Raw genomic sequence first — 70,032 nt, 5'->3', positions numbered from 1 at the left:
TGTGATTATCTGTGTATGTGTGTGTGTGATTACACAGAGGATACAATTCAAGATCCTGGTCCTCACCTTCAAAGCCCTCCATGGTCTTACTCCCCCGGGCTCTGCGGTCTCCTCACCCCTACCATCCCGCTCACTCCCTCCGCTCAGCGGGCTACGGCCTGCTTCACGTCCCCACCTCTGTGTGTGTGTATGTACGATTGTCTGCGTGTGTGATTGTCTGTGTGTGTGATTGTCTGTGTGTGTGATTGTCTGTGTGTGTATGATTATCTGTCTGTGATTGTGTTTGTATGATTGTCTGTGTGTGTGATTGTCTGTGTGTGATCGTGTTTGTATGATTGTCTGTGTGTGATTGTGTGTGTGTGTGTATGATTGTAATAAAAATCCTTGCATTTGATATAGTGTTTTTCACGTCTTCTCGACGTCTCAAAGCGCTTCACAGAATAGACTGTAAAGTGAATTGACTGTATATTTGTGGGCGAAACGCGACAGACAATTGCGCACAGCATGTCCCCGCAAACAGTCGTGGATTGAAGTGACCAATTTTTTTTTTTTTTTCTTGAGGGATTATTATTATTAGGCGTGTGGAGTAAGGAAACTTGCCCAAGGTTTCGCCCTGACCTGCCGGGAATCACACCCAGGTCTCTCGCTTGTGAGGCGAGTGCTCTAACCACTGAGCTACAGGACTCCAGGTCTGTGTGTGTATAATTGTCTGTGTGTACGATTGTGTGTGTGTGATTACACAGAGGATACAGTCCAAGATCCTGGTCCTCACCTTCAAAGCCCTCCACGGTCTTGCTCCCCCGAGCTCTGGGACCTCCTAACCCCCACCATCCTGCTCGATCCCTCCGCTCAGTGGGCCCAGCTCAGGTCCGAAACTCTGTTTGTCCAGCGCCTTGGGACGTTCTCCTGACATGAAAGGCGCTATAAATGTAATTTTTGTGTTGTTGTTGATTGTGTGTATCTGTGATTGTTTCACTCTGGAACTCATTCCCACGATCCCTTTGCCTCGCTTCCTCCCTCGCCTCCTTCAAGGCCAGTCTCAAGACCCTTCTCTTCTACCGTGGCTTTGGTCGCCCTCCCACCTCTCTGCCTTTTCTCACCCCTACACCATCCCTCCCCAATGATCGGGTCCCGACCCCTGACTGTTCAGCGCTTTGGGACATCCTCCAGATGTAAAAGGCGCTCTATGTAATTTTGTTGTTGTTGTATGTGTGCGCGCATATTAATGATTGTGTGTGTCGTGATTATTATGATTATTACATCCATCTGGAGGTTGATGTACTGAGATGTTACCATATGTGAAGGGTGCTATATGGAGGCAAGTTGTTGGTGTAAGGTTGTGGTGTGTGCCAGGTGATTGTTGGTAAAACAATACGACAGAGGAGGTGAGGGCTCTGATTCTAGCCCCGACCCCCGGAGCCCGGCTTCCGGCCGTGAGCCTTTCAGTGTCTTGGAAATTGATTGTTCAGCTTTTCATTTATTCAGCTTTCACTGACTCTTTGCACTGGAAAAACACAGACTTCCTAACCACTAAGGTGTTTCCTGAGACTTCAGGTGTTGGGCACAGAGACCACATACAGTGTCTGATATGTAAACTTACAAGTGTATGATTGTGTGTGTGTGTGTGTGATTGTGTGTGTATATGTGATTGTCTATGTGTGTGTGTATGATTGTCTGGGAGTGTGTGATTGTGTGTGTGATTGTCTGGGAGTGTGTGTGATTGTGTGTATGTGTGTATGATTGTGGCGCGCGTGTGTGTGATTGTCTGTGGACTTAAAAACCTTTCCCAAATGATCACCAAATCAATAAGACCAAACCAGAAACAGGGTAAATAAGTTCAGTCAACTCTGCATGGAATAACAATCCTCACATTTGATCGAGCAGCTTATCACATCACTGAGGACAACTCAAAGTGCTTCATAGGATATAATGTAAGATATTGTGACTGTGTATTTGTAGACAAATGTGGCCGACCATTTGCACACATCCCCCAGAGGATCGAATTCAAGATCCTCATCCTCACCTACAAGGCCATTCACGGCCTCGCTCCCTCCTACCTCTCCGACCTACTATCCCCCTACTTACCTGCCCGTACCCTCCGTTCCTCTGGCTCCGGTCTGCTCCACATCCCCCGCCCCAACCGCCCTACCATCGGTGGCCGGGCCTTCAGCCTCTCAGCCCTGAGGCTCTGGAACTCTATCCCCCAGTGCCTTCGCCGCCTCCTCCCTTTCCTCCTTCAAGGCCGGTCTCAAGACCTTTCTCTTTGACCGAGCCTTCAGCTCCCCTCTCGACTCTCTACCCCCTCCTCGCTCCCTCCGTTTCTTCCCCTCACCTAACCATTTCCCCCCTGCTCGGGTCCTGTCCCAACTGTACAGCGCCTTGGGACGTCCTCCCGACGTGAAAGGCGCTCAATAAATGGAATCTTGTTGTTGTTGCACACAGCAAACAATCGAGAAAGTGAATAATAACAATTCTTGCATTTGATAGTGCCTTATCATGTCGTTGAGACGTTCAAACGCTTCACAGAATATACTGTAAAGTGTAGTGACTGTACTTTGTGGGCGAAACTCAGCCGCCAATTGCGTTGATGAATAATTAATTGAATGAGTGATATTATCTGTGGATCTAAACCAGCAGAAGAGAACCAGAGAAAACAGTGCCAGGTTTCTAAAAGTGTGGCATAGCCATTTTTCTGTTTTAAATGAGTGGGAACAACAAAGGAAACAAAGTCAGTAGTTTTTCTTAGAAACTCTTACTGGAAAATACAGGAAAAGAATCTGTGTGTTATAAGATCTCCAGCCGAGCAGAGGTGCCATGTCAAGTTAGTTTGGGGGTTGGGGGAATGAACCCACACCTCGTTTCCTCTCCTCCCCCCACCGCCCCCCCCCCCCCACCACACTTCTACAAACATCAATTTGGTAACTGTAGTTTGTGCAAAAACAATTTGGGGAGAGGAAGTTTACATATCAGACACTGTATGTGGTCTCTGTGCCCAACACCTCAAGTCTCAGGAAACACCTTAGTGGTTAGGAAGTCTGTGTTTTTCCAGTGCAAAGAGTCAGTGAAAGCTGAATAAATGAAAAGCTGAACAATCAATTTCCAAGACACTGAAAGGCTCACGGCCGGAAGCCGGGCTCCGGGGGTCGGGGCTAGAATCAGAGCCCTCACCTCCTCTGTCGTATTGTTTTACCAACAATTACCTGGCACAAACCACAACCTTACACCAACAACTTGCCTTTATATAGCACCCTTCACATATGGTAACATCAACTTCCAGACGGATGTAATAATAATAATCCTTGCATTTGATACGGAGCCTTATCACGTTTTCGAGACGTCTGTAAAGGAAATAGTGTAAAGGAAATTGACTATAATTTGTGGGCGAAACACGGCAGCCAATTGCGCACAGCAATATGTAATAATAATCCTTGCATTTGATATAGCGCTTTTCACGTCTTCTCGACATCTCAAAGCGCTTCACAGAATATGCTGTAAAGTGAATTGACTGTATATTTGTGGGCGAAACGCGGCAGCCAATTGCGCACAGTAGTGTCCCACAAACAGTCGTGGATTGAAAATGACAAATTTATTATTGTTTGGTTTTGGAGGGATTATTATTATTAGGCTCTGTGTGGAGTAAGGAAACTTGCCCAAGGTTTCGCCCTCTGCCTGGAATTGAACCCAGGTGTCTCGCTAAAAAACATGGGAGAGGGTGGGAATTAGAAAGGATTTTCAGGTGTCCATTTTATACCTGAAGGACTGGAACTCCAACACTGCTGCTCTGTGTAGATGCGATATGTGGGAGCTCCAAAAGAGATCTGCATCAAACAATACTCTGTATTTTTATAGTTCCTCATCGGGGAGTTTGTCCCGGGTGCTGGCTGGCACTCCCCCAGATAAAATTTGTCATTCTCTTCGTGGCTGTTTGTGGCTGCTGTATTTGCTTACAATACTCAGCCACTGCACAATACACTTGACAGGAATTCCCCGCAAAACTCAAGTCATTTTGCTGTCAAATTCATCTACAAAATACGCAGTCAATAGGCTTCACAGTAAAGCCACTGAAGTCCTTTTGAAATGGTTCAATGACATGAAAATAATATTAATCCTTGCAGACAGTGCTTTTCACGTCTTCATGATGTCTCAAAGCGCTTCACAAAATATATTGTAAAGTGAATTGACTGTATACTTGTTGGCAAAATGCGGCTGCCAATTGCGCACAACAGAGTCCCACAAAGCCGTGGATATTATTCTTTTTTTNAAAAGGAATATTATCCCCGGAAAAGCGATCTGCCAATTACTAACAGCCGGGTCCCTACTTACTGCTAGATAAATTTTATTTTAAAGATATTATTATATATTTGTGGATTGCTAAACATTATTGGCATTGTGTCAAATGCTCAAAAGGATTTTTTTNAAACTGATAGGAGGCCAAATTAATTCCACCCGCAACTAATGATCTTTAAAACCAACCAACCACAAAGACTGCACACAGTTTTAGCTGTTGCCAGCTATTGTCCTGCCAGCAAGGAGCTGGAGTAGGTGAATGGAGTCAGCATCAATGAGGGAAGTAAAGCATTTCAGTCACTCACATTCATTTTCTCCACAACCTTGTGTGGACAACCATAGAAACGTATAAAGGGCCGTGTGGCACGTGGCTGTAATTATAGAAAATGTTTTTTTTAAATAAAACGTCTCAGAATTGAGGTCACATCAGGCGTGGGTTATAATCTGAGACAAATAGCTGTTGCTCTCCTCAACCAAATCTCCATAGCTTGCCATTAGCATTCTTGCTGATAGCAAGTAATGGGAGAGCCTTGGGACATCCTCCCGACGTGAAAGGCGCTGTACAAATATAATTTGTTGTCGTTGCTTTTTCATTTTGTGCATCAGTCATCCTCAGTCTCCGAGTCTCTGGGCACTGGCACATTATGCAGTTCCCGCTGTGAAAGGCGCTATACAAACAAAATTTTGTTGTTGTTTTATGCTTTCCACCAAGAACCAGCAGAAATTGGGTGGAGACCCCTCATGCCCAACTCAATGAGAAAGATGGAAAACTTGTTTGTCCCTTTGTTTGAGGTGCAATTAAACTCCTCAAGTGATTGAGCCTTCAACATTCTGAATGTTGTCAAAGATTTACAAAGACACGAAAACAGGTCACTCAGCCCAACCATGCTCCATGGGTTTCCACCCGCTCCTTTATTCCCTCCCACAGCTTTCTATTTCCCCTCTCTCTCATGTCAAGCTCTAGCTTCCTCTTGAATGCATCTACACTATGATTCAACCACTGCTTCATGCAGCGCGTTCCACAATCTCACTGCCCTCTGCATGAAGTAATTCCTCCTAACTTCTCGTTTTGACCCCTAGTCCAGTGATAGCCAATCGTTTTGGTCGGCCAACAAATTTTCTTGATTGATTTTTCTATATTTATGCCATAAATCAAGAAATATTTAATCAAGAAAAATCTGGAAACAAACTATTAATGGAACGTGGACTAACCTCGAATGGTATGAATGTGCAGGAAACACTGCCCCGACACTATCTTATATATGTGTCCCCTGGTTATGGACTCCCCAATCAGTGGAGCAGCCCACTTACGATAACTTTATTGAACTCTTATAATTTTAAACACTTCTATTAAGTTCCCCCCTTTAAAACCTCTTTAGCGAAAAAAGGCCCAACCTATTCAGGCTATCCTAATAGCAGTAACCTGCCAAACCTGGCTTTTCCATCGCTGCTATATCCTTCCGAGTGTGGTCAAGAGGATTAACACTGAGAGATTCCTTTCTGTTTGAGAAATATGGAATGGGTTTGGCGCACAGATCCAGGATTGTCACTGGAAGGGTTAAAGGGGAGGTTTGATTTTCTTTCCACATAAAGAGATATTGGAATTTGAATACTTTGCACAAGTGGCTGTTGAAGCTAAGAACCTAATGCATAAAAAGGGAATTGGATAATCATTTGATAAAAATCTATATAAAAGAAAATGGCAAAGAGCAGTAAATTGAGGTTAGAGGAGGCAGCTTTAGTGGACGTGTTCACTGGCATGAGTTCAATGGGATGAGCTGCCTGGGTGATGTAATCCCTAGGATTGGTATCAGAAATGACAGAACCAAACCCAAGATTTTCTACAAAAAATGCAATGACATCAAAGAGCACATAAAATATCACATGCAGATCCCAGTAGAAACAAACACCGCCTTAATACTGTGCTCAGATTCCAGAATGGATGTAATTTCAATGCTTTATTTCCAGGTATGAAACAGTAACATCTGCTATATTCATGCGCAAAACACAGAAAGGAAATATTTACATTGTGTAAAAGTATAGCACAAATCTATCAATTTTAAATAGGAGTAAATTCTCACAACCGCCTTTCATGTTAATGGTTAGGAAAATTAATGTTCACAGAGAAATTCTATAAAATCTGTTGTTTACAAAGACAATATGTTTTATGTCAAATAAATGGCAATTGCAACTGCAGTCCTGATGTGCTCAGCATGTTGGCCGGCTGTACAAGAGAAAAGGTCGTTATGTCAAAATATGTATAAAAATAGTTTTTTTTAAAACCAAATATTTCAATGTTTTGGGGGAAATATGATACAAAATGAAAATCATCAACCTCACCTTTTATTATATATATATACACACACACACAGAGTTAACTAGAACAATAAACAAACACTGTAACATGGCACATCAATTTGTTTTATTTTGGGGTGAAAGGTATTACGTCAAAAATTGGCATTCTAAAATATTTGGATAGCAAACCTTTCAAAAGGGTCCCTAAGCCACATAGTTTCAGGCACCTCTTTGGGGCAGGAGGGACACAATACCAAAGGCATCAAGAAATTTGAAATGTAACACCGTGATTAATATTCAAACAATACATGAGTACATTGTTGTCAGGCTTACCTGGATAGGGACACATTCCTTTCCAAAAGAAAAGCACTTCAACTTTAGGCTTCAGTAGGGATCAGAGGCAAAACATCATCAGAAGGCTAGATTGAAGATTCCCCACATTTACAACAGAATAAAATGGCCAATATTCTCAAATGTTTTGCTTCCACTAATCCCTTCCCCACAGAGTGTCGTTGCTGGCGATAAACCCCCAATGGCAGCCAGCAAAATGCCACATTTGTACAACATCAAGCAATCCAGCAGCAACATTTTAGGTCCGGTCACGTCCACAGGTTCTGTATGGTTACAGTTTAGCTGTGGTCAGGCAGTGAACAAGATTCATACAGCAAATGTTGCTGAGAAGCACTCAGCTCTGCGCTCGATTAAAGTGATATTACAAAAAGTGTTTTACAGCAATTATTTCTTCCTGCAAAACAATACCAAGAGTCTTGTAATTACAACCCAATGCACGCCTCAACTAAGACTTTAAGGCGTTTATACATCTTGGTTCAAAGTGCAACGCTGGTCTTGTAACACTCCTCTGGTAAAAGCAATGTCAGTGAAACCTCATAACTTTTCTATAATATATTTTCTCCAATTTTGCCTTCAGGTTTCCTGACTTTCAACTGAATTTAAAAATACAAATGATCTGTACTTTTCTATTCTACCTACTTTTCCACAGATTTTGGTGTCTCGAATGTGTTACTCGTTTTGAATATGTTAGAACAGAGGAACTAGAATATACCATTCATTCAATCTAATACACACCATTTCAAGAATCTCCACAGATTAGCTGAATGGGCTACCGCACTCAATTCTCCTCTCTTCTCCTCTCCCACCCCCTCCCAAATCAACAGGCATTATGAGTATTTGACCATTGATGGTTACGAGTAGATCTCTATCGAACCCTCAATATTCTTTGACTAGACACCTCCCTGAATTTTGCTCCTCAGAAACCAAAGAAGGCGCAGAATATAATTAAAAATACCGAATGAGCCAAGTACTAAACCAATCGCCTATGGTGATTTTTTCCGCCATTATTAAGGTAAGGAATGTCGACTGTGCTGGATTCGAACTCAAGTCATGAAGTGAAACTAACTTCACCTAAGCACCAACCCAAGGTGGAAGTGTATTACTCTTAAAGCAAATGGAACAATCGAACATCAGAGAAACAACAACAAAATTACATTTGTATATCGTCCTTCACATCGGGAGGACGTCCCAAGGAGCTGGAACAATAAACCGTACAAGTATCAGGACGAGAGAGAGAAAAAGAAGTTTTCTTTCGCAAAAAACCTGAACAAAGCTGCGCATCACAAGCCAACAAACACATCTGATCTTTTATCTGATTTTTAATAAGGAAGTACAGAGGGATACAGCTGCATTGTTCTTCTCCACCTGAGCTGTGTCAGAAACACTGACTGACCCTGTGGTGCAGGTGGCTGGAAGGGAAATTTTGATCTGCAATTACGTATCAACAGGACTTTGGAGTCCTGTAGCTCAGTGGTTAGAGCGCTCGCCTGGCAAACTAGAGACCTGGGATCGATTCCCGGCAGGGCAAAACCTTGGCCAAGTTTCCTTACTTCACATGGCCGATAATAATCCCTCAAGAAAAAAAAATAATAAATCAGTCACTTCAATCCATAACTGTTTGTGGGACACTGCTGTGCGCAATTGGCTGCTGCGTTTCGCCCCCAAATATACAGTCAATCACTTTACAATATATTCTGTGAAGCGCTTTGAGAAGTCTAGAAGACGTGAAAAGTGCTATATCAAATGCAAGGATTATTATTATTATTTAACACCGATGGCAGTCTGTTCCTCGCGAGAATGAGCAACATTTGGGACAAATATGTATGAAATCATAGAATACACGAGAGTGAAAAATATATTCGGTAGCTGCTCTCATACATTGGGCAAGTCGTAAAGGGATTATATTATTGTATATGTGTAATATGAGATACTGTAAATCCTGAGATGTCCTCCTGACGTGAACAGTGCTGCATCCAAATGTAAGCATTACTATTCTTGGTGATCTCAGTTACTGATCAAGTGAGAAAACCCGGAACCAACAACTATTTGGCAATTTTATTTATTAATCACTTTGACCAAAATGGGCAACAATGCAACGCATCAAGAAGAAAATAAACCATCTTCCGCTCTCCCCACCATTATGGACACTCAAAGGTCGAGGATTCAGAAACAAATCGCCTCTGAATTTCCTGCAGCTTGACTCTGGAACCAAATGCAGCAGCAGGGCCTGTGCATAATGTTACGCTCTTGCATTTGTTTAATACAGTTTGTAAATGAGATCTACAGCAATTACTGAAATGAGTTAACATTGATTACGAGAACTATACTGCGTCCCTTCATGGTCTATTACCACTTGACAAGATTCGCTTCCAATCTTCTCCCCTCTCCTCTCCTTGTATTGGAGTACAGATTATGGCAATAGGCACTCTCTAGTACCTCTCGCATTGTGGATGAGGTGGTCCCCACACACGCGGGTCGCTGGAGATCTATCTGGAGCGTGAACTTGGATTAAACTTGGCCTTGCTAAACCGGGGTTCTGCGTACAGCCTCTAGTGTGGCCTAAACAGAAATCAGTTACCAGCACAGACGAGGTTCTAAACTGCAACCTTTTCAGTCCTCATGTCTCAACCACTCACTGAGTAAATTCGCTGAGTCATCAGAAAGAGATTTCCACATCTAGTTACACTGCGTCTAGTTAACAATATCACCTGCCCGTCGGATGCCTGGACCTACCACAGGATGAAACACTGACTGAGGCTAGCTCAGACAATGGAGCTGCAAATATCCCTGCAATATTCCTGCATATACTCAAATATTCCCAACTCAAAGTGGCTCCAGAGAGAGATTCAATTATCTTTTTCAGGACAGAGTGATGTTGCCAAAGGTCTGGGACATTTTATAGCAGGTGTCAAAACTATATTCTTGGACTTTTCTCCATTAGATTGGTGGTGGGGGTAGAAGAGAAGGGAAAACAATCCTAAGGTCAGTGATCTGAGCACGTCTCAGAGATTGCGACTCACGTGGAGTATGAACACGAACACGAGCGCAGACTGGTGGGCCAAATGGCCCGTTTCTGTGCTGTACATTCTCTCTGTAAATTCTTTGTAAATCTTTTGCCAATCTGAAACCTGTGTGAAGAGACAACACTGCATGTTACAATTGCTATATCTGGACAAAACACTCGAGTTGACTGGGAGATCACTCAGGAGGTTTGATCAACTATACGCTTGGATACTGGGTGGAATGTTTCCAGTTACTTGCACAGATATTCCCCGGTCACCCACAATGGGGACAAGCTTTTTACATTTCACTAAATCGCCAAAGGAAACACAAGGAAATATGAGAAATATTCTTTAGAAAGAAAAACAAAACATCGGCACCAGAGTGATACTACAGCTTATTCATTCACATTCTCAACACACAGCAGAACTTGGGTTAGTTTAGTTGGGAACATTTCTACAGCCTATGGATTCAAAGTAATCAAAGCAACACCGTTTTTTTGGATAACTGAAGCAGTTTGGAATTTAAACTAGATTACGCAAAGCTTCTGAAGCTGATAAAATAACTTCTCCAAGCAAAAATTCAACAACTCTGAATTTTAGAAGAATAAATAGTTAAAAAATTAAGCACATTAAAAACTGATTAAAGCTTTCTTCTGTAAAATAATTTGAGCCCTGCAAAGTGTTAAATAATTATATTTTGCGCATGTGGTAAAAGGGAGGGGTGGTGGGGGAGGAAAGAAAGGGTTGCACGCACACAGCCTTAGCTCTATAAAAACACTGCACCTTTTTGATTTATAACTTCTTTCAGCAGTCATTAAAAATAAAATTTCGATTCTTGTAAAAGATAGCTCCAAACATGCGATATACAACATTAAGATCACGCTACACTGTTGGGTAGGATAGTTGCTGGGCTTAGGAGCTCCAAAAGCTGTGATAAACTTTTCTGGGTTCAACGTCATATTGGGAGAGGGGAAGTGGGGGGATCCTCAGAACTCGACTCTCCCAATCGCTCTCCATCAACACTTTAAACCATTGGTATTAAGGGAAGACAAGAAAAAGATGGGTAAAATCTGATCCAAGCCGTAAAGATGCCCCCACGCCTCAAAAATGGCAAAGGTTGCTTCCTCTTCAAGTACACTGCAGGAGACGTAAAGTTCTAACGCTGAACAATAACACTTGAAGACTTTACACTGAAAATCTGGCAGATTTGGGACAGATGCCAAAAAAAATCAGGGAGAGTGCCCAGCTTAAAGCCAAGCTCCTCGCATATCGGATTAAAACAATACTATGGTTGTGCCATTCACTGTCCAGCTTTTAAAGCCTGAACGACGACCTTCTATTCTAGTTGCCAATCAGCGCCACGTTCATCAGATCATCGTCGTCACCGAGCAGAAACGTTGGACTAGAGCGAGATGGCCTTTCAGAGCTGAGGCCAGTGCTCCCCGCCAGAGACAAGGACTGTTCCGAGGAAATCGGAGACTTGGACCAGCTTTCGGGTTTGATGCTGGAGTGGGACTTTTTCTTCTCCCGGTCCCTGTCCCGGTCCCTGTCCCTGTCTTTCCCTTTCTTCTTTTCCTTCTTGTGCTTTTTGTGCTTCTCTAAGCTGTACTCAGGGAGCGGCCGGATGTCATCGTCTGAGCTCGGACTGTTCTGGTGAGACTTTTCAGCAAACGACGATCCCGATTCGCTGCCGCTGTCGTTCCCCTGGGGGGTGTAGGCCGGGGACTTGCTGTAACTTGGTGAACAGCGTTCGTGCTTTGGCGTTGACCCACTGAACAAAGGGGAGCCGTAGTTCTTTGCCCCGGGTATCTGCGGCCTCAGACCGTCCCCGCTGCTATCACAAGGCTTCTGTAAGGTTACCTTGGCCTTGATGCTTGGAGAGCCACCGTCGTGCTTGCTGATGATAATCTTAGCCACCCCAGTACCACCGCCATTCTTGGAGTCAGATTTCTTCCCGCTGTCCCCTGAGCTACCTGAGACAGAGACCTTGGACTTGCTTTCCTTGTCGCTCTTCTCCCGCTTGCCCTGGTACTCCGCAGGGGACATGTTGTGCTTGGATGGCATGCTATGAGTGGAAGGTGGGGCCCCGGGTGTCATTTGACCATCTGCAGGGTCTTCACTGCCCGGCACCCCCCCAACCCCACCCACGCCATGCTTCAGCTTGTCAATCACTGCTGTCAAAGAAGGCTTCTTGGTTCGACTCGGAGACTTTCCTTTGATTAAGTTGCCGTGTGCATTTTGAGATGAAGACATTGAGGAAGTGGAGGATGAAGATGAGGAAGAAGAGGAGGCTGGAGGTTTCTGGCTCAGGGAGCCAGAAGACACCATGCCAGAGGCTTGCTTCAGGTTAGAACCAGAACTTGATCCTGACATGTGAGAACCTCCTGAACCAGAGCTGATTGGAGACTTGGCCTTCGTAGCTGGCGCTCCGGGAATGGGCTTCATAGGTGACACGAGTTTGTCAGAGTTGCTGGAAGGCCTGGAGTGGGAAGGAGAGACATTGGGCTTTCCCCCAGAAGGATTGGCCAGGGAAGAGGACGATTTGGTTTGAGGTTTCAGCTTGTTGCTTCCACTGTTGCTGGAGCTTAAGCTGCCACTGCTGCTCAGGCCGTGCTTAGTGACTGGAGAAGAGCTGGCTTTCCCCAAGGACTGCGAGGAGCTCTTAGACTGGCCAGAACTGCTGCCGCTTTGCCCTGGGTAAGCTCCGGCGCTGCTCATTTTAGAACCGCAGGAGCTTTCCAACTTGTTGCTCTTCACTTTGCTGGAGGACGAGGAACTGGAGGAGTGAGAGTGGTGGCTCTTGCTGCTGGATGAGGGGCCCGGCCCAAACTGACTATGTGAAGACGACTTCCCCACGATGCCTTTTGGGATCTGAATTGTGATCTTTGGGATGGGTGGGGTGGCCCCACCGGGCGGGGTCTGTGACCTGCCAGAGCTCCCGGGAGATTTGGAGCCTGTGGTGCTAGCGGGGGGAGTGAAAGGCCGGTTGGATATACTGTGAGATGGTGACTTGTTCTCCGAGTCCGTTTTCTTACGCTTTGGAGGCTTCTCTTTGTTCTTCCCATCACTCGATGGCGTCCTGAGTCGTTTGACCGGTTTTCCTTCCTGAGCCATTCCTGACATGGCTGCCACTCTCCCCTGGGTAAGCTCTGGCATCAAGATGGTGCTTCCACTGCCATTACCTTCCTTACTGGATCGCTGCTTTTGAGGTTTATCCACTTTCCCAACTTCCACTGTGCTCAGCAAAGGGCTCTGACTCCCACTGTGTTCCATCCCGTCAGAAGCTCCTAAGGACTTACTGCCACTGGTAAACATGCTGAAATCCACAGTGTCAGGATGGTTGCTTCCCTTCAACCTGCTATCGGCGGTTTCTACACCCAACGACCCAAACGACTGTGAGGAAAAGCCCTTAATGTCGTCAACATCTCCACCCTGACTGTTCTCATCGAAATATCCACTCACAAAGTTGCTCCCGCTCGGGTTATCCAACAAAAAATCAACTCCATCAGGAAAGAACTGATTTGAGGAGTCGCTGGTTGGAGTAGCAGTAGCGTCAGCTATCAGGTCAGCAGGGTCAGTGTAAGTGTTCTCATTGCTCCCAGCCTGAAACACATCTGGATCGAATGTACTGTTCACAACCGAATGAGAGGAACTTGATGAATCCCGAACGGGTGTCCCGATGGAAGGACAATTATCGCCTGCGTTGGTCAACTTTGCCGTTTGCTCTGCTATGTCAGACAAAATCTCTGTGACGTCAGCTCCAATGCTGTCGGAGCTGGACAGCCGCACCATCCTCTGCATGTTGGATTGCTGACAGTGCACAGCTGCCGGCGGGTAGGTGGTTGGAGGCGTATTACATTGACTGGGGGCTGGGGTAATGTGAGGGGTGTCCAAAGTGTCCCCAGTGAGGTTTACGTCAAAGACACTGTTGGGTGCATCAAAGTCCATTGAGATAAGTTCTCTCTGAAAGTCCTCCTCGGTCTGTTGCTGTTTGGGTTTATCGGTCTGTGATCTTGTCCGCTTTTTTTTCTGTTTGGAGCTGCCTGACGACACGTCAATCCTGGGCGAACTGGAAGATGAATTCTGCCTCTCCAGAGGGCTGCTGCCGTACAGAGTAGAGAAATCCTGTGTGGGGTTGTCCTTCAGCAAGTTCATGAGCATGGGATGGTTTTTGGTGTTGCTGGCAGGGGAGGATACCGGTGGCGGCGTATGGCCTGGTGGAGTGGGGCTTGAACCAATGGATGAACCAACACTGCCTGTAATCTGGAGCAAACTGGTAAGTATGGGGTTCTGGTTTACTTTAAAGGAATCTTCCCCGTGTCCCGATTCTTGCCTCTCTTTCATGCCCATATTCCCGAGGCTAAACAGAGTGGAGATGGGCCCTGGGAAAGTGCTGGTTGGGGTGGTTGTACCGCTCGCTGGGTTGTTGCCCAGTTGCGAGCTGTAGCCAGGACTGCTGGCTGGAGGCAGGTTCTTCTTCAGCATATCTTCAACAGTCTCCGCAATGAGGGGCAAAGCTGGCGTGTCTGCTTGGATGGTCTCAGCCTTTCGGCGGATTGCTCGCATGGTCACCGGGATGGACATACACCTGGGAAGCACACTGAGCATCAGTAATATTAAATAATCCTCCTGTTAAATTAGTCATTTGCCTCACCGGCGGTCGTTTACACCTACATTTACACCCAGTTTGTCCCTGTTCAGATGGACACTAAAGAGTCCATCGCACTATTCAAAAATAGAACAACAACAACAACAAGATTCCATTTATAGAGCGCCTTTCATGTCGGGAGGACGTCCCAAGAAGTGAGTGTCTCTCTCCCGGTCTCCCGGCCAAAAAGCTCCCAAATACAATTGTTCTTTTGCTTTATGTCTGTTTGTGGGACATTGTTGTGCACAACTCGACTATTGAGTTCACCTACAAAACACACACAACACTCCACTTTACAGTATATCCTGTGAAGTGTTTTGCAAAGTTCTCCCAATGTGAAAGGGGCTGAGACATCAAATGTAAGGAATTATTATTACGAATTATTATTATTATTAAGTCGACAGTCACTACACTTTACAGCAAATCTGGAAAGTGCTTTGAGACATTTGAACATTGCAGCCACTACATTGAATGGAAAGATTATTGTTATATTTACTGTTTTTACTCGAATCCAAGTCACTCTGAATTCCAAGTGGATTTAGAGGTTTGGGGAGAAAAAATGCCATTAATAATAATCTCGCAGGACTTGGCAATACTGCACCTGTAGCCAATTATTTTAATGAAACATCAAGAAGGAATCGGGGGAAGGCAATTTAAAGACACTAGTAGTTTTGATTCCTAATTATTTGGAGCTCAGTGAAGTAGAAATACTGAACATGCACATCTTCATGTATGTCCCAGTGCCACCCTGAAACCCAGCTCAACACTGTCTGATGGATTTTGGTTTTCTGGGCTTAGCTGCCAAAAGCTTCACTTTTTTTTTGCTTCAGTCAAAGAAAAGCTCATCAGAAAAGCTGAAGTGAATAAAAATGAGACATTGTCTGTGTAGCAGAACTATTTGGCCTATTTGCGCACTTTAATGTTGCAGTGATATGTTGGTAGCTCATTGCGATGCTTAAGACAACCGAACAGCTGAGCGTTTTTACTCCTGGTTTGAGTTAGGCATGCATGGAGTCACGGCTGACAACAGATACTCCTTTCAGGCAGAGAACAATTTTCGAGCTAAGTAATGCAGGCTTGGTTAAGCGATCATTGAAGCCAATAGAAATATAAGAAAGCTTCAATCCAGAAAAGGCTCTTACCTCTGCACCACTCTGGTAATGAAGTCATCAGTGCAAATGAGGGCATCAGAAAGTCCCTTATACAGCTTGCAGCTCAGCTGCCTGGAGTCCAGCACGTCTATCACAACTGGTGAGAGAAAGAACATTGGAAGCTGAAACTCAGAACTGGCACAAGAAAGTATAATTAACAGGACCCAATGATAGCGCTTTTGAAAATATCCTAATGATTGCTTCAAAATAAGACATTTCAAAATAATCAACAAAGAGAAGAATCAATAGCCAGAAAACTTCTTCTTTCTACGACTTGCATTTATACAGCTTTCACATGAATAGTGTCTTGGAACACTTAACAGTGGTGTGGTTTGAGGTGGGAAGAGAGGGGAGGTGACCAAAGGTCAAAATGAAAGTCTTCAGGTGTGATTTGAAGTCAGGCAAAGAGGGGGCAAGACGGAGTAATTAGGCAAGGAGTTCCAGAGCTTCGGAGCATAGTGACTGAAAGCATGGCCGCCAATGGTGGAGAGCAGGGATATGCAGAATACTTTTTATTTGGGAAATACTGAATTTATTTTAGGGTATTGTGAACACTGTGAAAAAAATAATTAAATCTGAAACGGGTTGTCAATAATTGTGAGCAGACAAGGCAACCCAATCAGAATGCAGACGCCTGGTTCCAATAACTAGAAGCCGCATAGTAAGCAAACCTTCAAAGTAGCCACATTCTGGGTCATCATGTCACTACCGACATCACTTTCCTGTGATGCTACAACATTTCCTGCGCTTAGCGAGCATGTGCAGCACACAGGAAATAACATCAAAAACATTTACTGTTGTGCACACATGCATGAAGTGACATCACAGGAACCTGACAATGCAGAAGTCGGCCTTTTTTTTTTAGCATTGAAAGGTGAATAGTCAGTGCCTGAAGTGAGTGTCCGTGTTAGGCTAACCTCAGCCAGGTTAGGTTGTTTGTAACCTGTATCTGGAACCAACTGAAAGAGTAAATTTCAACTTTAATAATATTAACTGTGGATATTCCACAACAACTTGCATTCATATAGCCCCCTTCACTCAGGGTAGCATCTCATAGCACTGATCCCAATAATTAATATTCTATGGAAATGATCTTAGCTGCTATAAAATGGCTATCAAAGGGCTGTAGAGGAAGATTAGAGGTAGGACATTAGCATACCACACACAAGGGAGTCATTGACTGGGTGCTGGAAGGACACACTGAAGCTGGTGTCTGTCAGTGGGCACACCTCAAACTGCAGAAGTCCAGGCAAATCTGTAATCAGAAGTATTGCACACAGATGAGAAGCAACAACAACAAATTACATTTGCATTGCGCCTTTCACGTCAGGAGAATGGCCCAAGGTGCTGGCACACTGTACACAGCAAAGTACTAGATAGTGCACACTGCACCCAATTTACAGAATGATTTTACCATTCTACTATCGATCACCACAAAAGTGCAACAGCAACTGGCACCAGACAGAACCTTTCATCTGGGAGGAGGCCATAAACCACTTTACAGAGACGGAGGGGAAGCTCAGGTTTGGTGGTTGATGGGAGGCAGGAGATGGCCAAGGATGACAAGTGGGGGAAATGGAACATTCATTGGGAAATGTTTCCGAGGGCAGAGGTAAAGCATGTTGTTTTTTTTGCAGCAATGGGGGACGGGAGAGTACAGGGATTATGTGAGACTGAGTGGCCAGAACGTAGTATTGTCCAAGTTCTGTAACACTACTACACCCTAACCTAATGAGCACATAATTCACAGTGAATGAAACTTATACAGTAAAAATCAGATAATTTGTATCATTCGGGACATAACATTTAATATGACTTATGCGAAGGGAGGGGAGCGGAGTGACGAGTTAGGAGGCGATTAATACAATTAGTTCAAATAAATCTAAGTGGTTTTGATAGGAAACTGAATGGGACTCGGGTTAATGTACAACTTGGGCGATTTATAGAAATAAGACTTAGTTTTACTGTGTAACAAAAATCGAAGTCATTACGGATCCAATCTGAGACCTTTAGTTATTAGATAGTTGAAAAATGATACAACATTGAACAAAGCAGTGTTGATTCCACACTAAAAATATATTTTGTTACCCCAAACTGCAGGTGAATTTACATTCTGAATACACTTGTGATTTCTGGACAGAGCCCAGTTTTGCGGTAACAGTAAACTTCACCGAGAATCAAATTTGTTGAGCATAGGTTTAAAAATAGCAATTGAAATATCTCTCATTTAAATATCCTTTGGCCTTATTAAAGCCCACTGAACCGAAGCAATGTGGGCGGGCAGGTGAGAGGATTATTCTGCAGCAACAGTATTTGATCTCTTCTGGAAGCTTTAACATTAAAGTCTATCAAAATACTACTTTCCCCTATTATAATAATTCTTGCATTTGATATAGCGGCTTATCACATTGTTGAGGCGTCTCAAAGTGCTTCACAGAATACACTGTAAAGTGAATTGACTGTCTTTTTTTGTGGGCGAAATTCGAGTGACCAAATTTTTTTTTTGAGGAATTATTACCCGCAAAATGATCTGCCAATCGACTAACAATCAGGTTACAATCACTCACTGCTGTTGCAGCGAAAGGGGCTCAGAACTGTGAAAGCAGTTGACCTGCCAACAGCTGCCCTTAGCAAATGGATTCCACAACACAACAACAACTTGCACTGGCACAGCGCCCTTCAGGAGGGGTGGTGTCTCGCAGGACTTAACAATGGCATAGCTTGACACGAACCATGGAGAAAGGGCGGTAGCGCAAACCAGAGCCACCCACCTTCCTTCAACACAGTGCGTTTCACACAGCTCCCGATCAGCGTGTTGTAGACCACCTGAGGCCGGATCAGCTCCAGAATCTGTGGCACCTGCCCTGGATGCCTGAAGGGGATTTTGTGAAGCAGAGTCCCCTGGAGGCACCTGCCATTGTGGATCGGGGCATCCTTGTTCAGAAAGTAGCAATGCTGCTGGCCTGGCAGAGACTGGAGAGAACACTGGGGTCAGTCAGACTTAGGTTTATAACTCTTTCAAGCAGCTGAACAAGTGCATAAGACTAAATTATTAACAGAAGCCTCTGTGGGGGCTCTATATAAAAATAAACTGTATTGTATGATTGGAAGCAGAGATCTGGGTTTATCCCCTTCCTTCTTACCCCCCTGTCCTCCCCGACCTCCGTCAAACAATGTAAAACAGAAATCAACAGCTGAATAGTGGAAAGTAGTCACAAGTGGCCTGAAGCTGAGCTCCACGCTGTGGATATTCCTTTATTCGCAGCCTGTGGGAAGGAGCTGGTGATGGACCCACATGAGTTTTACACTCCATGCTGTCGAATGTCGCCTATTGTTGTTTTAAAACAACACTTTGAACATTTATTATGGCAATGATCAACCGGACACAATAAATTTAGGCAAACGGGGAGGATAGCAGCTATTTTATCAACCACGTCACTCACCGCGTAAAAGCGCATGTTGTGCTTCACGGCAGAGGAGTCACCCTCTGTCCCTGAGAGAACGAACTGCGTGATCAGCTGGTACAGGGGAACTGGGCTCGGAGGAGGGTCGATTAGCTGTATTCCTGTGCAAGACAAAAACAGCAAAATAGAAATATGGACAAGCATCACCACCGGGACAGTGAAAATGGCTCATCAGCACAATCAGACACACCCGAACCAGGACACTGTAACACAGATCAAATTCCAACTCCAGATTACTGCTTGTGCTCCACTTCCTCCACTCCAACGGCCACACAGTCCCAATACCTTTATACTCTGCAGTGTCCATGCACTACACCTCCACACCTCACTATTCCTCACTGTGCTTTCCTGAGTCTCCTATAAAGTCTAACTCTTCACCTGCACCTTAGGTCACATCAAAACTCTTTCAACTTCTTGCTCGATCTCCCCTATTCTCATCATCCTCAGTAAGTATAAGTGCTTTGCCAGGGGCGCTGCTTTGTCGGAGGTGCCGTCCCTCAGAATGAGACCACAAAAGAACTCATGGCACTGTTTGAAGAGAAGCGAGCCTTGTCTACAAAATTTTCAATCAATATCCCGTGACGCTCTTTGTGACACTGTGCCAAGCTTCATTTCCGCTAATAGATTGTCAATCTCCAACCTCGCTTTCCTCTCCAAGGTCCAGGAACGAGTCATTGCTTCCCAGCTTCGCTCCTTCCTCTCCTGCCACTCCCTTCATGATCCCCTCCAATCGGGTTTCCGTGCCGCCCACAGCACAGAAGCAGTTCTGGTCAAAGTGACAAATGACATTCTGTCCATCTACGACCAGGGCTCCCTCTACCTCCTTGACCTCTCTGCTGCCTTCAACACCGTTGACCACTCTACCCTCATCCACTATCTCTCCTCTCACCTCAACCTTCACTGTTCTGTCCTTGACTGGTTCAGATCGTACCTCTCACACCTCCTCCACTTCATTTCCACAAACAGTTTCTCCTCTAGCCCCCGCACCTGGATGAGAGCTAACTTTCTTCAGTTGAATGTCAACAAGACCGAGGCCCTTCTGATTGGCTCCCATCAACGCCTCCACACCTCAGGCGCTGACAGCACCGCCATCAATGGATGCACACTCCACCTCGCTGAGCCAGTCCGGAACCTTGGCGTCTTGTTTGATCTTCAACTATCCTTTCTACCCCACATCTGTGCTACGACCTACTCTGCCTTCCCCCACCTCCACAACATCACTCGGCTCCGCCACTCTCTCACACCGCAGGCCGGCGATACCCTCATAACATCAAGGCTTGACTATGCAAACTCTTTGCTTGTCGGCTGCCCCAACTCCTCCCTCCACAGGCTACAGATTATCCAGAACTCTGCAGCCCTCTCCCGCACCAGGCTCCGTGACCCTATCATCCCCATCCTCACCCGACTCCACTGGCTCCCCATCACTTAGAGGATATAGTTCAAGATCCTGGTCTTCACCTTCAAAGCCCTCCATGGCCTTGCTCCTCCCTACCTCTGTGACCGCCTAACCCCCAACCATCCTGCCCGCTCCCTCCACTCGGCGAGCTCTGGATTGCTTCACGTCCCCTGCCTCGCCCACCCCACCATTGGCGGGCGGGCCTTCTGCCACTCTGCCCCTACCCTCTGGAATTCTCTATCTCACAGTCCCTCCCTCTCGCCCCCTCCCTTGCCTCCTTCAAGACCCATCTCAAGACCCTCTTCTTTAACCGTGCTTTCGATCTTCCTGCTTCTCCCCTGCCCTCCACCCTCCCAAATCCTGACCCACAGCTCGGATCTGAAACATTGACTGTCCAGCACCTTGGGACGTCCTCCCGACGTGAAAGGTGCTATACAAATGTAATTTTGTTGTTGTTGAACACTGCAATAAAGTACTAGCAACTGATACTGACTGGCTCTCTTGCAGTACTAACTCCTACCACTGGGGAGCATAAATCTATTGTAGGAAAAACTTGCTCAACACTCAACTTCCTGCTATTGTTTGAAAGTACAATGATCCTAAAGCCGCTGAGAGCACGAACAACAGACCAGCACTCCATTTCTGATCAACATTGGTAGGCTCCTCGTTCAGGACATTTCAGAGGACAACACTACAAAAACACACACTTAACGATGAAACATTTGATGAAAACCAGCTCCTGAATTGTAACACGCCAGAAAGTAGTGTAAACCACATTTATTCAATCCTGTTCATTTACCCAGGGAGCATGAACAAAGCACTTTTAAGTTCAGTTTAACTTGTACTTTCTGACTCGCCTGACAATAATAATCCTTGCATTTGATATAGCGACTTATGTTTTCGAGACGTCTCAAAGCGTTTCACAGAATACATTGTAAAGTGAATCGACCGTGCATTTTGTTGGCGAAAGGCGGCAGCCAATTGCGCACAGTAATGATGCCAAACGTCGCTTGGTTTATAATGAACAATAATCAACGTCCGTCTGAACAAACCTAAGAATTTCTGAATTTTCTGAATGACGGAAGCCGATACGGGAATCGGGCGTGGGAATTTGAGGAAGAAGCTTGCTGGCAGGTCCACACTGTTGGTATTGGTCACGGAAGAGAAGGAAGGCGTGCTGGAGGAGAAAGAGGAGACATTATTGTCATTGGTCACGTTTAGCTATCTGGCCGACAAGAAATCACATCAAAGGAGCTCGAAGGACTTCAGAGCTCTTAAGCTAACAAATGTCAGATTCTGACACCTATGACCAGATTCCATTACCATGCTTCAAAGTATCCAAACCAATAGAGTTCCACGCATGCCATCCACACGTGGGAAATTTCCATATGGAATGCTCACTTTCTCCCCAGATACACAACCCGCAACTAAGGGTATTAGGTTCAGGTTGGGGATAGCCAAGGCTTGGTGACCCTAGAGAATGCATTGGGGTGGCTGCCGGAGTTTAACCAGCTAAAACTACATTGATTGCTTGATGTCTGACAAACTAACAATAATAATAATAATAATCCTTGCATTTGATATAGCGCTTTTCACGTCAGGAGGACGTCCCAAAGCGCTTCACAGAACACACTGTAAAGTGAATTGACTGTATATTTGTGGGCGAACGCGGCAGCCAATTGCGCACAGCAATGTCCCACAAACAGTCGTAGATTGAAAATGACCAATTTATTATTGTTTTTGGTTTTGGAGGGATTATTATTAGAAGCATAGAGACACACAGATTAAGATTGATGCCAGGCTAAAGTACCTCCAGTACAAAACGGGAACCTTGGACACTTTTATAAAAGATTAAATTTTGAGACAAACGTTTTACAGCTGCTGACTCACATTTAAAGAGCTTCTGCTGAGAGCTAGTGGGGCCACCTGGTTTATTACACTATCAGCGCACTGAGGCACAAGCTACTTTGACTGGTGGTGAGTTGCAGGGTTGGGAGCTGGCTGGTTGTTCTCGCTCCCTGCAGGTGAATAGTGTGGAAGCCGGCAGAAGCTGATCACAAGCATTCCCTGCCCCTGCAGCAAATGGCGAATTAGCAATATACCCAAGTATTCCAGCAGTTATCCCAGCGATTCACACTGGAACATGGCTGCTGGGACCGTATGAGGTGGTTCCTCCGGGACTCTCTTGGTGGAGGCTCTGCAAATGGCTTGTGTGAATGGACATCTTAAAAGTTCTCGCTTGCATCAGCTGCTTCAATGAGTCAGCAAAGAGATTTTGGAGGCATAAGACAGACAACTTTCCTGTTATTGAACATTTGCAATGCTATAATTGCAGTGGTATAACATTTGCCCAAGGGCACTGACAGCATCACCCTTCATGGATGCATTCTCCACCTCACGGAGCCAATGCAGAACCTCGGTGTCCTGTTCGACCCTCAACTGTCCTTCACCCCCCACATCGGTGCCATGACTCGCTCCACTTTTCCCCACCTCCGCAACATTGTCCGTCTCTGCCACTGTCTCTCACCACAGGCTGCCAAGACCCTCATCCATGCATTCATTACATCCACGCTTGACTACGCGAACTCCGTTTGTCAGCCTCCCCAACTCCTCCCTCCACAGGCTGCAGATCATCCAGAACTTTGCAGCCCGTGTCCTCTCGCACACCAGGCTCCTATCCCCATCTTCACTGAGCTCCACTGGCTTTCCATCACTCAGAGGATAAAGTTCAAGATCCTGGTCCTCACCTTCAATTCCCTCCGTGGCCTTGCTCCTCCCAACCTCCTTGACCTCCTAACCCCCTACCAACTTGTCTGTGCCCTCTGCTCAGCGGGCACCGGCCTGCTTCACGTCCGCCGCCTTGCTTGCCCCACCATTGATGGCCGAGCCTTCAGCCTCTCTGCACCCATTCTCTGGAACTACATCCTACAGTCCCTATGCCTCGCCCCGTTCCTTGCCTCCTTCAAGACCCTTCTCAAGACCCTCCCCTTCAGCCGTGCCTTCGGTCACCTTCTTACCCCTACCTTCCCCGCCCTCCACCCCTCCTGATCCCAACCACCAGCTTGGGAGCAGATCACTGACTGTCCAGCGCATTGGGACGTCCTCCTGACCAAAAGGAGTTATGCAAATGTAATTTGTTGTTATAACCTGAGCAACAGTCCCATTGACTGACTGGAAGCAAGTTTCCTCACCCTTTGTTGTCTGTGGGATGGGATCCTGTGATCAGGGGCGCGATTGGCAGCTTGTACATCCCCGAGAGGCCTTCAATCGTTACAAACACATTCATGCCCAGCGCTCGAGGAACTGCACAGCAAGAAACAACAGGAATCAACAGCTTCACACCCGCAGCAAAACAAACATCAGAACAATCAGTCTCCTTCCTCTCTTTACCTGTACTCCCAGGTCATAACCACTTGACATTTGCATTATACAAACTGGTGCACCTGACAAATGCATTGCACAGGCCTGCATCACGATCCCTGCACATTAGTGGCGGGCTTTCAGCCATTCTACTCCCGCTGTCTGGAACTCCACCTTGGTAGTCCCTCTGATTCGCTCCCTTTCACCTTGGTCAAGGTTCGTCTCAAGACCTACCTGACTGACTTTGCTTCATCTTTCCCCTCCCCACCTCTCTCGGCTCCCACCTCCAGCTCGGATTTCCAGCCAGCACTTGTGAAGCACTTTGGGACGTCCTCCCGTTGTGAAAGGCACTTTATAAATGTAAGGCTGTAAATCACTTGAACCTGTGTGTAACCAGGTGTCAGGTTCGATCCCCGGCTGTCTTTCCTATCCCACATTTGGTCCCTGACCAGGACAGCTTTCCTTAACCTCCGCCACATTGCCGGCCTCTGACTGTACCTTACATCCAACCCACACCCTGGGCAAGGTTTTGCCACCTCCCATCTCGACTATAACTCCCACCTTGACTATAACGCCCTCCTCGCCAGCCTTCCCAGCTGCACTAACTCAAAACTCCGCCACCCGGATACTCACCTGCTCTAAACTCTGTACCCCTATCACACCAGACCTCGCCAGGCTCCACTGGCTCCCTATTACAAAACGGATCGCCTTTAAGATCCTCTCACCCGTCTACAAATCCCTCCAGGCCTAGCAGCTCCCTATCTCTCTGACCTGCTTACTCCTCAACCCATTGCCTCCTATCGGCAGACTCGGGCCTCCTGCTTGCCCCTCAATCCCTCTGCCTTGCCTCTGCCTTCCCCATTTTCAGATCTCGCTGAAGACCTTCCTCAATCGACCGTGCTTGACGATCACCTCCTCTCCCCACCTCCCCCACCACCCCCGGAGTCAGGTTGCCTGCATTAAGGACACTATATAAATGTAATTTATTGTTGTTGAGAGGTTGCAATCTATGATTTATAATTTGCAGCTAAACCAGGAGATTTTACAGCCTAACCTTCAATTGGATCCACTGAATTTATCACCTAATCCCTTGAAACCCATTCTCAAATATTTCTATTTTAACTGCGAAGACTGCCAAGGAAACAGCTGGCTCTCTAGATTGTCAACTCACGCACTCAATCGCCTCAATAGAGGTGGGATGAGACGGAGGAGGGAAGGGAGTTCCGGAGATTAGTGACATAGCAGCTGATGGCCCAGCCACCAGAGATGGTGTGAAGTGAGTGAATAACCACCATTACCATGGCTTTCATTCAAGTTTATAGGGGATCCTCTTCCTTCTTCAAACAGGTCGTACGGAGACACATAATATTTCAAGTTCATCAGGTGACCTGTAACGTTAAACACAAGGATATTTACTCTTGAGTCCTGTCAGGAATGAAGGTTCACATTTAACGAGGTGATCGTGCGCCCAAGATCATCCTGAAGGTGCCCCAAGGTAACTTCACCATCCATGGATCCAATCACCGAATCACCCTCTCTCAATCTCCCTCCCCTATTTCTTTCTCTCCCCCTCTCCCTCACATTCACTCCCTCCCACCTCACAATCTCTCTCTGCCTCTCATACTCTCCCCCCTCACACCCTCTGCTCTCCCTCACTCAATCACTCTCTCTCACTCCCCCTTTCTTACCTCTCACACATACACTCTCTCCTCTCTCCCTTCCCTCTCTCTCTTTTGCCCCCTCTTTTTCCCCCCCCTCCTCTATCTCCCCTCTTCCCCTGGGAGGACATTCACCACAGAGGTAGGGAAAGGAGGTTGAAAATGGTTGCCGGATGCATAAAATCACCTGTCGGGCCCCTGGTGGATAGTGTGCTGCCTGTTGGACCACATTGGTCTAGGCTGACACTCAGGGAACTATGGGGGGTGAGGGGGGGAAACGCAGGGGAGGTGGGTTGCATTGTCAGAGCTGCCATCTTTTGAGCGAGATGCTTAACCAAGTCACACTTGAAAAACACAAAATTACATTTGTAAAGCGTCTTTCACGTCGGGAGGATATCCCAAGCCGCTGGACAGTCCGGATCGGGGAGAGTGGTGGCCAGAGGGGGAAGGAGGGTGATCGAAGGCACCGTCGAAGAGCAGGGTCTTGAGATGGGTCTTGAAGGAGGCAACAGAAAAGGGTGAGGCGAAGGGACTGCGTGATGGAGTTCCAGAGGGTGGGGGGCAGAGTGGCTGAAGACTTACCCGCCAATAGTGGGGCGGGCAAGTTGGGGGACGTGAAGCAAGCTGCTGCCCACTGAACACTGGGAGTGGGCAAATTGATAGGGGGTGAGGAGGTCGCAGAGGTAGAGCGGAGCAAGGCTATGGAGGGCTTTGAAGGTGAGGACCAGGATCTTGAACTGGGGAGGATGGGGATGATAGGGTCACGGAACCTGGTGCGGGAGAAGACATGGGCTGCAGAGTTCTGGATGAGCTGCGGTCTATGAAGGGAGGAATTGAGGAGGCCGACAAACAGGGAGTTTGCACAGTCAAGCATGGGTGTTATGAATGCATGTGTGAGGGTCTCGTGGACCTGTGGTGTGAGACAGTGGCAGAGCCAGGCTATGTTGTAGAGATGGGGGAAGGCAGAGCGAACCAAGGCACATATGTGGGGTAGAAAGGATAGTTGAGGGTCAAACAAGACCCCAAGTTTCCGGACTGGCTCAGTGAGGTGGAGTGAGCAACCATGGATGGTGATGCTGTCAGTGCCTGAGGTGTGGAGGCGTTGACGGGAGCCAATCAGGAGAGCACCGGTCTTGTTGACGCTCAACTGAAGAAAGTTAGCTCTCATCCAGGGCCTGATGTCTGACAGATATTCTGTCAGGACAGTGGTAGTCCTAGAGTCAAGGATGGAGGCAGAGGGGTACAGTTGGGTGTCATCCACATACATGTGGAGGTTGACCCCATGTCTGCGGATTATGTCACCAAGAGGGAGCATATAGATATTGAAGAGGAGGGGACCGAGGACAGAGCCCTGAGAAACACTGCACGAGACGGTGCGGGGACTAGAGGAGAAACCGTTTGAGGAGATGAAGTGGAGATGGTGTGAGAGGTACGATGTGAAGCAGTCAATAACAGAACCATGAAGGTTGAGGTGAGAGGAGAGGAGGTGAAGGAGGATGGAGTGGTAAACAGTATTGAAGGCAGCAGAGAGGTCAAGGAGGACGAGGAGGTAGAGGGAGCCCTGGTCGCAGATGGACCGAATGTCATTTGTCACTTTGACCAGGGCTGTTTCTGTGCTGTGGGCGGCACGGAAACACAATTGGAGGGGTTCGTGAAGTTAGTGGCGGGAGAGGAAGGAGTGAAGCTGGGAAGCAACGACGCTCTCCAGGACTTTGGAAAAAACAGAACGATGGGAGCTATCCTAGCCAACAATCTTCCCAGATGACTTGACCATTCATCGCATTGTTTTCCGTGACTTTGCCCACACAAATGAACTGTCTCGATTGCTACAATAGACAGTTACTAAGCTCGAAGGTAATCACCGGTTTGACGCCTTCATAGACATTTCAATATAATACGGTTCCATTAAAAAGTGCAATTTTTTTTTTCCGAATGCTAAACCGTAATCGGCACAAGTTGAATACTGTAAGGTACATACCACCACTCCTCGAGGTCAGATAGCCAACGCTCCCCTGTAGAACCATATCAAGGTTACTTGCATTTGATGCTAATCTGCAACAAATAAAGTGAAAGCCCGATGACCATGAATACAGACAGTATTCCTACAACTAATGAAGCCGAGCATGCTTGCTCCCATACAGAGGCCTGGCAGCAACAGGAGACATGTGCAAACTATCGTGATTATGAGATGAAATTCGGACAACAGTTCATAAGAATCATAATAATAATCGTTGCATTTGATATAGCACCCTACCACGTCGTTGAGATATCTCAAAGCAATTCACAGAATATATTGCAATGTGGATTGAATGTGTATTTTGTGGACGAAACGCAACAATCACAAAGCAGTGTCCCCACAAACAGTCGTGAACACATTTTTTTTTGCTCCTACTTACTCCTAGGTAAACAGAGGTGTGTGGAGTAACGAAACTTGCCTCAGGTTTCAACCTGCCGGGAATCGAACCCAGGTCCTTTCGCTTCAAGGTGAGCACTCTAACCACTGAGCTACAAGACTCCTGGTTTGGCCAAGAGTGAGACTTCTCGCAAAATGACACCAGTAGCATCAGAGCAATAAGGTGGTCGGGTTGGAGTGGAAGCAGTCAGTCCTGCATAGGTGTCAGTGGAACTAATGGATTACTTCAGTGCTCTGAGTCAGTAAGAAGGTCACTTCCTGCGAACAACCAAGTAAATCTGCAGCAAATTGGAGTGTGGGAGAGAGCGGGGTTAATCCAATCACTGTGCTGCAGTGTCAAGCCTGGGGAGCGGGGTGGGGGGAAAGCTCTGCAAATAGTGGCGGTCACACCCACCCACCCACATGATTTTGTCTGGCCTTCAAGTGAAATCAAACGCATCTCATCAGGCGTTGACTTAGACCAGTGTTGAATCGTTAAAATGTTAATCCTCGAGCAGGCTAATCTCACTGTGAGTTGGCAGAACTGAACCAGGGACAATTTCTGTTTAAAAAAAGTTCACACGATCCACCGCTGTTCGTGGGACGCTGTTGTGCGTAATTGCCTGCCGGGTTTCATTCACAAAATATACAATCAATTCACTTTACAACAACAACAAAATTACATTTATAGAGTGCCTTTCACATCGGGAGGATGTCCCAGTATATTTACAATATATTCTGTGAAGCGCTTTGAGACGTCTCGAAGACTTGATAAGGCTCTGTTTCAAATGCAAGGATTATGATTATTATTTACCTGAACATGTGAGCCATCTTCGCCAGGTCAAGCTCCAGGGATTGCAGCGCCAGGTACATCTTAGTTTTTAGTTTACTGTAGCGGACGGAGAGAGAGGAAGATAATGAGAAGAGAAAATTGAAAACAAACAATATTTACAGTCTGCACCTTATTTTTCCTTTCTTGTTCCATCTAAAAGTATAAGAAAAATTGCATTTAAAAAGAACGCCAGAAATTGTACACCTCAGTGCTAAGGCTAAGCATTGCTAACAATGTCTAGATGTCTGGAACGTCCTGTTCTAGGGAACAGGAAACCGGATACGAGGTATATTTTAATAATGTGATCTTAGTATCGATGTAAATTTTAAGGATATTAATTGTCAACATTTAGATAGTATTAACATTAAAATATTAATAATACCTTCATATTAAGACAACTTAGTATTAAGTGGTGCATCCATGATCCATTGAGTTTCTAAGCAGCTTAATGTAGAAACTCAAGCAATCAAAACTTAAAACAAATCCTGTCAGAAAATCACATTAAATGAAGCCAACCCACATGTTGACTATATGTGGGTGCCACACAAAGCCATTGGATTAGATTTCTGTACAACTAAAGCCTGTGGTCTATACCGTGAGCCTATTCATTAATCCTGCACACAGTGAAACGTAGCTCTTATGAACTTATTTAAAAACATACTTTGATGAACAAAATCCAGCCTGCATTAACACAAGTTACTCAATGCTCCCAGACCTTATCCTACGTGTATAAATGCTGTAGCTGTGGGATTTTGCTCTTCTCGCACGCAGTGAAATTGTTAGCGATACTCACTCATCTCCAGGGACTTTGTACAGGTTGACAAGACCTTTCAGGTGTTTCGAGAACTCCACAAAATTCTTCTCTCTGCAAGAGTCAAGCAGTCACGCTTTCATTAGGAGGAATGAGCCACTTTAAAGGCAAGACAGCGTGAGAGAAATCACAGGCAAAACATTCTCAAAAGAATTTTGCATTTTACTGCTTCAAATTCTCAGCAGCAATTCCTCCCGGCAGGACACTGATGCTTGGCATGTTACGGAGCAGCTGCATGCTAGGTTTAATTCCCACCTCTGCTGAGAGCATGGCCTGAGCAGAAGTTGTGGGATTTCCTACAAAGCGGGAGACAAATCAGACAAGTAGTCTTCTCTAGGTCTCTCTGAGGGTCTCTCGCCGATCCCCACTCCCCTACCCCCACCCCCCATAGCACACTAAATTGTCATTGATAGTGGCTTAATTTGATGACCTGAAACCAGACACTACCCGAAAGCTGTTATATAAAATGCTCACCTCAAATACTGCACCAGCTCCTGACAACTCTGGAGGAACACAAACATGGTATAAAATAATGATTTAGAAAAGTCCTGCAAATTGCATATAATGACACTTGGAATATTTTTAAGCAATTTCAACTGAAAAGGAAAATATTAAGCACTAATTAAATATTGCAACGGTTGCGTGTACAGGACTCACAGAGGGAGAAAGCATAGGGTTAGCGACAGATAAAACATACCACAGGATTCTCTCCATGGTGCGCCACCTTGACATCGCACACCAGCCCTGCAGGGTCCAGCTGTACTTCTACATAGAACATGTCTGATGAAATGTAACACTCGGTACCAGAAGGGCTCAAATGGGAACGGAGACTGAAAGCCAAATAATAGGGATGTTAGGATTCAGCATTAAAGGGGAAAGATAAAAGGTGAGTAGTCCAGTGAGCCATTCGGTCACTTGGATGGGAAATATCACGTACCAGTTCTGTCTGGCAATCGACTCCAGGCGATCTGTCATCGCGGGAAGAGACATGACTGAAGGAAACAAAAGGAAATATTTAGCACTGAGCAAGGATTTGTGTGCTGAACTCAGTCACACACACAGTGCAAACACTGAGCACCTGAGAGTAGCCTGCATCTGTTTCCATTCGTACAAAGACAATAACATATTAAAGTGATCCCACACGACTACAAGAGATGGCTGAAGTTTTCAGAATACTAAACAATATTAAGAATAATATTTATTATTATAATAAATAAAGGCTGTGCCTTCAGCCACTATGCCCTGAGGCTCTGGAACTCCCTTCCTCACTCCCTTTGTGTCGCTCCCTCCCTTCCTATTTTCAGGTCTCTGCTGAAGACCTTTCTTTTCGACCGCGCCTTTGGTCACCTTTCTCCCCCTCCCCTTGGCTCGGTCCCGGGATCTGTTGCTGTGAAGCGCTCTGAGAGCCGTCCGGCGTGGAGGGCACTACATAAATCCAAGTTATTGTTGTTAATAATCAATAATATTCTTACATTTGATACAACACCTTCCACCTCGGGAGGACGTCCCAAAGGACAGGGGAGTGGCATTACGAGTTAGAAGGTGATAAATACAACTAGTGCAAAGAAATCTAAGTAGTTTTAATAGGAAACTAAATGGTACTCGGTTGCATGTACGACTTAGGTGATTGTATGATTTATAGAGTTAAGACTTATGCGAGTTTTACTGCATACATTTCCTGAATCCTCACTGAATATGAATTACCACAGTTCTGTGGGCACACATACACCCCCCTGTGGATGCACACACAGAGCCACAGACAGAAACACATACAGTTCCCTAAGCGTATGCAAACACACACACACACAGGATTGAGTTGAGTCCAGTCACCCAATCCTCACTGACCTTTCAGAGCTTTCTGCAGGATCTCTAGGCAGGCAATAAGGTGCTGATGGCCTCCAGTGTTCATTATACCTCGTTTTTCCTTTAAAAAGATAAAAAAAACATAAATGGCATTAGTCCCACACCCGGGAAAACAAGCTGCAGTACAACTGACACATTGGCCAACATAAACCTCCATTTGCTCACCACAATGACAAGTCATTTTGAATTGGAGCCTAAATATCCTGAAGTACTGGCTCATAACTGCAGTGGTGCTGGGTGTGAGAGCAATCCCAATTCTCTGTGGACTCACAGGTGAACAGTGGCCATTTGGAGGAAGGATCAGGGATCAGGTGGTGCCTTGGAATCTTACCCGAGCACCAGTAAATACCTTTAGATAGAAAAAGAGACTTACAAAGCACATGGCAAAAGTCCCAACTCAAATTCGCTTGAGCAGACTCCACTCAGGTTCTAGTAAATTCACGTTTGCAGCACATAAGAACATAACAGAACAAATCTGCTGACAATTCAACGCCACATGCCCAACGCCCTCAGCAAGAGCTGGTCTGGAACAGAAAGATTATTCGGCCTCCAATGTTAAGAGCTTGAAACATCCCTATGGATGCATTGCAGATGGAGCTTTGTCTGTACTTAGTTGCTAACCCAACACCACGCATCAATACCTGGGTTGCTGCTGTCTTAAGAGTCAGATGACAGAGAAATACCAGAGAAGGCCTGAAATCTAAGACCTTACCATGGCTTGTCGAACAAGCTTGGCAGACTCAGTCCAGGGTCTTGTCTGGCTGTATTTTGTGTGCAACTTCTCTAGCAACGAGTTCATTTTGCTCAACTTCTCGGCTTCTGCAAAAGGAAGAGGAGGGAAAAAAAATAATTTAAACTACCATTGGTTCCTTCATTCTCTTTAAGCCGCAAATATAATAATCCTTGCATTTGATATTACCTTGCCTTATTTTGTCGAGATGTCTCAAAGGGGTTCACAAGAATTACTGTAAAATGTAGTGACTGTGTATTTGTAGACAAACGGGGCAGTAACAATGTAGATTGTTAAACATCTACCATAGGGGTTACAAGATCTGTGGAATCCATTCAAAGAAGCCAGAATGTGCGAGGAAGCTGAATTAATAGAGTTGACATTGTGCAATTGCTCAATCAGCCGGGAGTAAAGGCATCCAGTTCTATCATGCAGGAATTCTGAGAGCTGGTTATCCCTCAGGGTTCACACACATCAAACAAAAAGATCTGAAACCAACTACAGCAAAAGGAAATGAAAACTTTTCAGGTAAACTTGTTTTCAAAACAATTACAAGATCTAATATATAATAATCTTTGCATTTGATTTAGCCCCTTATCTCGCCTTCGAGACGTCTCAAATCGCTTCACAGAATACAAGGACAAAATTATTATTATTTCACAAAATTGGCAGCATCTAAATTAAGCCTCGGACTTTTTTTTAAAATCGCTAAATATTGATGCTCTGGACATGTTCCTACCACAGCACACTATACATCTATAACACTCAACTATAACACTCCAGCATCCGATAAGTGACAGGTGGTATTAGTTGCGCAGAATGTTCCAGCAAACAAATCTTCACATCAGCGATGGTCTAATCCTGATCTTCTTCAGAGGTCAGTTTCAGTACGCAAACCTAATAATAATAATCCTTGCATTTGATATAGCGCTTTCTCAAAGCGCTTCACAGAATAGACGGTAAAGTGAATTGCCCGTATATTTGTGGGCGAAACTAATAATAATCTTTGCATTTAATTTAGTGCCTTTCACATCAGGAAGACATCGCAAAGTGCTTCAGAAGATTTAAAGAAGTGACTGGGTTTCTTGCAGGTGAACATGGAGGACAATCTGAGCAATGGAACGTCCCACAAACAGCCAAGAAGTGAATGACTCTCACATACCCCTCCTTCGGGAGGCCATCCGACTGTTTTCACACTCCTCTCAGTGAACAACTGAACCTGTGGCGTAATCCCACACGCTGTAGTAGGAACACATCCAGTACATCAAGACACAGAGTCAAGCTCCCACTGCTCCCACTTTGTGCTGTACATATTTACAATCATGGAAAATTTACAGCGCAAGAGGAGGCCATTCGGCCGATCAGGTCTTCGTTATTCCAGTTAGCTTTGTGGCAGACTTATGCAAAGATTTGTTTCCTGGCACACTCTGTTCTACTAATACTGGATGTCACCGACCAGCTGCTGTTCCTGGGGTTACTCTGTGCATCTATATTAATAAAACAAGTGTGTGCGTGTGTGGGTGTCAGCCAAGATCTCAATAATTGACGTAGAGATGTGATTTATACCTCAGTGGAAAGGTCTTGCACGTGCGAGTGTCAAGGACATTTTTTTTTCGCGGTTCTCCTATCGTTGATGAGTTATATTTAAAAAATGCTTCAATTAGGAGAAGACAAGTTTATAGGGAGAGCAGGGGAGTGGGATTGAATTGGATAGCTCTTTTCAAAGAGCCGACACAGACATAATGGGCAAAATGGCCTCCTTCTGTGCTGTATAAATCTATGATTCTAATTAAGCCAGTCGGGGAGCGGCGGCAGGACAGCGCGGGGAGGAGCCTGGGCCTACTGACCCAGGTACTTAAACTCGACGCCGGAGCGAGTTCAGCTAGCGAGGGGAGGGGACGGAGCGGGGGAACTGCGACGTCATAGATTAGTTTTCAGGTACGTGCGCCCCCCGCGCACAAAAAAAAAAACCCTGCGCCCCCTCCCCCCCCCCCAGGGCTCACATCAGAGCCCACTATGGTCCTGTTGGGTTCGCTGCCCCAATCTACGGGATAATGCCATCCACCTGACCGCTCGCTCCCGGTCCCCGCGTGCGCACTATGGCTGCCGCTTTGACCCGAGCCCCCTCACCCCCTCCCTCCCCCCCCCTCCTCTCTCCCCCCAAACCCTCCCCCCTCTGCATCTCTCCCGCTCTCTCCTCCTCTCTCTCCGTCCCTCTCGTCTTCTATCCCCACTTGACCCTCCCACAACCTCCCTCTGTTCCAGTCTGGGAATCCTCCGCCGGGCTCACCGCGGCACTCGGCGTTGGCTGTCCAGCAGCAGCCACACCGACTGCCCCATTCCCCACCACACTCGCCACCCACCCCGGACACAGACCCGGGGAGTCAACCTCTCCTCCCTCATCCCCATTCCCCCCACCCCTGCCTCACAACCTGGACCCCCCTCCCCTCCCACACACCCTTCTGTCAACCGCTCCCTCCACATCGGACTGCAAAATGTCCGCTCCCTCTGCAACAAGGCCCTGGTCATCAACGATCTCATCCTTGATGAGAACGTTGATATCATGGCCTTGACAGAAACCTGGCTCACCCCAGGCGACACCTTCCCCCTCACGGAGGCCACGCCACCCGGCTACACCTCCCACCACATCCCCCGCCCCAACCGCCGTGGCGGTGGTGTTGCCCTTATCTCAAGGACACCACTTGCCCTATCCCCCTACTCCTCTGGCTCTTTCCCCTCCTTTGAGCACCTCACCCTCTCCCACCCCTCATTCCTCTCCCTTAAAATCCTCCTCCTCTACCGGCCCCCTAAAACCTCTCCCACCTTCATCTCTGACATTTCAACACTCCTCACATCTCTTTGCCTCTGCTCCGATCGCCTCATCATCCTGGGCGACTTTAACCTACACTTCACCCCCTCCTGCTCCATCTCCACAGACTTCTCTTCCCTGCTCTCCTCACTCAACCTCTCCTTACACATAAACTCCCCCACTCACAGTCACGGCCACCCACTCGATTTGGTGATCACCCGGGGCCTCAGTGTCTCGGATGTCACTATTACCGACAAGGCCATCTCTGACCACTACTTCATCTCCTTCACCACCTCCACCCCCCTCCCCACCTCCACCAGACCCACCACCATCTTCTACCGCCCTTGGAAGAAGTTACCCCCACAATCCCTAACCGATGCCTTGGAGTCCTCTGAACTCCTCTCCCTCTGGCCTTCAACCCTCACCGACCCCTCTTCTCCTCTCTCCCTCCTCCACAATACCCTCTCCTCCACACTCGATACTCTTGCCCCCATCACTTCCCGCACTGTCTCCTACTCCCGCTCCTCCCCCTGGTACACCACCCACCTCCGCTCACTGAAAAGCCAGGTGCGGGCTGCTGAACGCACCTGTGTCAAATCTGGCCTAACGGTCCACCGACAAATCTGGCTGGACCTCCTCAAAATTTACCGCTCCACTCTAGCCTCGGCCAAGTCGTCCTTCTACTCCAGGATAATCCTGGAGGCGAAGAACAACCCCAGGCTACTGTTTTCCACCACAACCCGACTCCTCCGTCCCCCCCGCCACCCCGCGCAGGTCATCTCCTCCAACCTTCACTGCGAGGAGATGCTGGATTTCCTTGAATCCAAGATCAAGGGAATCCGCTCCGCGGTCACTTCCCCTCCAACTTCCACCCACCACCCACCCCTTCCCTCCCACACTCCGACTCCTACCCATCCTCCCCTACACACCTTCGTACCCGTTTCCCCACCCTCTGTCACTGAACTCATCCTATCCCTAAAACCAACCACCTGCTCCCTTGACCCCATCCCCACTCCACTCCTTATCTCCCAGCTCCACTTTCTTGCCCCACATATCACTGACATCATCAACCTGTCCCTCTCCTCTGGCTCTGTCCCCATTCCATTAAAAACTGCCATCATCACGCCCACCCTGAAAAAACCCTCCCTTGATGCGTCGCAGCTATCAAGCTACCGGCCCATCTCCAACCTCCCCTTTCTCTCCAAGGTCTTGGAAAGAGTTGTCGCCTCCCAACTGCGCTCTTTCCTTTCCACCCATTCTCTTTTCGAACCCCTTCAGTCAGGTTTCCGTGCTGCCCATAGCACAGAAACTGCCCTGGTCAAGGTCACCAATGATATCCTGACCATCTGTGACCAGGGCTCCCTCTGTCTCCTCGTCCTCCTCGACCTATCGGCAGCATTCGATACGGTCGACCACGCTATCCTACTCCACCGCTTGTCCTCCCACCTCAACCTTCAAGGCACTGTCCTTGAATGGTTTAGGTCGTACCTTTCTCACCGTCTTCACTTTGTCTCGACGAATGGCTTCTCCTCCACCCCCCGTACTGTCTCATGTGGTGTCCCTCAGGGCTCTGTCCTCGGTCCCCTCCTCTTCACCCTCTATATGCTCCCCCTTGGTGACATCATCCGCAGACATGGGTTAACTTCCACATGTATGCGGATGACACCCAACTCTACCTTTCCTCCTCTACTCTCAACTCCACGACCACCGATGTCCTGACAGCTGCCTGTCCGACATCGAGTCCTGGACGAGAGACAACTTTCTTCAGCTCAACGTGCGAAAAACCGAGGCCCTCCTGATTGGCTCACGTCAGCGCCTCCGCACCTCAGGCGCTGACACCATCAGCATCCAAGGCTGCACTCTCCACCTCTCAAAGCCAGTCAGGAACCTCGGCGTTTTGTTCGACCCTGAGCTGTCCTTTCTCCCTCACATCCGCACCACAACTGGCACCGCCTTCCATCACCTCCGGAACATCGCCAGACTACGGCACTACCTCACCCCTCACGCTGCTGAAACCCTGGTTCACGCCTTTGTCACCTCAAGGCTGGACTATGGGAACTCTCTCCTCGCCGGCCTTCCCGCCACCTCCCTCCACAAGCTGCAGGTCATTCAGAACTCTGCAGCTCGTGTACTGTCCCGCACCAGGCTTCGGGACCACATCACTCCCACCCTCGCTCGCCTCCACTGGCTCCCCATCCCCCAGAGGATTGATTTCAAGATCCTCATCCTCACCTACAAGGCCATTCACGGCCTTGCTCCCTCCTACCTCTCCAACCTACTATCCCCCTACCTACCTGCCCGTACCCTCCGTTCCTCTGGCTCCGGTCTGCTCCACGTCCCCCGCCCCAACCGCCCTACCATCGGTGGTCGGGCCTTCAGCCTCTCAGGCCTCCTCCCTTTCCTCCTTCAAGGCCGGTCTCAAAACCTTTCTCTTTGACCGAGCCTTCAGCTCCCCTCTCGACTCTCTTCCCCCTCCTCGCTCCCTCCCTTCCCTCCCCTCACCCTGACCATTTCCCCCCTCCTCGCTCCCTCCCCTCCCCTGACCATTTCCCCCCTGCTCGGGTCATGACCCAACTGTGCAGCGCCTTGGGACGTCCTCCTGACGTGAAAGGCGCTTTATAAATGGAATCTTGTTGTTGTTGTTGTTGTAAGCCCCCAAATATGAGGTATGCCCTCCAACAAATTAGCGACAGAGGAAATCACACACTGTTCTAGAAATATATCCTGCAACAAAATAGCAAAAGAGAAAAACATGGTAATTGTTTTTGGGGGGAATCTCCTATCGTTATATAATAATTATAATAATCCTTGCATTTGATATAGCGCTTTTCACGTCTTCTCGACGTCTCAAAGCGCTTCACAGAATATACCTGTAAAGTGAATTGACTATATTTGGGGGCAAAACGGGGCAGCCAACTGCGGACAGTAGTGTCCCACAAACAATCGTGGGTTGAGTGACCAAATTATTATTATTATTATTTTTTGAGTGATTGTTATCCCCGGAAAAGCAATTCGCCAATCGACTAACAACTGGGTTTCTACTTGCTGCCAGGTAAACAGAGGTTTGTGGAGTAAGGAAACTTGCCCAACATTTCGCCCTGCTGGGAATAGAACCCAGGTCTCTCGCTTGTGAGGCGAGTGCTCTAACCATTGAGCTACAGGACTATATAAAGTATAAGAATAGTAATGTAAAGTAATAATATAATAACATATAATAATATAATTTAACAAATAGTACTGAAATCTACACTGGAACCTTTGGGTGCGAGCGTAGCCGCAACGAGTAGACCTAACTAGTATATAAATACATTATTGTAATACATTATCGGAGTCCTGTAGCTCAGTGGTTAGAGCACTCGCTTTGCAAGCGAGAGACCTGAGTTCAATTCCAGGCAGAGGGCGAAACCTTGGGCAAGTTTCCTTACTCCACACAGAGCCTAATAATAATCCCTCCAAAACCAAAACAATAATAAATTGGTCATTTTCAATTTACGACTGTTTGTGGGACATTGCTGTGTGCAATTGGCTGCCGCGTTTGCCCACAAATATACAGTCAATTCACTTTACAGTATATTCTGTGAAGCGCTTTGAGACGTCCTCCCGACGTGAAAAGCGCTATATCAAATGCAAGGATTATTATTATTATAATATATTTTTTCCTTGAAATTGATTTTGCGGACTCGTCCAATACATCTGTCAATATTTCTGTTCATAATGTTTTGATACCTCAATTTCCTTTCTTACAAATGTTAATCTTTGCTACACATACACACATTTCTGTGGCTAAAAGGCCTAAACAAGATTTTAACATTTGCAACTTTACTTAGCCTTTCATCCTTCTGGTCCTTCCATAGATTATGATGTAGGACAGTACGGCCCACATGTGGTTTACAGTAACAAGGAATAACGTGAAAACATGTCAAATGGTTTATCACCATCACCTGAACCCCAATCCAGGTTTCCACTGAAATAAACTCGATCAGTTATTTTCAAATCATACAGATTTCTTTTAAGATGAAGTAGCTAATATTCCAAGCTGTGGAAGAATTTCTATTTCAAATTGTGTTGTACAATTCATACTGCAGCAATGTGGAATGCCTTTTCATATGACAGCAAATACTCTGTTGAATATTGTCACCTGCAGAACACAAAGTCACTACACTTCACAGCAAATCCTGTGAAGTGCTATTAGGTATCCTCACAGCATGAAAAATTCCAATCAAACGTAAGGATCATTATCAAATCCTCTCTCTGACATACCACTCACAATCTAATTACAATAGAAATGCTCACTGCCATCTCAGTTCCCGATGCTTCTCATTATTTCCTTCATCTGCAACCTCAGCTCTGCCTGTCCCACGATCTCAGGACTGATGTGTAAATGGACACCGGAAGTGGATACTAGGGCTGTACACAAAGCTCTCAGTGTTGTATGGAATATTTGAATACCACAAAGCATCAACTGCTGCCTGGAGGTCAATACTCAATGCTGAAATGGAATATTGTTTGCAACACAACTGATGTTGGCAACTACAGCGTGTACCAACCTCGGGGGACTCCAGAGAGCAGTTGCAGCCCAGATGGTGAGGTAACATTAACCAGTCCACCAACAGCTTGGGTAATGCAACATGACCTTTTCAGGGTCCTTCAAGACCAAAGGACGATTAAATTGAAAATCTACCGACATTAGTTTGGAACCCTATCCCTTGCCTATAAAAGGGTTGATGACATCCAGGATTCTTAGTTTGCAATAAAGAAGCAATCGGTGCTACCACTTGACGGCACAATTCCGAGACAACAATACTGCGCTTAAATAGTCTTTCCTGCAAAGCGCCTCAAAGCGCTTTTAGAGCAGGAGACAGAGCGCAATGGATGCGGATCCCACAGCAGCAATTGGTCCTGGTCTCCTGCACGTCCCTCGTCCCTCTGCTCCAGCATCGGCGGCTACGCTTCCAACCACTCCGTCCCGCAACTATGGGCTCTCTCCCCCGACCCCACCACCTCGGCCCTTCCTTCCCCATTCTCAGACCTTCACACCTGAAGACCTTCCCCTTCGGTTGTGCTGACGGTCACCTGCCCCCAACCCCCAGCTCGGAGTCAGGCTCCGCCACTGCGGAAGCGCTCGGAGACCCTGCGCCGTGAGGGGCTCTGTGTAAGTGTGAGGCCGTCTGGGAGCGCGGAGGCGATGAGACCGATGTGAATCTATCTCCTCGGTGGCGCTTCAGAGCCTCTCTTACTGGAGGGGGAGGAGGAGGAGGGAATGATGGCAGCTGCAGGTTCAGGCTCCGGCTGAGGCCAATCCCCGTCCCCGCTGACAGCGACCCCCCGCCGCCCCGACCCCGGCCTCGCCCTCACCTGTGGCCTCCTCTCTGCCCCTGTCCGGGGGCAGGAGTTGGGGTCCCTGGGTGTCCGCGGCGCCGCCGCCGCTGTACGAGGCCGAGGTGGCGAGTCCCGGCAGCGCCGCCATCTTACTCTTTCCCTCCGCTCGCACAGCCCCCGGCGCCGTCCGAGGACGTCACTTCCGGCGCCCGGCTATGCACGTCACTCCGAGACCACAGCGCCCCCTGTGGCCCCAGGCGGTCACTTCGCTCACAGTGCTCTCTGTGGCCCCAGGACGTCACTGCAGTCACAGCGCCCCCTGTGGCCCCAGGCGGTCACTGCAGTCACGGCGCCCCCTGTGGCCCCAGGCGGTCACTGCAGTCACAGCGCCCCCTGTGGCCCCAGGCGGTCACTGCAGTCACAGCGCCCCCTGTGGTGAAATAATAAACAACAACAACAACAAGATTACAATAAAGAACAATAACAACAGCAGTGCAGTTACACAGCGCTCCTCCCGCAGTGCAGTGTCCCAGAGGCTCGACAGTGGGGCCGGTGACCGTAGGCACAGTCGAAGGGGAAGGTCTTCCGATGCGAACCTGAAGACGGGGAAGGAAGGGTCACGGCGGAGGGAGGGGGAGAGGCGGAGAGGGGGAGCGTTCCAGGGCCTGAAAGTGCAGTCGCCGATGGTGGAGCGGAGGACACGAGGGACATGACAGAGCCTGTCAGTCAGAGGCAACGGGTTGGGGGTTGGGGGCGGAGGGGGGGGGGGGGGGCGGCCAAGCAGGTTGGAGCGGTTGGGAGGTGCCCGAACACGAAGAGATTTGAAGTGGGAAGATCTTGAAATCGATGCTCTCGGCAATAGATCCATCCGAGCGATCCCCGTCAGAGGCCCAGTGGGCACAGAATCCCCCATCACTACAGCCCCTCCCCCTCCCCCTCCGTGGTGTCTGACGCTCTGATCTCCAATCGGTTTCTGATTGAAATAGGATTTCTAGTTGGGCACAAACTTACTTTAAACTTACCAAACGCAGGAGCGCCCGGGGACGTCCTCCCGACGTGAAAGGCGCTCGATAAATGGAATCTTGTTGTTGTTGTTGTGAGCGTTGTGCAGGTGCCGCACCACTAGATGGCACCGAGTGGCTTTCATACGGAAAGTGCCTTTAAATGTTGCCGTCCGCTACCTCCGCTCAGCCGTCCACAAGCAGCTGATGGAAGGTACAGCATTATTACGACTGTCACAGCACAGAGCAGAGCCAAGCAATCAAAGGCCAGTTTGGCCATCATCCAACTATCATAGTAACCATCGTCGCTTCTGATACAGTGCCACAACACGTCACCACCACCAACAACTTGCCACCATTGAGACTTCCCAAAACGCTTCACAGGATTTCACTGTGAAATGTAGTAACTGCGTATTTTGTGGACAAACGCCGCAGCCAATTTATGCACAGCAGTGTCCCTTGAACAGCCATGAAGTGACTGAAGAATAAAAGGTTAGTCAAAGGTAGGGTGGGTCCAATTAGGGACCAAAGGGGAAATCTTCTTGTGGAGGCAGACATACTGACTGAGTACTTTGCATCTGTCTTCACAAAAGAAGATAGAGCCAATGCCACAGTATCGGAGGAGAGGGGAGAGAAATTGGATAAGATAAGAATAAACAGAGAGGAGGTACTAAAATGGTTGTTGATGCTCAAGGTAGATAGGTCACCTGATCTGGACCGGATGCATCCTAGGTTACTGAGGGAAGTAAGAGTGGAAATAACGGAGGCTCTGGCCACGATCTTTCAATCCTTCTTGGACACCGGGGTGATGCCAGGGGACTGGAGGGTTGCAAATGTTACTCCCCTGTACAAACAGGGGCAGGAGGATAAACCCGGGAACTCCAGGCCAGTCAGCCTAACAACAACAACAACAAGATTCCATTTATAAAGCGCCTTTCACATCAGGAGGACGTCCCAAGGCGCTGCACAGTTGGGTCATGACCCGAGCAGTGGGGGAAATGGTCAGGGTGAGGGGAGGGGAGGGAGGGAGCGAGGAGGGGGGAAATGGTCAGGGTGAGGGGAGGGAAGGGAGGGAGCGAGGAGGGGGAAGAGAGTCGAGAGGGGAGCTGAAGGCACGGTCAAAGAGAAAGGTCTTGAGACCGGCCTTGAAGGAGGAAAGGGAGGAAGCGGCGAAGGTACTGGGAATGGAGTTCCAGAGCCTCGGGGCTGAGAGGCTGAAGGCCCGACCACCGATGGTAGGGCGGTTGGGGCGGGGGACGTGGAGCAGACCGGAGCCAGAGGAACGGAGGGTACGGGCAGGTAAGTAGGGGGATAGTAGGTCAGAGAGGTAGAAGGGAGCGAGGCCGTGAATGGCCTTGTAGGTGAGGATGAGGATCTTGAAATCAATCCTCTGGGGGATGGGAAGCCAGTGGAGGCGAGCGAGGGTGGGAGTGATGTGGTCGCGGTGTCTGGTGCGGGACAGTACACAAGCTGCAGAGTTCTGAATGACCTGCAGTGTGGAGGGAGGTGGCGGGAAGGCCGGCGAGGGGAGAGTTCCCATAGTCCAGCCTTGAGGTGACAAAGGCGTGGACCAGGGTTTCAGCAGCGTGAGGGGTGAGGTAGTGCCGTAGTCTGGCGATGTTCCGGAGGTGATGGAAGGCGGTGCCAGTTGTGGTGCGGATGTGAGGGAGAAAGGACAGCTCAGGGTCGAACAAAACGCCCAGGTTCCTGACTGGCTTTGAGAGGTGGATGCTGATGGTGTCGGCGCCTGACTAACGTCAGTAGTGGGGAAACGTCTAGTGACTATAATCCGGGACAAAATTAATTTTCACTTAGAAAAATATGGGTTAATAAAGGACAGCCAACATGGGTTTGTTAAAGGCAAATCATGTCTAACAAACCTGATAAGAGTTTTTTGATGAAGTAATGGAGAGGGTGGATGAAGGTAGTGCAGCTGATGCAGTTTATATGGATTTTCAAAGGCATTTGATAAAGTGCCACATAAGAGACATGTAAGCAAAATAGAAGCCCACGGTATTAAAGGGACAGTGGCAACGGATACAGAACTGGGTGGGAGACAGAGAGCAGAGAGTGGTGGTGAACGGTTGTTTTTCTGACTGGAGGGAACTGAGCAGTGGTGTCCCCGAGGGGTCGGTATTGGGGCCACTGCTGTTTTGGATCTATGTAAATGACTTGGACTTGGGTATAGGGAGTACAATTTCCAAGTTTACAGATGATACGAAGCTGGAAAAGTCGTAAACAGGGAGGAGGATAGTAGCAGACTGCAAACAGACTGCATAGACAGACTGGTAAAATGGGCAGACACGTGGCAGATGAAATTTAATGTGGAGAAATATGAAGTGAGGAAGAATGAGGAGAGGCAATATAAGCTGATGGTACAATCTTAAAGGGGGTGAAGGAACAGAGAGACCTGAGGATATATATCAGTAAATCTTTGAAGGTGTCAGGACGGGTAGACAAAGCTGTTAAAAAAGCATACGGGATACTGGGGTTTATAAAGTGGCATTGAATACAAAAGTCAGGAAGTTATGATGAACCTTTATAAAACACTGGTTAGGCCTCAGCGAGAGACTGTGTTCAGTTCTGGGCACCAGACTTTAGGAAGGATGTCAAGGCATTGGAGAGGGTGCAAAGGAGATTTACCAGTATGGTACCAGGAATGAGGGACTTCAGTTATCAAGAGAGGCGAGAGACGCTGGGATTATTCTCCTTGGGACAGAGAAGGTTAAGAGGAAATTTTCCTAAGTTTTCAAAATTATGAGGGAAATCGATAGGGTGAAACTATTCCCACTGGCGGGTGGGTCGGTAACCCAAAGGCACCGATTTAAAATAGTTGTTAAAAGAAACCGAGGGGCGGTAAGGAGAAATTTTGTCATGCAGCAAGTTGTTGGGATCTGGAATGCGTTGCCTGAAAGGCCGGTGGAAGGCGATTTGATAACAACTTTTAAGAGAGAAGTAGATAATTATTTGGGGAGGACAAGTTTGCAGGGCTATGGGGAGAGAGCGGGGGAGTGGGATTGATTTGCATAGCTCTTTTCAAAGAGCTGGCATAGACATGACAGGCCGAATGGCCTCCTTCTGGGCTGTATAATTCTATGATTCTAAAAGGCACAGATGGAATCTTGGTTTAACGTTTTGTCGAGAACAAACTCCGATTGCAAGGCTGTCATTTATCTTTGGGGTTCCTGTGGTGTTTGGGGACGTTTGTGGCTGTGTGCTGGCAAATCACTGAACTGTAATACAAATTCTGATGTTATATAATCCGACCAGCATTGGGGTGTCCCGTGCTCAGTAACCTTACATAATGTCGCAATTCAACTCAGCGTTAGTTGTGCCACACTTTATTACAGGTTAGTAATTAGGACATTGGGTTGTGCCAATTATTTGTCTCGTGTAAAAAATTTAGGAGTCCTGTAGCGTAATGGTTAGAGCACTCACCTTGCAATTGAGAAGACTCGAGATTGTTTTCCGAGCAGAGCGAAACATTAGGCAGGTTTCCTTACTCCACACACCTCTGCTTACCTAGCAGTAAGTAGAAACCCGGTTGCTAATAATTGGTGGATTGCTTTCTGAGGGTAATAATCCCTTCAATAAGTAAGGAAGGAAGGAACGAACAATTTTAATTAAATTAATTAATTTAGTCACTCAATCCATGACTGTTTGTGGGACACTGCTGTGCACAATTGGCTGCCGTGTTTCGCCCACAAAATACACAATTCACTTTACAGTATATTCTGTGAAGCGCTTTGGGATGCCTCAACAATGTGATAAGGAGCTATATCAAATGTAAGGATTATTATTATAAAATACCCACCCTTGCATTTGACACCACAACTTTCACGTCAGGAGAATGTCTCAAAGCAGTTCACAGGCTATTACTGTAAAGTGCAGTGACTGTGTGTTTTATAGGCCAGCATGTGGCTTGACTTTTTTTTTGGTCAGCCGGGTGTCTGACATGTGCGGAAACCCATCAACATGCTTATCCAAACCAAGCTGAGATTTCCATGCATCCCACCTACACATGGAAATTCCAGAGATAGATTGGTGGAATGGAATGCGCTCTCTCCCTGGAGGGACATATCCTGTTTACTTAATTTCGGAAAGTATTAGGCGCAGGTTGGCAAGAGTCAAGGCTTGGGGACCCCAGAGTATGTGTTGGAGTAACTGCTGGAGTCTAACTAATGAAAACCATAGCGCTTGCCATTGATATCATTGTCTGGCGAGCTTTCCTGCTGCTTTTCCGGCTAGGACCAACCCTAGCCATTAGGGCGTTAGCTTACAAGGTTAACAGGACCTGAGTGGGGATGATTCCCTGCCCCCAGTGACTGGTCAGCCCTTCCAGGTCCTGCCAATGAGCCAGGCTGGGTTGCGTTGTTATCAGCAGTGACCTGGAATACTGTAGACTGTGGGACTAGATACCGCCACCGAGGCCTGGCTCAATTCCGACACTCCATTGCCAAGGATGTCACTTGGAGCCAGTTCAGTTCCAAGGAGACCCTGCTTACTTCCCCGCCAAGGAGGCTAGCTTGACAAATTCATTAGTCAGACAATCCACAGGGCAACTCCTTCAATGGACACTCACCCAAAATAATAAATTGCTTCCCTTTTTATCATTCAAAAGCAGCTCAGAGTACTCTGTAAAGTGTAGTGACTGCGTATTTGTGAGCAAACACTGTAACCGATTTGAGTGCAGCGATGACCCACAAACAGCCATGGAACGAGGGATCAATTTCACCTTATCCAAAGGATGGCAGCTTCGACAATGCAGGTCCCCCAACACTGGACTGGAGCGACAGTGAATTCCAATGAGGGGCTTGAACCCACAACCTTCTGACTCAGAGGTGAGAGCGCTACCAACTGAGCCAGGCTGACAGTGAAGCTTGTTTAAAGTGTGCTCCCCCAGGACTGACCTGGAACTTAAGTCCTGACGTCAGATTTGATCTCACAACCTTCAGATCCAGAAGCAAGAAGTGCAGTCAGCGTGTCTGAGCCAGGCGCACGGAACAGAATCCCATCAATGGTGGAAGAGATTAACAAGTCAGAGAACACCAAGTGGAAACAAAGAATGCCGTCATCCAATTTTCACCTTCTCCCATGTGGAGAGATATGCACAGTCTGGCTCATTCTTCTCCCTCTACATCACACTGTAGGTTTGAGCTCCCATCTCAATAACAACAATAACAACAAATTGCATTTATACAGTGCCTTTCACATTGGGAAGACGGCCCAAGGCACTGGACGGTCAAGCGTTTGCACCCAAGCTGGGGCTGAGGTCAAGAGGGCTGGAGGGCGAGGGGCGGTTGAAGGGAAAGGTCTTGAGATGGGCCTTGAAGGAGGCAAGGGAGGGAGGGGGCAAGGTTTAGGGGCTCCAGGATGGGGTTCAAGAGGATGGTGAGCAGAAAGGATAAAGGCCTGACCACTGATGGTGGAGTGGGCAGGGCAGGGGATGTGGAGCAGACTGGTGCCCGCCGAGTGGAGGGAGCAGGCAGATTGGTAGGGTTTTAGGAGGTTACATAGGTAGGGAAGAGCAAGACTGTGGAAGGCTTTAAAAGTGAGGATACAGATAAAGACTTCAGACTCACAGTCCAGATTGACGCCGTATTATCAAAAACTCCATCCTTCAGATGAGACATTAGATCAAGCTTCATCTGAGCCCTGTTCGGGCGGGTATCATTGATCCTGCAGCTCTTTTGGAAATGAGAGGAGAGTTTCTCTCTCAGTCTCCTGACCAACAACCTCCTCCACCGCCCAAACATTAGCCAACCATAAGCGTGAAATAATAGAAGTTAGCACAGAAGGAGGCCATTTGTCCCATTGTGTCTGTGCTGGTTCTTTGGAAAGAGCTATCCAATTCAATCCTGCTCTCTACCCATAGCCCTGCAAACTTGTCCTCCCCAAATAATTAACTGCTTCTCTCTTAACAGGTAACATCAATCACTTCATGCTCAGGACATTGCTTTGTGCTAACTGGCTGCTATGTTTACCTACAAATTCACAGCACAAGACAATTTACATTTATATAAGCCTTTTACAGCCGCACAGCACATCACACGACAGCTGGGGTATTGTTGGATGAGTTGGTAGGTCTTCCAAAGAGCCAGCACAGGCACGATGGGCCGAATGGCCTCCTTCTGTGCTGTAAGGTTCAGGGGGGTGGAGAGCTGTGGGGGTTCGGCTGGCTGGGGGGTTGGCTGGCTGAACTCTCGCTGATGGACTGGGGGAAGGGGGGCTATGGGGCGGGTGCCAGGGAGCTGGCTAGGGGATTGGTTGGGCTGGGGGCCTGGCTGATGGGCTGGGCTGTCTGTGGGTTGGGCTGGGGGGTGCTGGGATGGCAGCTGGGCTAGCTGGAGGGCTGTGCTGGCTGGGGGACTGAGCAGGCTGGGTGCTGGGCCGGATGGGCTAGCTGGGCTGGGGTGTCTAGGATGCTCGGGGGGCTAGGGTACCTGGAGGTTGGGATTGGGGCTGGAAGGCTGCGCTGGGGGCTGGGGGGCTGGGCTAGCTGGGGGGGCTGGGATTGGGTCTGGGGGTTGGGGGTCTAGGGAGCTGGGGGTTTGGGATCTGGGGGTTTGGGGAGCTGGTGGGCTTAGGGGTCTGAGTGGTTGGGTGTTGGGGAGCTGTGGGGCTGTTGTTTGGGGAGCTTTGAGGTTGGGGAGCTGGGGGTTTAGGGTTTGGGGAGCTGAGGGTTGGGGGGTTTGGGGGCCTGGGGGATTGGGAAGCTGGGGTTTGGGGAGCTAGGGGTTTCGGGAGCTGGTGGGGTCGGGGAGGGGCAGGGGGCTGGGCTGGCTGGGGGGCTGAGTGGGCTGGGCTGGTTGGGGGCCTAGGTTGTGGGCTGGGGATCTGGGCGGGCTGGGGGCTGAGTGGGCTGGGGAGCTGGCTGAATTCTCGCTGATGGGTTGTGGGAGGGGGGGGCTGCGGGGCGGGGGCCAGGGCCTGGGCTGGGCTAGGTGGCTGGCTGATGGGCTGGGCTGGTTGTGGGGGTTTGGGAGTTGGGGTGCCTGCGGGGTGAGCAGGCTGGGCTAGCTGGGGGGGTGCAGAGTGCTTAGGAGTTGGGCTGGGCTGCATAGGGGGCTGGGCGTTGGGTTGCTGGGTGGCTGGGCTGGGGGGCTGTGTTGGGGGCTGGGCTGTGGACTTGGAGGGCTGGGCTCATTGGGGAGCTGGGGCTACGGTTTGGGGAGCTGGGGCTACGGTTTGGGGAGCTGGGGCTACGGTTTGGGGAGCTGGGGCGTTGGGGAGCTGGGGGGTTGGGGAGCTGGGGGTTGGGGAGCTGGGGGGTTGGGGAGCTTGGGAGGTAGGGGTTTGGGGTGCTAGGGGATTGGGAACTAGGTGGTTGGAGGCTTGGGGAGCTGGGGGCTTTGGAAGTGGGGGATTTGGGAGCTGGGGGTTGGGGAGCTGGAGGGTCGGGGTTTGGGTGCTGGGGGTTTGAAAGCTGGGGGTTGGGGGCTGGGGTTGTGGAGCTGGGGGTTGGGTGCTGGGGAAGTAGGGGTTTGGGGTGCTAGGGTATTGGGAACTGGGCTGTTGGGGGTTTGGGAAGCTTAGAGGTTGGGGGACTCGCGGGGGTTGGGGAGCTGGGGGGTTGGGGAGCTGGGGGGTTGGGAGGCTGGGGGAGCTGGGGGGTTGGGGAGCTGGGGGTTGGGAGGCTGGGGGAGCTGGGGGTTTGGGGAGCTGGGGGGTTGGGGGGGTTGGGGAGCTGGGGGTTGGGAGCTGGGGGGTTGGGGGGGTTGGGGAGCTGGGGGGTTGGGGAGCTGGGGGTTTGGGAGGCTGGGGGAGCTGGGGGGTTGGTGGTTGGGTGTTGGGGAGCTGGGGACTTGGTGTCTGATGAGCTGGGGTGTTGGGATGGTAGGGGATTGGTGGCTGGGGGGTTGTGGAGCTGGGATTTTGGGGAGCTTGTAGGTTGCGGGACTGGGGGTGGTTCAAGGCTGGGCGGAAGACAGGAGACGAGGCAAAGGGGGAGAGGAAGGGAGTTCCAGAGCCTCGGGCCATAGTGGCTGAAGGCACGGCCGCCGAGGGTGGAGTGGAGGACTCTGGGGAGCAGAATCAGCACCGCCAGCTGTACATCCGCACAAACAGCTTCTCTTCCCGTTCTCTCCCGGTTACCTGCAGGGCACCCCAAGGATCCATCCTTGGCCCCCTCTGCTTTCTGATCTATATCTAAATTCAGGTCATACAAAACTCTGCCGCCCGCATTTTCACCCGCACCAAACTCCGCTCCCCGATCACCCCAGTCCTTGCCAGACTGCACTGACGGCCTTGTCCCAGCGAGGATCGACTTCAAGATCCTCACCCTTGCTTCAAATCCCTCCACTCCTCTGCACCCCCCGACCTCTCTAACCTCCCTCCTCACAACAGTGCCCGTTGCCTTCGTTTCACCAGGTCTGGCCTGCTCCTTGTCCCCAGAGTCCTCCACTCCACCCTCGGCGGCCGTGCCTTCAGCCACTATGCCCCGAGGCTCTGGAACTCCCTTCCTCTCTCCCTTCGTCTCGCCCCCTATCTTCCTATTTTCAGGTCTCTGCTGAAGACCTTTCTTTTCGACTGCGCCTTTGGTCACCTTTCTTCCCCTCCCCCTGGCTCAGGCCCAGGATCCATTCATGTGAAGTGTTCTGAGACGCCATCCGGCGTGGAGGGAGCTATATAAATCCAAGTTTTTGTTCTTGTTGGGATGTTGGGGAGCTGGGAGTTTGGGAGGCTGGGGGAGTTGGGTAGCTTTGTGTTGGGGAGCTGGGGGGGTTGGTGTTGGGTGTTGGGGAGCTGGGGGAGTTGGTGTTGGGTGTTGGGGAGCTGGGAGGTTGGGGAGCTGAATGTTTGGGAGGCTGGGGGAGTTGGGAAGCTGAGGGGTTGGGTGTTGGGGAGCTGAGGGGTTGGTGTTGGGTATTGGGAAGCTGGGGGGGTTGGGTTGGGGAGCTGGGGTTTTGGGGGGCTGGGGAACTGGGGTTGGGGAGCTGGTGGGTTGGGGTGCTGGAGATTTGGGGGTTCAGGGTTTGGGGAGCTGGGGGGTTGGGTGCTGGTAGGTTGGGGGGTTTGGGAAGCTGCGGGTGATTGATGGCCAGGGAGCTGTGGTGCATTGAGCTGGGGGCTGGGGGTTTGGGGTGTAGTCTCTCTGGGGTGCTGTGGGGTGGGCTGGGGTGCTGTGGGGTGGGCTGGGGGGCTGTGGGGAGGACTGGGGGCTGTGGGGTGGGCTGGGGGCTGGGGAACTGGTGTTTGAGGAGCTTATAGGGTTGGGGTGATGGAGGATTGGGATCTCGGGGGTTGGGGAGCTGAGGGTGTTGAGTGCTGGGAGGATGGGGGGCTGGGGGCTGGGTGTTGGGGGTTGGCGGGGTCGGGGAGCAGGGGACTGGGCGGGCGTTTGAGGGCTGGGGAGCTGGGGGCTGAGGGCTGAGGGTGGAAAATCATCTCTCTGGGGTCTGTGGGGGAGGGGGCTGGGGGGCTGCGGGGTGGGCTGGGGATCTGAGTGACTTACCTGAGTTGGAATCAAACGTTTGAGAACACATTTGAAATCTAACTGCCACCCAGACTGTGCGACCCCGGGCGGGGCGCGTAACAGGCTGTCGTGCAGCGAAGATTAAACAGTTCATTAGTGAGCTTTATGGAGTGTCAGCGTAACAATGCAACAACTACAAGAACAAATTACCTCTGTGTAGCACGTGGAGTGGATCTCAAGCGCCCAGTCAGCAGCACTCGCGCCTCCGAGCCGGCAGCTGTGGGTTCAAGCATCATGTCCTGGGACTTTGAGCTCACAGTCCAGGTTAAGGGTGCGATTCAATGCTGGAGAAAGGGGGTGGTGGGGCGGGTAGAGACCTCCGCATTGTTGGAGATGCCATCCTTCAGGTGAGCAGTTAAACCAAGCACTCCATCTGTGCTTGTTCAGATGGACATCAGAGATCCCTGTGTCGTTACTGGAGAAGAGAAGGAAATTTTCTCTCTCCCGCTGTCCTGGCAGACAATTCCCACCCAGATAAAACCAGTCATTCCCTTCGTGGCTGTTTGCGACACTTTGCTGTGTGCGAATTGGCTGCCGCATTCACCTACAAAATACACACTTTACTGTGTAGCTCTTTGAGACGCCCTCCTGATTTGAAAGGTGATGTTTAGTCGATTGGTGGATCGCTTTCCGGGGATAATAATCCCTTAAAAAAAAAACTTGATCACTCAATCCACGACCGTTTGTGGGACACTGCTGTGCGCAATTGGCTGCCGTGTTTCATCCCCAAAGTACAGTCAATCCACTCTATGTCCTGTGAAGCGCTTTGAGACATCTCAAAAACGTGATAAGGCGCTGTATCAAATGCAAGGATTATTATTATCAAACGCAAGGCTCATTATTATTCTTTATTATACTCTACGGATTGTATTGCAGATTCTCAGGAAACCCAATGTCAGCAGACAGTTTCTCAAATTCTGCCCTAATTATAAGTATCTAATGTTAGTTTGCAACCTCCCTGAAGAGTGATTTTGATAAGCATTGAATTAGTTACACCATGAAAATGTTTTGAATTTGATTCAGAAAATCCGGGTGGGGGCGGGGTGATGGGACACAATATTAAATTGTGCTGGAGTGGGGGGGGGCGGCTTCAAGAATAGACTACAGTGTGGAGCCTGTGAAATGTTTCCCTCTCAGCTTCCAGTATCTCTCTGCTACTCCCTCTGTTACTCTCTCTGTTATTTGCTCTGTTAGTCTCTCTGTTTCTGTCATTCACAGTCTCGAAAGACCCCAAATTCGATGGGTTTTTATCCAACAAAATTGTTGCTTGTTCAAATTTAAGAAAATGTTTCAATCCAGGGCCTAATTTGGAATCCGTTTATCTTATCCACAGTTTCTCGCAAAGAAGCCTGCTTCTGATTAAAATAGATATTAAAATAGTATAAAATATATTAAAGTAATGTATTAATATTTAATTAAAATTAAATAGTCCTCGCTTTTGGTCACAGCGCCATTCACACGGGAAGGACATCTTAAATTGCTTCACAGGATTTCACTTCACAGGGTGAAAGTCCTGAGAACAGCCATCAAGTGTTGGCCCACAACAAAAGTAGTCACAATCACTTCAAAGTACATTGCAGATGAAACGTTAAACTGAGGTCGCGTATGCCTGGTCAACAATCTCCCAAATAAAATTGGTCATTCACTTCATGGATGTTTGTGAGACACTGCTGTGTGCAATTAACTGCCGTGTCTCAGCCACAAAATACACAGCCAATCCACTTTAGAGTATATTTACAATATATTGGCGGACCGACCTTCTACCACTCTGCCCCCACCCTCTGGAACTCCATCCCGCAGTCCCTCCGCCTCGCCCCCTCCCTCGCCAACTTCAAGACTCATCTCAAGATCCTCCTCTTGGACCGTGCTTTCGATCTCCCCGCTTCCCCACCCCCTACCCTCCACACTCCCTGACCCCAAGTTCGGGTCCAAAACTCTGTCTGTCCAGTGCCTTGGGACGTCCTCCCAACGTGAAAGGCACTTTACACATGTAATGTTGTTGTTGTATAGCCTGTGAAGCGCTTTGAGACGTCTTGATGACGTGATAAGGAGCTATACCAATCGCAAGGTTTATTATTATAAATGAATGAGTGATTTAACCTGCAGGGATTTGTTGGCCAGGCACCGGGAGAGAGAAACTCTCTTCTCTTTTCCAATAGTGCTGAGGGATCTTTAACATCCTCCTGAACAGGCCCAGACAGGGAGTTCGGTTTAACATCTCATCTGATAATGCTGCACATAATTAGTCTATCCGCGAGTTCAGAGTCCCTCGTGTGAAGCTTGAAACCACAACCTTTGACGCCGAGATGAGAGTGCTGTTGACTGCGCCAGCCTGACTCACGGGATTAAAGAGATTTTCCACATTTCTATATGATTTAAATTTGAAGACAACGTTGTCTTAAAAGTTGAGATCAGGTGGAACTTTGGGCCCATGTTGTTTATTCAACAACAACAGCTTGCGTTTACACAACGCCCGTCACACAGGATAACGCAGCGCTGCCCAGGGGCTGGGGCGGAACTCGAGCAAGGGGGTGACAATAAGTGCGATCAAAGCAGAAGGTCTTCAGGTGAGGTATAACGAGAGATGAAGAGGGGGTGAGGGAGGTGCGCAGCGTTATCAGATTGGGCCAGGGAGGTTCAGAAGTTAGGGGATAGTGGCTGAAGGCACGGCCCCTGATGCTGGTGCAGAGGGAGGGTGAGGGGGGGGCTTCACTGAGCGAGGGGGACAGGCAGAGGAGTGCAGCAGGTGATTGCACGTTTGCACTGGGAACAGGCGTGAGTGGGTTAACATGGTGAAGGTTACTGTCGGTAACATGTTCAACAGGTTTTAGCATGTGCGGCAATTCCAGGAGCCAAATCTCCCACTTGTCAGTCAGACATTCTCCCTTGTTCAGCAGTGAGCAATCACTTACATGGGTTCCCAGAGCCACTTGGGTTTCACTATTAACTAAACGTTACTGTCAATGTTCCTAATCCCGGCAAATCCCCAGGTAAATACAGTAAAGCCATCTTGTGGTAGCTGGTGCTGGAGATTAACACACGCACTGCAAGCTGCTGTTTGTATGTAGGCACATTTGATAAATACAATTTATAATAACAGTAATAATAATAACCCTGGCATTTGATATAACGCCTTATCACGTCGTCGAGATGTCTCTAAGTGAGATGTCTCACAGGATATACTGTAAAGTGGTGTGAGGGTATTTTGTGGGTGGACGTAGCAGATGATTTGTGCACGGGTGGGATGGGGTTGGGGTGGGGGGCAGAGGGGGCAGCGCATTGTCAGAGACGCCGTCTTTCAGATGAGATGTTAAGATGAGATCCCATCTGTGCCCTGCTCTGGTGGGCATTAAAGATTTCACGGCACTATTGGAAAAGAGAAAGGAGATTCTATCTCCAGGTGTCCTGGCTGACAATCCCCCATTTAAATCAGTCACTCACTTCACAGCTGTTTGAGGGACATTGCTGTGTGCAATCCAGCTGCCTGCACAACACACAGTCACTACACTTTGCAGTAAATACTGGAAAATGCTTTGAGACCCCCGGTGTGAAAATTATAAATCTTAAAGTTATAAATTGACAGATTGGCATGAGAAAGATAACTTGCTGAACAAGCTCATGGAGTTTCATTATATATGAAATCATTGAACGAATTTCTTAAGGCAGAAAAAAAAACCTTTAAATATTTTTGCTGTTAATTTTATTGGAAAGAGTTGGCTTGGTACCGTTTGAACTTACCTCTGCAATAGTGCTTGCAACATTATAATTATTTAGTGATTGTTAATCACTGAGTGACATTCCCACTGTGTTAGTTAATGGTGTGGAACTCCAACTCCCCAGAGGCTCCGAGATTTAATGAATGGTTTGCTGTGTTTGCAAAGAGTTCCTGATGGCAAACAAGGAACCAAATTGCATCTGTTCTTAGCCTTAAAACCGTTTAGTCTTTTGTTGTTACCGATCATGAATTTGGTACAACGCATTTCATGATGGGGTGTCCCAAAGCTCTTCACGTAATTCACCATTACTCCCACCCCAACCCAACCCCCCAGATAAAAATCTCTCATTCACTTTATGGGACGTCGCTGTGCGTAAATTGGCTGCTGTGTTCAACGACAAAACACACAGTCACTACATTTAAAAAATAAAATAATTTGGTCACTCAATCCACGATTGTTTGTGGGACACTGCTGTGTGCAATTGGCTGCCACATTTCGCCCACAAAATGCCTTTTTTACAGTGAATTGACTGTGAAGCACTTTGAAATGTGATAAGGTGCTATATCAAATGCGAGTATCATTATAATAATAATAATAAACTTTGTATTTGATATAGCGCTTTTTCACATCTTCTAGTCATCTCAAAGCGCTTCACAGAATAATAATAATAATAATAATAATCCTTGCATTTGATATAGCGCTTTTCACGTCGGGAGGACGTCCCAAAGTGCTTCACAGGACACACTGTAAAGTGAATTGACTGTATATTTGTGGAGAAAATATCATTTATATTATTACACTTTTTACTGGTAAAACCCTGTGAAGTGCTTTGAATGATGTGATAAGGTGCTGCACCAAATGCCAGGATTATTAATGTTGTTGTTATTATTATAGCAAAATAAATCTTCTGTCACCCAATAGGGTCAAAGTCTTTCATTCTGGCGTCTAAATAAAGTGAGTGACTGGCCAAGCGGGCACTGGAACTCCAGTTTTGAATCAGAGCAGGAGAAATGACAGTAAATTTCGCACTCTCTCAGCCCATCCAGCCTCCTCATTCCCCCCGCCCCCCGCTTCCCCTTTCCCCTTCACCCCACTCCCCACCTCCCCACTCCCCCTCCACCTCCCCCTTTCCCCCTCCTCCCAGGTGCCAATCCAATATTACACCCCCACATCGTACAATCCAGCCCAGTTGCAGTCAGCACAAGTCTTTTCAATAGTCTCCCTCCCTCCATCCCTCAGCTCATCCCTCAGCCCCTTCCTCAGGCCCTCCCTCCATCTCTCAGTCCCTCCATCCCTCAATACCTCCCTCTCTTCTCAGCCCCTCCCTCCATCCCTAGCCCCTCCTTCAATTTCAGGACAGACCAGGAAGTATTTGTTTACCTCGAGGGTAATTAATGACTAGAATAGGGTTGCCAGGAAGTGGGAGGGGGCGGGGTAACACTCCACGACCCCTGATCCCAACCCCCAGCTTGGGTCCAAATCCCTGACTGTCCACCGCGTTGGGATGTCCTCCCGATGTGAAAGGCACTTTACAAATGGAATTTGTTGTTGTTGTAGTTGAGGCTAGGAGACTGGGACTCATTTAAAAAGCAACTCAATGTTGTGATGAGGGATAGTCAGATGGGTTCTGGAGGGATGAGATCAGACACATCCTAGCAGTGTCCCACAAACAGTCGTGGATTGACTGGTCAAATTATTACTATTATTATTTACCTTTTTTTAAAGGGATTATTAGCCCAGGAAAGCGATCCGTCAATCAACTAATAACCGGCTTCCTACTTACTTGTAAACGTCCAATATATAATGCAATACACTGTAAAATGGATTGACTGAATTTTGTGGGTGAAAATGCCTTGCTTACCCTGTAAACACACCCATTAAATAGCATGAGTTCAGCGTTAGTCAGGAGCTGATTGTTGTGATTTACTGAGTGGGGAGTGAAAGACGTGGGAAGAGAGTTGTCAACAGCGTGAATTAGATTATGCCAACTCCTTGTTAAGAGATTATGAATCACTCACTCATCACTCGTCCACCATATGACGTGGGAGCCTGGCACCCAGATAACTTAACAGCTATCGACACTTACTCTCTGTGTGTGTGTGTGGGGGGGGGGGATGGATTTGTATATGGATACAAAGGGTAAGTGAGTAACTGTGCGAGTATGTATGAGCTTGTATGAGTGTGACGGTGCTTATGTATGTGAGTTTGAATGTGTGTATACATGTTTGTGGCATGTCTGGCAATGGAATGTGGGAATCGAACCAGCCTTCTGTGGCAGTCTTGGTAGTCCAGTTCCTGAGGCAGGTGGGTCTGCAGTATTCCAGGGTCCTGCTGATGACAGCACAGCCGGGCTCATCGGCAGGACTTGAAAGGGCAGACCAGTCACTGGGGGCAGGGAGTCATTCCCACTCAGCTCCTGTTAACCCTGCAAGCCAAAACCCTAACTGTAGGCTGGCCTAGCTGGACAATGTGTGGTTGCAGGATTTCACCAGCCTCGGATCGCCTCGGGCTGATGGCAGTCACAAGCGCCTGCAATGAGAATCGACCATGCAGCCCATTGAGATAAACCGTGAAGGATTCCCCTCCAACAATAAATACATTAATAAAAATCATCCACGGATCAATAATCTTTCCGATTGCCTTTATTGATCCTCGCAACTCAGATGATGTGACTGTGAACTCAAAGCAAATCTTCTTTTCACTGGTGTTTACCTGTGACCCTAATAGGAACAATGTAACAGCAAATCCTGTGAAGCACTTTGAGGTGGCCTCTACACTTGAAAGGTCCTGTGCCAAATGCAAGGATTATTAATTATTATGATTCTTATTTCTTTCTTTTCAATCAAGGAACACCTCTTTGACCACACTTAGAATCATAGAATAGAAGGAGGTCATTCGGCCCACCGTGCCTGTGCTGTGAAAGAGCTATCCAACTCATCCCACTCCATCACTCTTACTCCATAGCCCTGCAAGCTTTTCCTTTTAAGTACCTCTCCAATTCCCTTTTGAAAATTATTATCAAATCTGCTTCCACCAGTGCATTCCAGGTACTAATAATTCGGTGGGGGGAAAAAAAATCTTGCCTCCCCTCTGTTTTTTTTGACAATTATCTTATATCTGTGTCCTGTGGTTACCAACCCACTAGCCAGAGGAAACAACTTCTCCCTATCTACGCTATCAAAATCTCTCATAATTTTGAAGACCTCTATTAAACCCCCCCTCAACCTTCTCTGCTCTAAGGAAACCAATCCCAGCTTCTCCAGCTTTGAATCAACTTTTGATTGTCTTGTCCTTCCACTGATCCCCATAATAATAATAATAATCCTTGCATTTGATATAGCACCTTATCACGTGTTCGAGACGTTTCAAAGCGCTTCCCAGATTATACTGTAAAGTGGAGTGACTGTATATTTTGTGGGTGAAATGCAGCAGCCAATTGTGCACAGCATTGTCCACAAACAGTCGTGGATTGAGTGACCAAACCATACCTCTTCAGTCTTCTCCTGCTGGGCTGGCTGGGAAAAGGTCACTCACCACAGACCAGGAGTTTACTCTCGGGCTCTCCGGGTCTCTAACTCTGGCTGGATCCAGGTTACTCAATCACCTCAAACCTCACCCAGCCAACAGCAGCACAAAGGGTTAACCCTGTAAACAAACACCTCAGCGCTCCTCCAGAAAGGGCTCAAAAGGAAAAGGGAAAAAAGACAAACACACATTAAATAAACATGCAAATTTGGATTGTTGTGTGTGTGAAAGCTCACACACATAGAAACCCACTTGCACCCCGATGCCAAACCACAGTGCCCTCCAGCAAACAGCTGAAACATAGTCAATGGGTCTGTCACCTAGTGCTGGAGCCAAATAATTGCTCGGTTGTTTGTGGTGCTGCGTCTAGAGCCTTAGGGAAATCATTTGTGGGAATACAGTATTGTAGCAGCAGCTTCATCTGTTAATTACAGTCGTCGCTTCATGTTCACTTTAAGTGCAACTCGCAGTCTAAACAAGGTCCGGCGCTACACATACGTTTTTTGTTCTCGCTTGTTATTCCAATCCCGATGTTTGTTCACCCAGGACGTCCGCACAACGGATAAAGGCGGTTGTTCCATCCCCGTGTCCTCACTTCGGGCTGCACTGCCGCAGACTGGGAGACTCCGGAGAGGATCTGCAGAGCGCTGGGAAGATCCACTCTGTAATCCGCAAAGATCCGAAGTTCCGGATTTGGAAACGGGAAGATTTGGATGGCGTTGATGGATTCTCTGATGTGTTTTTTTTTCCCATTGTTTCAGATATCTTCGGCTCGCAATCCTGCTCAATGCTTCATTACTAGAACCTGCACTCATTACAACTTATAATATAATAATATCCTTGCATTTGATACAGCGCCTTATCATTGAGACGTCTCAAAGCGCTTCACAGAATCTACTGCAAAGTGAATTGACTGTATATTTTGTGGGTGAAATAGAATGCCTACTTATTAATAGGCATTCACCTACAAAATACACAGTCACTCCACTCCACAATAGTGTAACACTTTGAGATGTCCTCCCGACAGGAAAGGTGCTGCGTCAAATGCAATGGTTATCATTGTTTTAGCGACTCCCACAAGGAATGTGGGGACTGTTATGAATGACATTTCATATGAAAGAATGTAGGCAGGTTGTTCGTCAATTGGCGGATCGCTTTCCAGGGTAATAATAATCCCTTTAAAAAAGTATCTCGGTCACTCAATCCACAACTGCTTGTGGGCTATTGCTGTGCGCAATTCGCTGCTGCATTTCTCCCAAAAACTATACAGCCAACTCACTTTGCAGTATACACCGTGAAGTGCTTTGAGATGTCTCGAAGACATGATAAGAAGCTATATGTCATCTCCCGCCTGGATTACTCAAACGTACACCTGGCCGATCTCCCCAGCTCCACTATTCAAAATATCCAGCTCATTCAGAACTCTGCCACCCACATACTGACCTGGACCAAGCTCCGTACCCACATCTCACCAGTCCTGGCCCAGGCTCCACTGGCTCCCCATCACGGAACGGAATGACTTCAAGATCCTCACACTAGTGTTCCAATCCATTCACTCCCTGGCACCTCCCCACCTGTCCGACCTCCTCACTCCACTATCCACCACCTGGCGCCTCCGCTCGATTGGCACAGAGCTCCTCCTCGTCCCTCACACCCTCCGCCCCACCATCAGAGGTCATGCTTTCAGCCACTAGGCACCAAAACTGTGGAACACTCTCCCTCAATCCCTCCACTTTGCCCCCTCTCTCCCCTTTTTCAAGTCCTGCCTGAAAACCTTTATTGACCGTGCTTACGGTCACCTCCCCCCCACTCTCTCGGCATGGAGTCAGTCTCCACCACTGGAAATCTGAAACAAAACCAGAAGGCTTTTAAGGACTAACAGAGAGGGGGGAGGCAAGACAAGGAAGACAAAGGAGTAAATGGGGTAGAGGCCTCCACTCATACAATCCAATGACATGTACTTTATAGGGTATAGAATCAAAAGAATTTCACAGCACAGAAGAAGGCCATTTGGCCCATTGTGTCTGTGCCAGCTCTTTGAAAGAGCTACCAGCTCATCCCACTTCCCCGCTCTTACCCCATAGCCCTGCAATTTTTTTTCTTTTTAAGTACCCGTCCAATTCCCTTTTGAAAGCTACTATCGAATCTGCTTCCACCAGCCTTTCAGGCAAATCCTTTAAAAATACTCTACATTTATGTTTCCATTTATATTTACTTAACAAACATCTACCACCATTCAGTGCAACACTTTGCAGTTTTCCTTTTGCGAGACGTACAGGAACCCGCCCCTTGCTCTCCATCCAGACCACGATTGGTTGCCGCTTGTACTTTTCCCTGACGTTACCTGTTGGAGCTGCTCGCTATTGTCTGGGCTTCTGCTGGTCTGGAGCGGTTATTCCCATTAGCCTCGATCGACAGCTCCCCTCTCCTTACAATATCGCTGGTGTGTCCATGGTGCTGAAATCTGGCATTTTCACCCTATTACGCATCATTTTAGCAGATAACCAACAAGTAGTAACCAATGTCAACTGCTTCATAGTCACACAAGAATCCCAAACCACTCACACACGCTGCATTTCACAAAAAAAAGCACAAAATGGTTAAAGTGCACATGCTTACACCATACGAATATGTGTACTGAGATACCTTACCCAACGATGGTATCTATGACTCATTTTTTACTTATTAATCAAAAATTTAATTTGGCTACATCTGGATTCCCAATTTGTCAAATGTGGCTAGTGTATTCTAATGATAATAATAATATTCCTTGCATTTGGTATAGCACCATATTATGTCATTGACACGTCCTAAAGACCTGGACAGAATATATTGTAAGTGAATTGACTGTATTTTGTGGGCAAAACGTGGCAGCTGATGGCACACAGCAGTGTCCAACAAACAATCGTGGATTGAGTGACCAAAATGTTTTTTGTATTGGACAACACTGCAATAGACAAGTATGGGAGTGATTCCAACTCTTCCATGTTGATAGACTATCTAGCACCTGATACTATCGTGAACAGGTCCTCTGACTCGTCCCCTCTCACCCTCTTTTCAAGGTTTGCCTCAGAATGTACCTCTTTGACCATGTTTTCAGTTGTCTACCCCTTTTCACCCCCAGCTTGGATGCCCAGCCAGGATTGTTAAGCGCCTTTGGATTTCTTCCACATCTGTAAATGTAAATTTGTATCGCATTTGGTTATTGGTGGAGTCCTGCAGCTCAGTGGTTAGAGCACTCGCCTCACAAGCGAGAGACCTGGATTCTATTCTGGCAGGGTGAAATGTTGGGCAAGTTTCCTTACTCCACACGCCTCTGTTTACCTAGCACTAAGTAGGAATCCAGTTGTTAATCAATTGGCGGATCGCTTTTCTAGGGATATTAATCTCTCAAAAAAAAATTGGTCACTTCAATCCACGACGGTTTGTGGGATACTGCTGTGCGCAATTGGCTGTCATGTTTTGCCCACAATTATACAGTCAATTCATGTGGAGTCCTGTAGCTCAGTGGTTAGAGCACTCGCTTTGCAAGTGAGAGACCTGAGTTCAATTCCAGGCAGAGGGCGAAACCTTGGGCAAGTTTCCTTACTCCACACAGAGCCTAATAATAATCCCTCCAAAACCAACAACAATAATAAATTGGTCATTTTCAATCTACGACTGTTTGTGGGACATTGCTGTGCGCAATTGGCTGCCGCGTTCGCCCACAAATATACAGTCAATTCACTTTGCTGTGAAGCGCTTTGGGACGTCCTCCCGACGTGAAAAGTGCTATATCAAATGCAAGGATTATTATTATTATTATTTCACAGTATATTCTGTGAAGTGCTTTGAGACATCTAGAAGTTGTGAAAAACGCCATATCAACAACAACAACAAATTTCATGTATATAGCACCATTCACATCGGAAGGACATCACAAGGCGCTCGACAGACAGAGTTTCAGACCCAAGCTGGGGATCAGGATTTGGGAGGGTGGAGGGCAGGGGGTAAAGCAGGGATATCAAAAGCACCGTTGAAGAGGAGGTTCTTGAGATTGGTCTTGAAGGAGACAAGAAAGGGGATGAGGCAGAGTAGGTCATGGCATGGATGTGGGGTAGAAAGGATAGTTGAGGGTCAAACAAGACCCCCAAGGTTCCGGACTGGCTCAGTGAGGTGGAGTGAGTAACCATGGATAGTGATGATGTCAGCGCCTGAGGTGGAGGTGCTGACGGGAGTCAATCAGGAGGGCCTCGGTCTTGTTGACGTTCGACTGAAGAAAGTTTGCTCTCATCCAGGACTTGATGTCTGACAGACATTCTGTCAGGACAGCAGTGGTCCTGGAGTCGAGGGTGGAGGCAGAGAGATAGAGTTGGGTGTCATCCACATATATACATGTGGAAGTTGACCTCATGTCTGCGGATGATGTTACCAAGAGGGAGCATGTAGACATTGTAGAGGAGGGTGGCGGTGGGGAGTGGGATTGAGGAGTTAAGGGAGATGAAGTGATGGTCCGAGATCACTTTGTCGATGATGTTGAGGTCCGAGGCGGTGAAGCCCCGAATGATCACCAGGTCAATGGGGTGACCGTGGACATGGGTGGCAGAGTGGATGTGGAGGGAGAGTTTGAGGGAGGAGATAAGGGGATAGGTCAAGTGGATACCAGGAGATGACAGCCACAACGCCACCACGGCGGTAGGTGCAAGGATTATTATTGAGCTTGATTCTGTTTGCAACCAGCACGAGAGGCTTGTTTGAAAGTGAAGAGACCTAACTATCGTGCCCCGGGCTGTGTCCTGATGGTATCCACAACCACAACAACTTGCAATTCTATAGCACCCTTCACCCGGTCCAGCATCTCGGAGCAGTTAAAGAGGACCAGATCTTCCTCACTGACAGATGATAGCAGGATATCAGGACTGAACATCCAGACCAGATCATTTTCACATCATCTTTCCTGAACGAAATTTGTGGAACAAATCCCAAAAGCCAAACCGGCCCCAGGAATCCACAACACATGTACACCACTCCAGTTATGCATGGATTTATGAAAGAACTCGAAGCATTAAAGCTGTACAAGGCACCTGGACCAGATGGGTTCACACCCAAAATCCTCAAAGGAATCAATGAGGAAATAGTTGAGGCTTTGGTTAATAACTTAAGGCTCCCCATAAGTACAAAAGTTCCAGAAAACGACTAGTGGTTAGTTGAATAATTTCGGATGCACCGAGACAGTAGGACAAGAGGACACAGGTTTAGTGTTGCAAAAAGGGGCAATTTCAGGCCAGACACAGGATGTGTTCCTTTACCCAGAGGGTAATTATCGATTGAAACGGGGTTACCAGGGGGGAGTTGAGGCCAGGAAACTGGGATTCTTTTAAAAAACAGTTTGATACTGTGATGGGGGATGGCCGGGCGGTTCTGGAGGGACGAGACCAGATGGACCAAAGGGTCTTCTTCATCTAAATCCAATCTCGATATTCACAGCAAAGAGTTGAACCAGAAATCAAGGGTAACTGATTTTCCAGTCTGGTTAAAAGCATCCGAGACATTTATTGAATGCTGACATTTCATCTGAAGAAGAGTCGTTAAGGATTCCTCAAGTGATTACCAATGATAATAACAACAAAATTTTATTTGTAAAGCGCATTTCACGTCAGGAGGATGTCAATAATCATCACATTTGATATAATAATAATCCTTGCATTTATAGTACCTTCTCAACATCATTGAGTCATCTCAAAGCACTTCAAAGGATATACTGTAAAGTGTAGTGACTGCATTTTGTGGGCAAAACATGGCAGCCAGTTTGCACACAGCAATGTCCCACAAACAGTCATGGATTAAGTGACCAAATTATTATTATTTTTGTTTGAAGGGTTTATTACCCCCGGAAAAGTGATTTGCCAATCGACTAGCAACCGGGTTCCTACTTACCTCTAGGTGTAGAGTAATGACACTGGCCAAACATTTCGCCCTGCCCAGGAATCAAATCCAGGTCCTCTCACTTGTGCAGTTATATTTATACAATAGAATTATACTTACATGATACCCTTCACATCAGGAGGATGTCTCAAAATGCATTAGACAACTGAATGAGGGGTGGAGGAGCTGAAGAGTGTGTAGGGAAGCGAGGGGTAGAAAAAATTACTGTAGTTGTGATCAATGAGTGTGGTCTTGTGGCGAGCTTTAAATGGAGTGGTGGGGGAGATTTTCTGTGAAGTGTAGTGACTGTGCATTTTGTAGACAAACACAGCAGCTGATTTTATGGACAGCGATGTTCAGCAAACAACCACGAAGTGAATGACCCTTTGCTTTACTCTCTCTGGGGGATTGTTGGCTGGAATACTAGGAGAGAGAGAGAGAGTCAGAGCAAAATTGTTTCATTATCCAACGTACAAAATTCAAAATGACAGCGTCACAATTACACAATGAGGAGAGCAACACAGAGAAATTTGCACAACAAAAACCTGTGGAACGAAGTACAACAACAACGCATCTTGCCTTTATCTAGCGCCCTTCACGCATGAGAGCATGTCGGAGAGTTTCAAAGAACGACTGGTCCTAGTGAATGACTTTGCACCTTCTCTCTCTCTTATTTTCTTTATGCGGGTAAAATTTGACAAGTGTCTGCCTACGATTTGGCAGTGCCTAATTCACTAATTATATTTCATGCACACTATAAATTACTAGCTGCTGGGTTATGCTATTGAGGAATTGGAGCCCTCAGCCTATAATTAATTCACATTCAGATGCAAAGCTCAGAGCCCAGCACTGTATGTGCTCCGTACAATACACCAACTTCTTAACTCGCATTTTATACAGCACCATATCACATCCTCTCGGCGTATCAGAGCGCTTTGCAGGACTTTACTGTGAGTGTAACGACTGTGTAGTTTGTAGGTGAACAAGCAGCCATTTTGCGCACAAGCAATGTCCCACAAACAGCCTGAAAGTGAATGAGTGTGTTTGTTTTAGTGAGTGAGGCACCTAAACAGGCCACAGATGAAGACCTTGGTTTAAAGTCTCTTCTGAAGAATGGGACCTTCAACAATGCGGTGCTCCCCCCAGCACTGAGCTGGAGCATCAGCCTGGACTGTGAGTTTGAAGCCCCCAATGTGGGGGAATCTGTGATTGACTGTGACTTTCATGTCACCCACCCAACCTGTCCCATCGCTGGCCAGTCAATCTGCCTCCCTCCATTCCAGAGTCCCCCATGTCTCCTCCCTCCCTCCTTCCACACCTTCAAAACCTGCCTTAAGACTTATCTCCTTAGCCAGGCATTTGGTCACCATCCCCCCACCACCACCCACCCTGACCTTCTCCCCATTCCTGCTTGGACTCCCAGACAGCTCTGTGAAGGGTTCTGAAACGTTGTGACAATGAAGGGCACTGTATAAATGTACATTCTTGTTGACTGAGAAGGATAGGAACTCTGATTGCTTGCTGTGATTGTCCCTGCAGTTTGGTTTCAGGTAATTATATGCATAATCCTTGCATTTGACATAGCGCCTTTTCACATCATCAAGATGTCTCAAAACGCTTCACAGCAGATACTGTAAAGTGGATCAACTGTGTATTTTGTGGGTGACTCAAGGTAGCGAGTTGCCCACAGCAGTGTTCCACAAACAGCCATGGAGTGAATGACCAATTTTATTCGGGGGATTTGTTGGCCAGGACACTGGGAGAGAAAAAGTCCCTTCTCTTGTCAAATAATGCTGTGTGGGATCTTTGACATTCACCTGAACAGGCAGCCGGGACCTTATTTAACATCTCATCCGAAGGACGGCACCTCCGACAATGCAACAACCCCCCAGCACTGCAATGGAGTGTCAGTTTAGACCATGTGATTCCAAGTCCCAACGTTGGGGGCTTTAACTCAGAACCTGCTGACTCAGAGGCGAGAGCATTATCACTGGGCCAGGCTGACGCTCAAGAGGAACATTAATGCATAAATGAGAGAGAAGGGAACAGAAGGGAATAGAGAGCTCCTCCTGATGTCAAAGACACTGTATAAATGTTAATTGTATCGCACAGAGACTGAGCAACCGAGTGCAGTAAATTTTGTGGTGAAATTCAATGTGATCTGTGCTGGGCAGTGTGGAGTCCTATAGAGTAGTGGTTAGCACCTCTCACCTCTTAAATGAGAGGAACCGGGTTCGATTCCCAGGCAGGGCAATGCCTTTGTCAAGTTTCCTTACTCCACACGTCTGTGTTTATCCAGCAAGTCAGTAGGAAACCAATTGTTAGTCAATTGACCGATTGCTTTATAAATATAAATAAAAAATAATAATAATTTGGTCATTCAATCCATGCTGTGCGCAATTGGCTGCCGCAATTTGTCCATAAAATACACAGTGAATGCACTTTACAGTATATTCTGTGAAGAGCTTTGAGACGTCTCAGCGACATGATAAGATGCTATATCAAATGCAAGGATGATTATTATTATTGTCATCTGTGCTGGGCAGCGCAGCAGCCAACCCATTAAATACACCGTGTCGAGGTGCAGGAACCCACTTAATGAAAAGCACCCTCCATGGGGAGGGGAGGGGAGTTTGCAAAAAAAATTCCAACACATAATAGGAACCTTTTTAAACTTCTTGTCTTCAAAGGCTCGACATCCGTGGCTGCATTCCTTCCGTTTATTGTTCGTCTGATGTGACTCCCTCTGTTCCCCCTCCTCGACTCCACCCCTGCAGTAATAGGTGATGCACATCTCAACTAAATTCTTTGAACTAAGCATTGAACTCATCAGGCAGGGATTTTGAGCTCACAGTCCAGACTGTGGAGTGTGTGGGGGAGGGGTTGAGAAGAGCACTGCAATGTCCGTTGGATGAGACATTGAACCCATCGTGCCCTGTTCAGGTGGACGTTAATGATCCCAGGACACTATTGGAAAAAAGAAGGGAGATTCTCTGGGCCTGTGCAGAACATGTCCACGTTTCTATGTGAGACAATGGGTACCAAAGGAACAGGGAATCTTGCAAACCAGGAACAGGGGGAGGACATTCAGGCCATCAGCCTGTTCCACCAGTTTATTAGATCTTGGCAGATCTTTTAATCCCAGTGTGCTGCTGTTTACCATACTTCTGAATACCTATGTCATCCAATCTCTGTCTCTCTTTCAAACGTCCCTATTGATTCCACCTGTACAGCTTTCTGGAGCAGAGGGTTCCACTCCTCATAAGCCTCTGTGTGAGGAAACAATACAATTTACCTTTCCCATCGACAGTACATCCCAAAGGGCATGCTACCTTCTGACCTCAGTCGTAACCTCTTTGCTCTGGTTTTAAGCCTCTGTCTCTGTGTAACAGAATCCCTCTTCCAAAGAGAAGACTCATCCACTATCTAATTACTCCACTATCAATTCCTTTCATTATTTTACACTCCTGCAGAAAGTAACAAAAATGCAGGAAATAGCCAGAGCCTTGGGGGTCCGAAGGCCTGCCGGCAGAGAAGGGGTTAAATGGTCCTGAGCGACCTCACTTCTCACTGAGCAACAGGAATCCCATCTTGGAAATCACACCCACCCTCTAGCCCATCACCGGAGGGTGACAGGAATGATGGGTGTGAGAGGGGAGATGAGGTTGATGGGGTTTATGAGGGTGATGGTGATGGGGTGAGGTGAGAGGGGTAATGGGCTGAAAGGGGTGCGAAGCGTGATGTGGTGATAGGTGTGGGGGTGTTGGGAGTGAGGGGTAATGGGGGTGATGGGGGTGAGATGGGTGATGGGGCTGATGGGATGAGGGTGATGGAGTTGAGGGTGAGAGGAATGAGGGTGATGGGGTGATGGGGGTAAGGGGAGTGATGGAGTGCTGGGGGTGAGGTGGCTGATGGGGTGGTGAGCAGGGGTGGTGAGGGTGATGGGGTGATGGGGATGAGGGTGTTGGGGGTGAGGGGTGATTGGGGTGAAGGTGAGGGGGGTGAGGTGAAGGGGGTGAGGGTAATAGGGGTGAGGGGTGAGGAGGGCGATGGGGGTGAGGGGTTGAGGTTGAAGGGGGTGATGGGATGAGGGTGATGAGGGGGTGGTGTGATGAGAGTGATGGGAATGAGCATGGAAGGGTGATGGTGTGAGAGGAATGAGGGGGATGGGGGTAAGGGGAGTGATGGAGTTCTGGGGATGAGGCGGCTGATGGGGTGGTGAGTAGGGGTGGTGAGGGTGATGGGGTTGAGAGTGAGAGGGATGAGGGTGATGGGGTGATGGGGATGAGGGTGTTGGGGGGAGATTGGGGTGAAGGTGAGGGAGGTGAGGTGAAGGGTGTGCGGGTAATAGGGGTGAGGGGTGAGGAGGGTGATGGGGGTGAGGGGTTGGTTGAAGGGGGTGATGGGATGAGGGTGATGAGGGGGTGGTGTGATGAGAGTGATGGGAATGAGCATGGAAGGGTGATGGGTTAAGAGCAGCGAGGGTGATGGGGTGAGAGGGGTGAGGGTGATGGGGTGAGAGGGGTGAGGGTGATGGGGGAGTGAGGGTGATGGGGTGAGGGAGTGATGGGAGTGATGGGGGTGATGGAGTGATGGGAGTGATGGGGTGGTGGGGTGATGGGGGTGACTGGGGTGAGGGGATGATGGAGGAGATGAGGATGAGAGTGATGGAGGTGATGGGGGTGATGAGGGTGATTGGTGTGACAGGTGATTGGTGTGATGGGGTGATGGGGGTGAGGGGGTGATGGGGGTATGGAGTGATGGGAGTGATGGGAGTGATGAGGGTGATAGGGGTGATGCGAGGTGACTGGGGTGAGGGGATGATGGGGGTGATGAGGGTGAGAGTGATGGAGGTGATGGGGGTGATGAGGGTGATTGGTGTGATGGAGTGAGGGGGTGATGGGGGTGAAGGGGGTTATGTGTTACAGCTCTTGCTGGTGATGGATAGAGGCACTTTTAAGAACAGTCAAAACAGATGTTGAGGCAGTGATCTGATGTGCCGACCATCTCCTTTGCCTATAAATCACGGCTACAAACACAGGCAATGAAAATAGCGGCGACAGCGAGGGGCAGGGGGGACAGGGTTCAAAGGAAACGTGCAATTTTTTTTGAAGCGAGGTGGGCAACAGAGGGGGGAAAGGTCAAGGAAAGCAATAATTAAAACAAGGTATGATCCAGATTGTGGTACGCCCAGTGTCTTGTAAAACAGGCTGGAAAATCCTCTCTGGGTCAATAATAACATTGTTTGCTGCATCTCGCATCAGCCTAGAGCTGCCTTTTGATGTTCTATACGTTGTGCAATTCACACAAGATCTGACAGGCTCAGAGGAATGCACTAGGGTGGTTCCACATGAGCAGAGCTGTGCTGATGGTATGTGGTGCCTGTGATCCACTCTCTTTCAAGATCAACTGGCAAGGTGCTTTAATACAAGAAAAGTAAACTCGCTCAACTTTTTAGCCTGTGGTTCAGGGACTCTAAATAAAGAGAAGACACGGCTTACAGCTGCCCCGACCTGGGCAAATCCTCTCCATGTCAGTGTGTAAGTCCATCGCTTCCTAAGTCTATCTCCAACGGGCGTAATGACACAATGAGCATTTGCTCCAACAAGGAGAGGCAGATGAAAGGCAGCTGAGATTGCAGCTCGTTACATGTGTTCTCATCTCATTTTCTTCTCATTTTCTGATCTAATGGCTTTATTATAGTCTCTCCCTTCTTTCAAGTACCACCTGAAAACTTTCCTCTTCGGCTGTGTTTAGGGCCACCGCCCCATTCCCCCCGGCTCGGAGTCAGGCTCCGCCACAGTTAAGTGCTCTGGGACCCTACCCTGCATGGAAGGTGCTATATAAGTATTGTAGGGAGGGCGAGTGAATAGTTTTCAAGGGAGAAGCTCATGTTGTTGCAAAACGTGCATGTTGACATGTCCAGTCATTGGGGATTGAGACTTCTCTGCTAACTCAGGTCCAATAATCCTTACATTTGATTCAGTGGCTTTCACATCAGGAGGATGTCCCAAAGCACTTCACAGGCATATGGGAAAGTGCA

At 47.9% G+C, this 70,032-nt stretch overlaps 1 protein-coding gene across 1 annotated transcript; it reads right to left on the bottom strand.

The window, feature by feature from the left end:
• Positions 1-9,315: 9,315 nt before the first annotated feature.
• On the bottom strand, positions 9,316-40,542 carry med1 (mediator complex subunit 1). Its single transcript, XM_007911348.2, has 17 exons — positions 40,405-40,542; positions 32,223-32,329; positions 31,493-31,571; positions 30,585-30,639; positions 30,345-30,477; positions 30,122-30,150; positions 29,630-29,701; positions 28,819-28,893; positions 27,591-27,664; positions 25,253-25,342; positions 23,786-23,897; positions 21,647-21,771; positions 19,178-19,299; positions 18,506-18,707; positions 16,894-16,989; positions 15,726-15,831; positions 9,316-14,523 (listed from the first exon to the last, which is right to left on the bottom strand). The coding sequence occupies exons 1-17, from the start codon at positions 40,514-40,516 to the stop codon at positions 11,277-11,279; spliced, it is 4,836 nt and encodes a 1,611-aa protein (XP_007909539.1). The 5' UTR covers positions 40,517-40,542; the 3' UTR covers positions 9,316-11,276.
• Positions 40,543-70,032: the final 29,490 nt, after the last annotated feature.

This window comes from Callorhinchus milii, unplaced genomic scaffold, assembly GCF_018977255.1.
Source record: "Callorhinchus milii isolate IMCB2004 unplaced genomic scaffold, IMCB_Cmil_1.0 Scaffold23, whole genome shotgun sequence".
Lineage (NCBI taxonomy): Eukaryota > Metazoa > Chordata > Chondrichthyes > Chimaeriformes > Callorhinchidae > Callorhinchus > Callorhinchus milii.
The sequence above is the reverse complement of the archived record's forward strand: the minus strand, read 5'-3'. Positions and strand labels throughout refer to the sequence as shown.

Coding starts and splice junctions, on each gene's coding strand:
- med1 (XM_007911348.2), bottom strand. CDS start 40,516: ATGGCGGCGCTGCCGGGACTCGCCACCTCGGCCTCGTACAGCGGCGGC. Junction 30,478..30,584: donor TCGATTGCCAGACAGAACTG/GTACGTGATATT, acceptor TTTGGCTTTCAG/TCTCCGTTCCCATTTGAGCC. Junction 27,665..28,818: donor AAGATGGCTCACATGTTCAG/GTAAATAATAAT, acceptor TATTTGTTGCAG/ATTAGCATCAAATGCAAGTA.